Source organism: Somniosus microcephalus, chromosome 12 (genome assembly GCF_052327205.1).
Source record: "Somniosus microcephalus isolate GS21.2 chromosome 12, FLI_Smic_1.0, whole genome shotgun sequence".
Lineage (NCBI taxonomy): Eukaryota > Metazoa > Chordata > Chondrichthyes > Squaliformes > Somniosidae > Somniosus > Somniosus microcephalus.
In genome coordinates this window covers 2,585,003-2,657,091 of record NC_140998.1, presented here as the reverse complement: position 1 = coordinate 2,657,091, position 72,089 = coordinate 2,585,003, and the positions used below count along the sequence as shown (strand labels likewise).

Here is a 72,089-nt window from a genome sequence, read left to right as displayed (position 1 = left end):
TCACCCAGCACCGATCCCTGGGACACTCCACTCTGTACATCACCCAGCACCGATCCCTGGGACACTCCACTCAGTACATCACCCAGCACCGATCCCTGGGACACTCCACTCAGTACATCACCCAGCACCGATCCCTGGGACACTCCACTCAGTACATCACCCAGCACCGATCCCTGGGACACTCCACTCAGTACATCACCCAGCACCGATCCCTGGGACACTCCACTCAGTACATCACCCAGCACCGATCCCTGGGACACTCCACTCAGTACATCACCCAGCACCGATCCCTGGGACACTCCACTCAGTACATCACCCAGCACCGATCCCTGGGACACTCCACTCAGTACATCACCCAGCACCGATCCCCGGGACACTCCACTCAGTACATCACCCAGCACCGATCCCTGGGACACTCCACTCAGTACATCACCCAGCACCGATCCCTGGGACACTCCACTCAGTACATCACCCAGCACCGATCCCTGGGACACTCCACTCTGTACATCATCCAGCACCGATCCCTGGGACACTCCACTCAGTACATCACCCAGCACCGATCCCTGGGACACTCCACTCAGTACATCACCCAGCACCGATCCCTGGGACACTCCACTCAGTACATCACCCAGCACCGATCCCTGGGACACTCCACTCAGTACATCACCCAGCACCGATCCCCGGGACACTCCACTCAGTACATCACCCAGCACCGATCCCTGGGACACTCCACTCAGTACATCACCCCAGCACCGATCCCTGGGACACTCCACTCAGTACATCACCCCAGCACCGATCCCTGGGACACTCCACTCAATACATCACCCAGCACCGATCCCTGGGACACTCCACTCAGTACATCTCCCAGCACCGATCCCTGGGACACTCCACTCAGTACATCACCCAGCACCGATCCCTGGGACACTCCACTCAATACATCACCCAACACCGATCCCTGGGACACTCCACTCAGTCCATCTCCCAGCACCGATCCCTGGGACACTCCACTCAATACATCACCCAGCACCGATCCCTGGGACACTCCACTCAGTACATCACCCAGCACCGATCCCTGGGACACCCCACTCAGTACATCACCGAGCACCGATCCCTGGGACACTCCACTCAGTACATCACCCAGCACCGATCCCCGGGACACTCCACTCAGTACATCACCCAGCACCGATCCCTGGGACACTCCACTCAATACATCACCCAGCACCGATCCCCGGGACACTCCACTCAGTACATCACCCAGCACCGATCCCTGGGACACTCCACTCAATACATCACCCAGCACCGATCCCTGGGACACTCCACTCAGTACATCACCCAGCACCGATCCCTGGGACACTCCACTCAGTACAACACCCAGCACCGATCCCCGGGACACTCCACTCAGTACATCACCCAGCACCGATCCCTGGGACACGTCACTCAGTACATCACCCAGCACCGATCCCTGGGACACTCCACTCAGTACATCTCCCCGCGCCGATCCCTGGGACACTCCACTCAGTACATCACCCAGCACCGATCCCTGGGACACTCCACTCTGTACATCACCCAGCACCGATCCCCGGGACACTCCACTCAGTACATCACCCAGCACCGATCCCTGGGACACTCCACTCTGTACATCACCCAGCACCGATCCCCGGGAGACTCCACTCAGTACATCACCCAGCACCGATCCCTGGGACACTCCACTCAGTACATCACCCAGCACCGATCCCCGGGACACTCCACTCAGTACATCACCCAACACCGATCCCTGGGACACTCCACTCAGTACATCTCCCAGCACCGATCCCTGGGACACTCCACTCAATACATCTCCCAGCACCGATCCCTGGGACACTCCACTCAATACATCACCCAGCACCGATCCCTGGGACACTCCACTCTGTACATCACCCAGCACCGATCCCTGGGACACTCCACTCAGTACATCACCCAGCACCGATCCCCGGGACACTCCACTCAGTACATCACCCAACACCGATCCCTGGGACACTCCACTCAGTACATCACCCAGCACCGATCCCTGGGACACGCCACTCAGTACATCACCCAGCACCGATCCCTGGGACACTCCAATCAGTACATCACCCAGCACCGATCCCTGGGACACTGCACTCAGTACATCACCCAGCACCGATCCCTGGGACACTCCACTCAGTACATCACTCAGCACCGATCCCCGGGACACTCCACTCAGTACATCACCCAGCACCGATCCCTGGGACACTCCACTCAGTACATCACCCAGCACCGATCCCCGGGACACTCCACTCAATACATCACCCAGCACCGATCCCTGGGACACCCCACTCAGTACATCACCCAGCACCGATCCCCGGGACACTCCACTCAGTACATCACTCAGCACCGATCCCCGGGACACTCCACTCAGTACATCACCCAGCACCGATCCCTGGGACACTCCACTCAGTACATCACCCAGCACCGATCCCTGGGACACTCCACTCAGTACATCACTCAGCACCGATCCCTGGGACACTCCACTCAGTACATCACCCAGCACCGATCCCTGGGACACTCCACTCAGTACATCACCCAGCACCGATCCCTGGGACACTCCACTCAATACATCACCCAGCACCGATCCCTGGGACACTCCACTCAGTCCATCTCCCAGCACCGATCCCTGGGACACTCCACTCAGTACATCTCCCAGCACCGATCCCTCGGACACTCCACTCAATACATCACCCAGCACCGATCCCTGGGACACTCCACTCAGTACATCACCCAGCACCGATCCCTGGGACACTCCACTCAGTACATCACCCAGCACCGATCCCTGGGACACTCCACTCAGTACATCACCCAGCACCGATCCCTGGGACACTCCACTCAGTACATCACCCAGCACCGATCCCTGGGACACTCCACTCAGTACATCACCCAGCCCCGATCCCTGGGACACTCCACTCAGTACATCACCCAGCACCGATCCCTGGGACACTCCACTCAGTACATCACCCAGCACCGATCCCTGGGACACCCCACTCAGTACATCACCCAGCACCGATCCCTGGGACACTCCACTCAGTACATCACCCAGCACCGATCCCTGGGACACCCCACTCAGTACATCACCCAGCACCGATCCCTGGGACACCCCACTCAGTACATCACCCAGCACCGATCCCTGGGACACTCCACTCAGTACATCACCCAGCCCCGATCCCTGGGACACTCCACTCAGTACATCACCCAGCACCGATCCCTGGGACACTCCACTCAGTACATCACCCAGCACCGATCCCTGGGACACCCCACTCAGTACATCACCCAGCACCGATCCCTGGGACACTCCACTCAGTACATCACCCAGCACCGATCCCTGGGACACTCCACTCAGTACATCACCCAGCACCGATCCCTGGGACACTCCACTCAGTACATCAACCAGCACCGATCCGAGGGACACTCCACTCAGTACATCTCCCAGCACCGATCCCTGGGACACTCCACTCAGTACATCACCCAGCACCGATCCCTGGGACACTCCACTCAGTACATCTCCCAGCACCGATCCCTGGGACACTCCACTCAGTACATCACCCAGCACCGATCCCTGGGACACTCCACTCAGTACATCACCCAGCACCGATCCCTGGGACACTCCACTCAGTACATCACCCAGCACCGATCCCTGGGACACGTCACTCAGTACATCACCCAGCACCGATCCCTGGGACACTCCAGTCAGTACATCTCCCAGCACCGATCCCTGGGACACTCCACTCAGTACATCACCCAGCACCGATCCCTGGGACACGTCACTCAGTACATCACCCAGCACCGATCCCTGGGACACTCCACGCATTACATCACCCAGCACCGATCCCCGGGACACTCCACTCAGTACATCACCCAGCACCGATCCCTGGGACACTCCACTCAGTACATCACCCAGCACCGATCCCTGGGACACTCCACTCAGTACATCACCCAGCACCGATCCCTGGGACACTCCACTCAGTACATCACCCAGCACCGATCCCTGGGACACGTCACTCAGTACATCACCCAGCACCGATCCCTGGGACACTCCACTCAGTACATCACCCAGCACCGATCCCTGGGACACTCCACTCAGTACATCACCCAGCACCGATCCCTGGGACACTCCACTCAGTACATCACCCAACACCGATCCCTGGGACACTCCACTCAGTACATCACCCAGCACCGATCCCTGGGACACTCCACTCAGTACATCACCCAGCACCGATCCCTGGGACACTCCACTCAGTACATCACCCAGCACCGATCCCTGGGACACGTCACTCAGTACATCACCCAGCACCGATCCCTGGGACACTCCAGTCAGTACATCTCCCAGCACCGATCCCTGGGACACTCCACTCAGTACATCACCCAGCACCGATCCCTGGGACACGTCACTCAGTACATCACCCAGCACCGATCCCTGGGACACTCCACGCATTACATCACCCAGCACCGATCCCCGGGACACTCCACTCAGTACATCACCCAGCACCGATCCCTGGGACACTCCACTCAGTACATCACCCAGCACCGATCCCTGGGACACTCCACTCAGTACATCACCCAGCACCGATCCCTGGGACACTCCACTCAGTACATCACCCAGCACCGATCCCTGGGACACGTCACTCAGTACATCACCCAGCACCGATCCCTGGGACACTCCACTCAGTACATCACCCAGCACCGATCCCTGGGACACTCCACTCAGTACATCACCCAGCACCGATCCCTGGGACACTCCACTCAGTACATCACCCAACACCGATCCCTGGGACACTCCACTCAGTACATCACCCAGCACCGATCCCTGGGACACTCCACTCAGTACATCACCCAGCACCGATCCCTGGGACACTCCACTCAGTACATCACCCAGCACCGATCCCTGGGACACTCCACTCAGTACATCACCCAACACCGATCCCTGGGACACTCCACTCAGTACATCACCCAGCACCGATCCCTGGGACACTCCACTCAGTACATCACCCAGCACCGATCCCTGGGACACTCCACTCAGTACAACACCCAGCACCGATCCCTGGGACACTCCACTCAGTACAACACCCTGGCACCGATCCCTGGGACACTCCACTCAGTACATCACCCAGCACCGATCCCTGGGACACTCCAGTCAGTACATCTCCCAGCACCGATCCCTGGGACACTCCACTCAGTACATCACCCAGCACCGATCCCTGGGACACGTCACTCAGTACATCACCCAGCACCGATCCCCGGGACACCCCACTCAGTACATCACCCAGCACCGATCCCTGGGACACTCCACTCAGTACATCACCCAGCACCGATCCCTGGGACACTCCACTCAGTACATCACCCAGCACCGATCCCTGGGACACTCCACTCAGTACATCACCCAGCACCGATCCCTGGGACACTCCACTCAGTACATCACCCAGCACCGATCCCCGGGACACCCCACTCTGTACATCTCCCAGCACCGATCCCTGGGACACTCCACTCAGTACATCTCCCAGCACCGATCCCTGGGACACTCCACTCAGTACATCACCCAGCACCGATCCCTGGGACACGTCACTCAGTACATCACCCAGCACCGATCCCCGGGACACCCCACTCAGTACATCACCCAGCACCGATCCCTGGGACACTCCACTCAGTACATCACCCAGCACCGATCCCTGGGACACTCCAGTCAGTACATCTCCCAGCACCGATCCCTGGGACACTCCACTCAGTACATCACCCAGCACCGATCCCTGGGACACGTCACTCAGTACATCACCCAGCACCGATCCCTGGGACACTCCACTCAATACATCACCCAGCACCGATCCCTGGGACACCCCACTCAGTACATCACCCAGCACCGATCCCTGGGACACTCCACTCAGTACATCACCCAGCACCGATCCCTGGGACACTCCACTCAGTACATCACCCAGCACCGATCCCTGGGACACTCCACTCAGTACATCACCCAGCACCGATCCCTGGGACACTCCACTCAGTACATCACCCAGCACCGATCCCTGGGACACTCCACTCAGTACATCACCCAGCACCGATCCCTGGGACACTCCACTCAGTACATCACCCAGCCCCAATCCCTGGGACACTCCACTCAGTACATCTCCCAGCACCGATCCCCGGGACACTCCACTCAGTACATCACCCAGCACCGATCCCTGGGACACTCCACTCAGTACATCTCCCAGCACCGATCCCTGGGACACTCCACTCAGTACATCACCCAGCACCGATCCCTGGGACACTCCACTCAGTACATCACCCAGCACCGATCCCTGGGACACTCCACTCAGTACATCTCCCAGCACCGATCCCTGGGACACTCCACTCAATACATCACCCAGCACCGATCCCTGGGACACCCCACTCAGTACATCATCCAGCACCGATCCCTGGGACACTCCAGTCAGTACATCACCCAGCACCGATCCCTGGGACACTCCACTCAGTACATCACCCAGCACCGATCCCTGGGACACTCCACTCAGTACATCTCCCAGCACCGATCCCTGGGACACTCCACTCAATACATCATCCAGCACCGATCCCTGGGACACTCCACTCAGTACATCACCCAGCACCGATCCCTGGGACACTCCACTCAGTACATCACCCAGCACCGATCCCCGGGACACTCCACTCAGTACATCACCCAGCACCGATCCCCGGGACACTCCAGTCAGTACATCACCCAGCACCGATCCCTGGGACACTCCACTCAGTACATCACCCAGCACCGATCCCTGGGACACTCCACTCAGTACATCACTCAGCACCGATCCCTGGGACACTCCACTCAGTACATCACCCAGCACCGATCCCTGGGACACTCCACTCAGTACATCTCCCAGCACCGATCCCTGGGACACTCCACTCAGTACATCACCCAGCACTGATCCCTGGGACACTCCACTCAGTACATCACTCAGCACCGATCCCTGGGACACTCCACTCAGTACATCATCCAGCACCGATCCCTGGGACACTCCACTCAGTACATCACCCAGCACCGATCCCTGGGACACTCCACTCAGTACATCACCCAGCACCGATCCCTGGGACACTCCACTCAGTACATCACCCAGCACCGATCCCCGGGACACTCCACTCAGTACATCACCCAGCACCGATCCCTGGGACACTCCACTCAGTACATCACCCAGCACCGATCCCTGGGACACTCCACTCAGTACATCACCGAGCACCGATCCCTGGGACACTCCACTCAGTCCAAAGATCCCCACCCTACCATCACTCCTCTACTGAGAGCTGCTGTTTGCTTTCTTCCAGCCAATTTATATCCAACTGTGGGTTCTGGTCAGCAGCATTTTTAGTTTGGACACATTTCTTGTGACCCCCACTGAAAATAGCCAAAAGGCACTTTGAACATTGTTGTCTTTCTTTCAATGGCAGCAAAGTCCCCTTAGAAGTTAGATAGGCTTCCTCTGCCGTTTGGCTAAGGCCCAGGACCAAGTTGGAAAGAGTTGAAGGGAGGAAGGGCCCTGTCCTTTATGCCCTGTTGCTCAACCACTCAGGATTAGTGAGTTGTATGATCTGCCAGACTGTTTGCCAAACATAAGCAGTTGATATCCTTCCTGTCGTGTGATTCCCAGAATTGAACACAATACTCCAGCTGAGGCCTAACCAGTGTTTTATAAAGGTTCATCGGAACTTCCTTGCTTTTGTACTCTCTGCCTCTATTAATAAAGCCAAGGAGCCCGTATGCTTTTTTAACAGTCCTCTCAACTAGTCCTGCCACCTTCAAAGATTTGTGTACATACACCCCCGTGTTCATCTGTTCCTGTACCCTCTTTAAAATTGTACCATTTAGTTTCTATTGCCTCTCCTCTTTCTTCCTATGAAAATGTATCACTTCACACTTCTCTGCGTTAAATTTCATCTGCCATGTGTCTGCCCATTGCAGCAATCTGTCTTTGTCCTCTTGAAGTCTATCACTATCCTCCTCATTGTTTACTACATTTCTGAGTTTCGTGTCATCTACAAACTTTGATTTATGCCCTGCAAGTGGTACTTTATCAAATGCCTTTTGAAAGTCCATATGCACAACATCACTGGTGGGCGTAGTCTATAGGCCTCTGAACAGTGGCAACTCTGTTGGACGGAGTATCAATCAGGAAATATTTGAGGCTTGTAATAAGGGAACATCTATAATTATGGGGGATTTTAACTATCATATTAATTGGACAAATCAAATTGGGCAGGGCTGCCTTGAGGATGAGTTAATTGAGTGTATTAGGGATGGGTTTCTTGAGCAGTATGTAACTGAACCGACCAGGGGGCAAGCAACCCTAGATCTGGTCCTGTGTAATGAAACAGGATTAATTAAAAATGTCCTAGTAAAGGATCCCCTTGGAATGAGTGACCATAACATGGTTGAATTCCATATTCAATTAGAGGGTGAGAAGGTTGGATCTCAAACAAGCATACTAAGCTTGAATAAAGGAGACTATGAAGGTATGAGAGCGGAATTGAGTAGAGTGGATTGGGAAAATAGATTAAAGGTTAAGACGATACATGATCAGTGGTGTACATTTAAGGAGTTATTTTACAACTTCCAAAAAATATATATTCCACTGAGAAGAAAAGGGTGTAAAAGAAAAGACAGCCATCCGTGGCTAAGTAAAGAAATTAAGGATAGTATTCGACTAAAAACAAGGGCATATAAGGTAGCCAAATCTAGTGGGAGGATAGAGGATTGGGAAAACTTTAAAAGACAGCAAAAAATAACAAAAAGATTGATTAAGAAAGGGAAGATAGATTATGAAAGTAAATTAGCAAAAAATATAAAAACAGATAGTAAGAGTTTTTATAGTTATATAAAAAGAAAAAGGGTGGCTAAAGTAAATGTTGGTCCCTTAGAGGATGAGACCAGGAAATTAATGGTGGGAAATATGGAGATGGCAAAAACACTGAATGAATATTTTATATCAGTCTTTACAGTAGAAGACACTAAGAATATCCCAACACTGGACAAACAGGGGGCTATAGGGGGGGAGGAGCTAAACACGATCAAAATCACTAAGGAAGTGGTACTCGGTAAAATAATGGGACTCAAGGCGGATAAATCACCTGGACCTGATGGCTTACATCCTAGGGTCTTGAAGGAAGTGGCGGTAGGGATTGTGGATGCATTGGTAATAATTTTCCAAAACTCCCTGGACTCAGCAAAGGTCCCGGCAGACTGGAAAACTGCTAATGTAACGCCCTTATTTAAAAAGGGCAGTAGACAGAAGGCTGGAAACTATAGACCGGGTAGCCTAACATCTGTGGTAGGTAAAATATTGGAGTCCATTATTAAGGAGACAGTAACAGGACATTTGGATAATCATAATTTAATAGGACAAAGTCAGCATGGTTTTATGAAGGGGAAGTCATGTTTGACAAATTTGCTGGAGTTCTTTGAGGAAGTAACATATAGGGTGGATAAAGGGGAACCAGTGGACGTAGTGTATTTAGACTTCCAAAAGGCATTTGACAAGGTGCCACACAGAAGATTATTGCTTAAGATAAAAATTCACGGGATTGGGGGTAATATTCTGGCATGGATAGAGGATTGGCTATCTAACAGAAGGCAGAGAGTTGGGATAAATGGTTCATTCTCAGACTGGCAATCAGTAACCAGTGGTGTTCCGCAGGGGTCAGTGCTGGGTCCCCAACTCTTTACAATCTATATTAACGATTTGGAGGAGGGGACCGAGTGTAACATATCAAAGTTTGCAGATGATACTAAGATGGGAGGGAAAGTAGTGAGTGAGGAGGACATAAAAAACCTGCAAGGGGACATAGACAGGCTAAGTAGGTGGGCAGAGATTTGGCAGATGGAATACAATACTGGAAAGTGTGAGGTTATGCACTTTGGCAGGAAAAATCGTAGAGCAAGTTATTATCTTAATGGCAAGAAACTGGAAAGTACTGAAGTACAAAGGGATCTGGGGGTCCTGGTGCACGAAACTCAAAAGGTTAGTATGCAGGTGCAGCAAGTGATTAAGAAGGCCAATGGAATGTTGGCTTTCATTGCTAGGGGGATAGAATATAAAAATAGGGAGGTATTGCTTCAGTTGTACAAGGTATTGGTGAGACCGCACCTGGAATACTGCGTACAGTTTTGGTGTCCATACTTAAGAAAGGACATACTTGCTCTCGAGTCAGTACAAAGAAGGTTCACTCGGTTAATCCCGGGGATGAGGGGATGGACATATGAGGAGAGGTTGAGTAGATTGGGACTCTACTCATTGGAGTTCAGAAGAATGAGAGGCGATCTTATTGAAACATAAGATTGTGAAGGGGTTGGATCGGCTGGGTGCGGGGAGGATGTTCCCGATGATGGGTGAAACTAGAACTAGAGGGCATAGTCTTAGAATAAGGGGCTGCTCTTTCAAGACTGAGATGAGGAGGAACTACTTCACTCAGAGGGTGGTAGGTCCATGGAATATGCTGCCCCAAAAAGCTGTAGAAGCTACATCATTACATAAATTTAAAACAGAAATAGACAGTTTCCTAGAAGTAAAGGGAATGAAGGGTTACGGGGAGCGGGCAGGAATTTGGACATGAGTCGAGGTTCGGATCGGTCATGGCCCTGTGGGTAGCGGAGCGGGCCCAGGGGCCGTGTAGCCTGATCCTGCTCCTATTTCGTGTGTCTAATTCTGTTAGATTCAGGAGATAGTCCTGTCATAGTGGATTGGCGGTTAGGATCAGATCAGCCATGATCTTATTGAATGGCGGAGCGGGCTCGAGGGGCCGATTGGCCTACTCCTGCTCCTATTTCTTATTTTCTTATGTTCTTAACCACACTACCCTCATCAACCCTCTCCATTACTTCATCAAAGAATTCAAATAAGTTAGTCAAACACGATTTGCCTTTAAAAAATCTGTGCTGGCTTTCATTAATTAACCCATGCTTTTCCAAGAGGCAATTAATTTTGTCCCGGATCATTGTCTCTAAAAGTTTCCCCACAACCGACGTTAGGCTGACTGGCCTGTCGTTGCCGGGTTTATCTCGAACCCCTTTTCTGAACAGAGTGTAACATTTGCAATTTGCACATGGCCATTTAAGACTGAGATGAGCAGGAATTTCTTCACTCAGAGGGTTGTGAATCTTTGGAATTCTCTGCCCCAAAGGGCTGTGGAGGCTGAATTGTTGAGTATATTCAAGTCTGAGATCGATAAATTTTTGTAAACTAGGGGAATCATGAGATATGGAGATCGGGCGGGAAAGTGGAGTTGAGGTAGAAGATCAGCCATGATCTTATTGAATGGCGGAGAAGGCTCGAGGGGCCGAATGACCTACTCCAGCTCCTAATTCTTGTGTTCTTATGTTCTTATGCAATCCTCCAGTCCTCTGGCACCACCCTCATATCGAAGGAGGATTGGAAGATTGTGGCCAGAGCCTCTGCAATTTCCAACCTTACTTTCATCAGCAGCCTAGGATGTATCCCAACCGGAATGGGGAGACTTTTCTACTTTAAGACAATTAATAGCCTTTATATTGGAGGGGAAGAGTCAGTTGTTATTTTGATTGAATAATTAAATAATTCATCCCTTTTAAGGTTAGTTTGCAGTGATCTTCTCTTCTTCTTAGGCATTCCCTCGGAGTCGAGGATGACTTGCTTCCACTCCAATATTGTGGGTTTGAAGGTGACTAATGAGTCCTATGCGGGATCTACAGACTCTGCCACAGGTGGGGTAGGTAGTGGTTGAAGGGACGAGTGGGTGGAGTGCGTGGTTTGTCATACGCTCCTTTCGCTGTTTGTACTTGGCCTCCACATGCTCCCGACGAAGAAACTCAAAGTGTTCAGCGCCTTCTCGAATGCTTCTCCTCCAATTTGAGCAGTCTTGGTCCAGGGATTCCCAAGAGTCGATGAGGATGTTACATTTTTTCAAGGAGGCTTTGAGGACAACCTTGGAGCGTTTCCTCTGCCCTCCTGGAAATCGCTTGCCGTGACGGAGCTCGGAGTAGAGTGCTTGTTTCGGGAGTCTTGTATCAGGCATGCGGACAATGTGGCCCATCCATCTAAGCTGACTGAGCATGATCAATGCTCAATGCTTGGGGTGTTAGCCTGACAGAGAACACTGATAACGGGACGGTTTGCATCTGGGCAGGGCTGGGACCGATGTCCTAGGGGGAGTGTTGCTAGTGCTGTTGGGGAGGGTTTAAACTAAAGTGGCAGGGGGTTGGGAACCTGAGCAGGGAGACAGAGGAAAGGGAAACAAGGAATAAAGCAAAAGACAGGAAGGAGAAAAACAAAATTAGAAGGCAAAGAACTCAACGGTTTAAATCAAACATGGTCACAGTAAATAATAATTTATATAGGTCTGAGAGCGTTAAAAAAACAAGCCTGAAGGCTTTGTGTCTTAATGCAAGGAGCATTCGGAACAAGGTGGATGAATTAGCTGCGCAAATAGAGGTAAACGAATATGATTTGATTGGGATTACAGAAACATGGCTCCAGGGTGGCCAAGGCTGGGAACTCAACATCCAGGGGTATTCAATATTTAGGAAGGATAGGCAAAAAAGAAAGGGAGGTGGGGTAGCATTGCTGGTTAAGGAAGGGATTAACACAATTGAAAGGAAGGATATTAACTCTGATGATGCGGAATCTGTATGGGTAGAACTGAGAAATATCAAGGGACAGAAAACGTTAGTGGGAGTGGTATATAGACCTCCAAACAGTAATACGGAGGTTGGGGATGGCATTAAAAGGGAAATTAGAGAAGCATGCAGTAAGGGCACAGCAGTTATCATGGATGACTTTAAATTACATATAGATTGGGCTAACCAAATTAGAAAAATACTGTGGAGGAGGAATTCCTAGAATGTTTACGGGATGGTTTTCTGGAACAATATGTCGAGGAACCAACCAGAGATCAGGCCATCTCAGACTGGGTAGTATGTAATGAGAGAGGATTAATTAGCAATCTTGTTGTACGAGGCCCCTTGGTCAGAGCGATCATAATATGATAGAATTCTTCATGAGGATGGAGAGTGAAGTAGTTGACTCGGAGACTAGGGTCCTGAATTTAAATAAAGGAAACTACGATGGTATGAGGCGCGAATTGGGTAGGATTGATTGGGGAATGTCACTCAAAGGGTTGACGGTGGATAGGCAATGGCAAACATTCAAAGACCGCATGGATGAACTACAGAAGTTGTTCTTCCCAGTTTGGGATAAGAATAAAACAAAAAGGGTGACTCAACCGTGGCTAACAAGGGAAATTAGGGATAGCATAAGATCCAAGGAGAGGGCATATAAATTGGCCAGAAAAAGCGGTAACCCTGAGGATTGGGAGCAGTTTAGGATTCAACAAAGGAGGACAAAGGGATTAATTAAGAAGGGGAAAATAGAATATGAAAGTAAGCTTGCAGGGAACATAAAAACTGACTGCAAGAACTTTTATAGATATGTGAAGAGAAAAAGATTAGTGAAATCAAGTGTAGGTCCCTTGCAGTCAGAAGCAGGGGAAGTTATAATGGGGAACAAAGAAATGGCAGACCAATTAAATGCATATTTTGGTTCTGTCTTCACAAAGGAGGACACAAATAACCTCCCAGAGATGTTGAAGAACATAGGGTCTGATGAGAGGGAGGAACTGAAAGAAATCAGTATTTGTAGGGAAATGGTGTTAGGGAAATTGACGGGATTGAAGGCCGATAAATCCCCAGGGCCTGATAATCTACATCCTAGGGTACTTAAGGAGGTGGCCCTAGAAATAGTAGATGCATTGCTGATCATCTTCCAAAATTCGCTGAATCTGGAACTGTACCCATGGATTGGAGGGTAGCTAATGTTACCCCACTATTCAAAAAGGGTGGTAGAGAGAAAGCGGGAAATTACAGACCGGTAAGCCTGACATCGGTAGTGGGGAAAATGCTAGAGTTCATTATAAAGGATGTAATAGCTGAGCACTTGGAAAACAGTGACAGGATCGGACAAAGTCAACATGGATTTACAAAAGGTAAATCGTGCTTGACTAACCTACTGGAATTTTTTGAGGATGTAACTGGGAAAATAGATAAGGGAGAACCAGTAGATGTGGTGTATTTGGACTTTCAAAAGGCTTTCGATAAGGTCCCGCATAAGAGATTAGCGTGTAAAGTTAAGGCACATGGGATTGGGGGCAAGGTATTGACTTGGATAGAGAACTGGTTGGCGGACAGAAAGCAGAGAGTAGGAATTAACGGGTCTTTTTCCGAGTAGCAGGCAGTGACTAGTGGGGTACCGCAGGGGTTGGTCCTTGGACCCCAGCTATTCACAAAATACATTAATGATCTAGATAAGGGAACTAGATGTAATATCTCCAAGTTTGCAGATGCCACAAAGCTGGATGGGCGTGTGTGCTGTGAGGAGGATACCGAGAAACTCCAGGATGATTTGGACAGGTTGGGTGAATGGGCAGAAGCGTGGCAGATGCAATATAACATGGATAAATGCGAGGTTATCCACTTTGGTGTCAAAAACAGAAAGGCAGACTATTATCTGAATGGCAATAGATTGGGAGAAGGGGAAGTGCAACGAGACCTGGGTGTCCTTGTGCACCAGTCACTGAAGGTAAGCATGCAGGTGCAGCAGGCGGTGAAGAAGGCAAATGGTATGTTGGCCTTCATCGTGAAAGGGTTTGAGTACAGGAGCAAGGATGTCCTGCTGCAGTTGTACAGGGCCTTGGTGAGACCACAGCTTGAGTACTGTGTGCAGTTTTGGTCACCTTATCTGAGGAAGGATGCTCTTGCCATGGAAGGAGTTCAGCGAAGATTCACAAGGCTGATCCCTGGGATGGCAGGAATGACGTATGAGGAGAGATTGGGTCGATTGGGATTATACTCGCTGGAGTTTAGAAGAATGAGAGGGGATCTCATCGAAGCTTATAAAATTCTGACAGGTCTGGACAAACGAGATGCAGGTAGAATGTTCCCGATGGTTGGAGAGTCCAGAACCAGGGGTCATAGTCTAAGGATCAGGGGTAATCCATTGAGAACAGAGATGAGGAAGAATTTCTTCACCGAGAGAGTGGTGAACCTGTGGAATTCTCTACCACAGAAGGCGGTTGAGGCCAAGTCTTTAAATATATTCAAGAAGGAGTTAGATATATTTCTTAGAGCTAAAGGTATCAAGGGATATGGGGAGAAGGCAGGTACGGGGTACTGAGTTTGGATGATCAGCCATGATCTCATCGAATGGCGGAGCAGGCTCGAGGGGCCGAATGGCCTACTCCTGCTCCTATCTTCTATGTTTCTATGTTTCTATTGCTACGCCTATCCTGCCAAAGGATTTGCAGGATTTTGCAGAGGCAGTGTTGGTGATACCTCTCCGGTGCTTTGAGGTGCCTACTTTAGGTTGTCCATGTCTCTGGAGTATACAGGAGGGCGGGTATCACTGCTGCTCTGTTGACCATGAGCTTGGTGCCGGGTTTGAGGTCTTGGTCTTCAAACACTCTTTTCCTCAGGTGGCCGAAGGCTGCACTGACACACTGAAGGCAGTGTTGGACTTCGTCATCGATGTCCGCCCTCACTGACAGAAGGCTCCCAAGGTGTGGAAAGCGGTCCACACTGTCCAAGGTCTGGTCATGGATTTTGATAGTCGGGGGGCAGTGTTGAGCAGTGGGGACAGGTTGGTAAAGAATCTTTGTCTTTCGGATGTTTCATGTAAGGCCCGGTCTCTCGTATGCTTCAGTGAAGGAGTCAACGATGGTTTGGAGCTCGGCTTCCGAGTGTGCACAAACAAAAGCGTCGTCTGCATAATGTAATTCAATAACAGAGGTTTGGACAATCTTTATTCTGGACTGAAGGCGACGGAGATTGAACATTTTCCAGTTCATCCTGTAGATTAGCTCCACTCCGGCGGGAAGCTTGTTCGAGGTGAGATGAAGTATTGCAGCGAGAAAGATTGAGAAGAGCGTTGGTGCAATGTCACAGCCTTGCTTGACCCCGGTCTTCACTTGTATTGGTCTGTGATGGATCCGTTAGTAAGGATCATGGCTTGCATGTCATCGTGGAGCAGACGGAGGATGGTAAGAAGTTTTTGAGGACCGCCAAATTTGAGTAGGACACTTCATAATCCCTCTCGGTTGACAAGAGTCGAAGGCCTTTGTGAGGTCAAAAAAGGCCATGTACAGAGGTTGATGCTGCTCCATACATTTTTCTTGGATTTGTCACACAGTGAAAATCATGTCCATTGTGCCTCTTAGTGGGTGGAATCCGCATTGTGACTCTGGGAGGAGCTCTTCAGCCACATGGAGGAGACGATTGAGGAGGATTCTTGCAATGACTTTCCCTGTGGCAGACAACAGCGAAACTCCTCTGTAATAGTAAGGAAGGATATTAGCTCTGATGATGTGGAATCTGTATGGGTAGAGCTGAGAAATACCATGGGGCAGAAAACGTTAGTGGGAGTGGTATACAGACCCCCAAACAGTAATGCTGAGGTTGGGGATGGCATTAAACGGGAAATTAGAGACGCATGCAATAAGGTCACAGCAGTTATCATGGGTGACTTTAATCTACATATAGATTGAGCTAACCAAATTAGTAATAATACTGTGGAGGAGGAATTCCTAGAGTGTACACGGGATGGTTTCCTGGACCAATATGTCGAGGAACCAACTAGAGATCAGGCCACGATAGCAAAATACTGCGGATGCTGGAAATCCGAAATAACAACAGGAAATGCTGGAAAAAACTCAGCAGGCCAGGCAACATCGGTGGAAAGAGAAACAGAGTCAACGTAACGTTTCAGGTCGATGACCTTTCATCAGAACTGGAAAAAAAGCAGGAAATGGAAAGCAAGTTTGGGGGCTGGGACGAGGGGGAGGGGATGAAAGAACAAAAGGGAAGGTCAGTGATGGGATAGAAAGCCAGAGAGATTGAGAGAGATTGAGAGACATTAAGAGACATTGAGAGAGATTCAAGGCAAGGGCAGGTGGTAATGGGACAGGTTAAGGAACAAAGGATGGCTCTAGGTGGGGTGTGAATTGCGCTGGCAGAATGAAGGACCGCTGAAGGGAGGGAAGAAAAAACAAAAAATGTGGATAAAAAAAAGAAGAAAATATATATATGTGATAGGGGCCGAGGTTATGATCTGAAATTGTTGAACTCTATGTTGAGTCCAGAAGGCTGTAAAGTGCCTAATCGGAAGATGAGGTGCTGTTCCTCGAGTTTACGCTGAGCTTCCGTGGAACAATGCAAGAGGCCGAGGACGGTGAGGTCCGAGTGGGAGTGGAGCGGTGAATTAAAGTGACAGGCCACCGGGAGCTCGGGGTCCCCCTTACGGACTGAACAGAGGTGTTCCGGAAAGCGGTCACCCAATCTGCGTTTGGTCTCCCCAATGTAGAGGAGACCACATCGTGAGCAGCGAATACAGTATACTAAATTACAAGAAGTACAAGTAAATCGCTGTTTCACCTGGAAGGGGTGTTTGGGGCCCTGGACAGTGGGAAGGGGGGAGGTATAAGGGCATGTGTTGCATCTCCTGCGCTTGCACGGGAAGGTGCCGGGCGAAGGGGAAGGGGTGCTGGGGGTGGTAGAGGAGTGGACTAGGGTGTCGCAGAGAGAGTGGTCCCTACAGAATGCTGAAAGGGGAGGGGAGGGGAAGATGTGTTTGGTGGTGGGATCACGCTGGAGGTGGCGGAAATGGCGGAGGATGATCCGTTGAATGTGGAGGCTGGTGGGGTGTGTTGCGTCCGTGTATAATAAGACACAGACTGCGGAGAACGGTACAACAGGTGTTTACTCAACGTGGCTCACAGTGGAACTGATCTGTACAGATTACTACTCAGGGCTATATACAGGTGTGGTCACAGCCGGTACTGCAGTATACATGAGCTGTAAAAGATAGTTCCCCACTTAAAGGTATATACATTACAATTCCTCCCCTTTTAGATTAACAGTACCATAACACTCATTTAACAATTAAATATCAAACTAATTACAATTAACACTTTTAACATGCAACATTAGCTGAAAATAGTCTATTTATATATTCAGTCTTTGGGGAGGCTTCCTGATCCTTTCTGGATAGCGCCTTTCCCGAGTGTCTTGCTCTTGGTGCGGAGGCGATTCTGGCCCCCTGTCGTCGGTTGGTTCATCAGCTTCCGATGCTACTGTTTCTGGGGTAGATGCGACCTGTACGTCGGGTTCATCACCAGGTACATATGGGCGAGGCATGGGGTTGACTTGTTCCTGTGACTCTAGGATCTGGTCAGCATGGCGTCTCACGATGCTCTCCCCAACGTCCACTGTGTACATTAGTGGGCCCTGCCGTGTGCATATCGTTCCTGGCTGCCATTTTTCTGTTCGGTAGTCACGGGCCAAGACTGGTTGCCCTACATTGAAGCTCCTTGTTGGCTTCTCATGGATGTGCTGGAATTGCTTTCTCTCAACATCTCTTCGTACGTTTGGTCTGAGCAAATCCAGGCGAGATCTTAACCTTCGGTTAAAGAACATCATGGCTGGGGCCTGGTTGGTGACTGCATGTGTCGCATTCCGGTAGGCGAACAGGAAATTGTCCACCTTGTGCTGCAGCGGAATGTTGTCATTGTACATAGCCTTTATTTCCTTCTTAAAGGTTTGTACGAACCTCTCAGCCAATCCATTTGTGGCTGGATGATACGGGGCGGATGTGTAATGCCTTACCCCATTCTTTTTCAAGAACCTCCGGAACTCTTCGGACACAAACTGTGGTCCATTGTCAGAGCAAATCTGTTCTGGCAAGCCATTCCTGGCAAAAATGGTCCATAGGACTGCAGTAGTTTTCTCCGTGGTGGTGGAGGACATTTTGATGACCTCAGGCCATTTCGAGTGCACATCCACGGCTATTAAAAACATTGAGTCCATGAATGGACCAGCAAAATCAATATGCACCCGTTGCCATGGAGATGAGGGCCACTCCCATGGGTGTAGAGGGGCCTGTGGTGGTGCATTTTGCACTTTCTGGCATCCTGAGCAACTCTTGGTCAGGTCCTCGATTTGTTTATCGATTCCCGGCCACCACACATAAGCCCTGGCTAGGCTTTTCATTTTTACCCCTCCCAGATGACCCTCATGAAGCTCATTGAGCACTCTATCCCTTAACTTGGGTGGAATTACCACTCGGGATCCACACATCAAGGTCCCCCGGCACACTGACAGCTGTTCTCTCCTTGTCGAGCATGCTGGCAACAGTGAGTCGCCATGTGCTGGCCATCCCTTCACCATCAAATCATATACCTGAGACAGTGTCGGGTCATTTCGGGTTTCCTTTTCGATACAAGCGTTAGTTACCGGTAGGTATTCAACTATAGTCGAATGGAATATTTCAACAGGATCCACTGCTGGTGCTTCCTCCGCAGTAGGCAGTGGTAGGCGTGATAGCCCATCAGCATTTCCATGCTGTTTCGTGCCCTTATATTCAATTTCATAGTGGTGCGCCCCTAGAAAAAGTGACCATCTTTGTAGTCGTTGCGCAGTCATCACTGGCACGCCCTTCTTTGGATTAAAAATGGAGACAAGAGGCTGGTGATCCGTCAGCAAGGTGAATTTCTGCCCGTGCAGATAGTGATTGAACTTTTTCACTCCCCACACTAGGCTGAGGGCCTCCCTGTCAATCTGGGCATAGTTACGCTCGGCTGAGGTTAGTGATCGTGACGCAAAGGCTATTGGCCTCTCTGAGCCGTCCGAGAATTTGTGCGACAGCACCGCTCCAATGCCGTAGGGTGACGCATCACATGCCAACCGAATTGGTAATGCTGGGTTGTAATGGGCCAATACCTCTTTCGATGTGATTAGTGTTTTGCTCTTCTGGAAAGCTCGTCTACATTCATCACTCCACTTCCATGGCACCCCCGTTTGCAGTAGGGTGTTCAGTGGGTGTAGTATTGTAGACAAATTTGGCAAGAACTTATGGTAGTAGTTTACCAGCCCGAGGAACGACCTCAGTTGTGACACATTTTCCGGTGCTGGAGCCTTGACTACTGCCTCAATCTTCTCTGGGGACTTATGTAACCCCTCTTTATCGATAACGTGGCCACATTACGAGATCTGTTTTCTAAAAAACTCGCATTTGGGGCGGTTAGCTCGGAGCCCATATTCCTGCAATCTAGTGAGCACCTGCTCCAGGTTGGCAAGGTGATCACTGTCAATTTCGCCCGTGACCAGGATGTCGTCCAAATAACACTGGGTCCCTGGGATCCCTTGCAGGACTTGTTCCATTGCCCTCTGCCAAATAGCCGGAGCTGATGCTACCCCGAATACCAGCCGGTTGTATTGGTAGAGACCTTTATGGGTGTTGATTGTGAGGTATTTTTTTGATGCTTCTTCTACCTCCATTTGCAGATACGCCTGGGCCAGATCAATCTTAGTGAAGCGTTTCCCTCCAGATAGCGAGGCGAAAATATCTTCAATCCGCTGTGCATTGAGTGCTGCTAGAGTTTGGTAAGAGGGAGAAAAGTCATTTAAGTGTATTTTGTGAATTTTAGTGTGTTAAAAAGTTAATTATTTGAAGTGTGTTTAATTTTTAAGTGTATATTAAACTGTTGGGGAGTTTAACCCGGAAGTAGAATCCGGGTATAAAAGGGGCGGGACTAGTGCTTGTGCACGGAGTGCTGTGCATTGAGTGCTGCTAGAGTTTGGTAAGAGGGAGAGTTCGGGCAAGTGGGAGGTGAGGGTGTGTTTTTTGTTCTGTTTTCCCCACTCCCAGGCTTAGACAGCACTGCGGAGGTGGAGCAGTGAGACGAGTCAACCAAACAGGCCCCACAGACAGTATTCAAGGAGGAGGTTGGTGATCAGCTGGTTGGTTGGTTTTCTTCCTTCTCTTTTATTCCTTTAAGTTGGTAAGTCCTATTGAATAGTGGTGTAATAGTATCATCTTCATCGGGGCAGAGGGCCTTCATAACTAATAATAATAAATTTAATTAATTACATAGATATGGGTGAACAGGTGATGTGTCACTGTTGCGAAATGTGGGAGCTGGTGGACCCCATTGAGGCTCACGGTGATTACATTTGCGATAAGTGTTTGCTGCCAGAGGAACTCAAGCTACATGTTAAAGAGCTTGAGACCGAGTTTAAGACACTGCGACACATCAGGGAGGGGGAGAAGTTCCTGGACTCTATGTTTCAGGAGATGGTCACACCTATGAAGTTAATTACTACAGATGTAGTCTGTGGTCAGGGACAGGATGGTGTGACTATGATTGAGGAAGGTACAGGGATCCAGGATGTAGTGTTGAAGGAGACGCAGCCCTTGCTCTTGTCAAGCAGGATCGAGGTTCTTACTCCCTGTGAGGGCGGGAGCGGGGACTGCAGGGAGGATGAGCAACCTGGCCACAGCACCATGGTACAGGGGGCCATTCAAGTGGAGGGAGTAAAAAGAAATGTTGTAGTGGTAGGGGATAGTATCATTAGGGGGATAGATAGGGTTCTCTGCAGTCAAGAGCGGGAGTCCCGAAGGCTGTGTTGCCTGCCCGGTGCCAGGGTTAAGGACATCTCTTCTGGGCTGGAAAGAAACTTGGAGTGGGAGGGGGAGGATCCAGCTGTCATGGTCCATGTTGGTACAAACGACGTAGATAGGACAAGGAAGACGGTTCTGTTAAAGGAGTATGAGCAGCTAGGGGTCAAATTAAAAAACAGAACCTCAAGGGTAATAATCTCTGGGTTATTACCTGAGCCACGAGCGAATTTGGCTAGGATAAATAAAATTAAAGAGTTAAATGCGTTGCTCAAAGACTGGTGTGGGAGAAATGGGTTTTGCTTCTTGGGACACTGGCACCAGTACTGGGACAGGAGGGAGCTGTTCCGTTGGGACGGACTTCACTTGGCCAGTGCTGGGACTAGAGTCCTGGCGAATCATATAACTAGGGCTATAGAGAGGGCTTTAAACTAATTAGTGGGGGGGAGTTTTCTAGAGAGCAAATAATAGAAATGACAACAGAGAAGGTCATAGACTTAGGTCAAGGACATTCAGCCTCCGATCTTCGGGTAAGCATTCTCCAAGGTGGCCTTCGAGACACACGACAACGCAAAATCGTCGAGCAGAAACTGATAGCCAAGTTCCGCACGCATGAGGACGGCCTCAACCGAGATCTTGGGTTCATGTCACGCTACATGTAACCCCACCTGATGCAGGGTCATCCAGACTCGAGTCGACATTGGCTTGTTCTCTCTACACAGATGCGGCCGGACCTGCTGTGATTTCCAGCCAAAAAAAATGTTTTTTTTCTGTTTTTTTGTTTTTCATACAGACCCCAGCATCTGCAATATTTGACCCCTTGTGACCCCACCTCATTGTTCTTTGATGTAATGTTTCCCTGACTGACCTGTTTGGACACCATTCACACCTTTGACTGCTGTGATTATCTCTCTGCCGAGGTGTGATAAATGGCAGTTGGAAAGGTTACCTGTAAACATCTGACATGATTCTCTGACTATATAAGCTGTGTCTTTATGCATTTCTCCACTTCACCTGAAGAAGGAGCAGCGCTCCGAAAGCTTGTGATTTCAAATAAAGCTGTTGGACTATAACCTGGTGTTGTGTGACTTCTTACATAGACTTAGGTAGCTGTGGGGGAATTAAAAAACAGAATGTGTCAGGAAGGGACAGAAGGTATGGAGTAAAAAGTAAAGTACTAAAAAAGGAAAAAACAGGAACTAAGTGTTACAAAACATATTTGAAAGTTCTTTATCTGAATGCACGTAGCATTCGTAACAAAATGAATGAGTTAACGGCACAAATAACAACATATGGGTATGGTCTTGTGGCCATTACAGAAACATGGCTGCAGGCTGACCATGACTGGGAATTAAACATACCAGGTTATTTAACAATCAGGAAGGACAGGCAGGAAGGGAGAGGAGGTGGGGTGGCTATGTTAATAAAGGAAGGAATCACTATAATACAGAGAAATGATATTGGGTCAAAGGAGCAGGATAGTGAAACAGTTTGGGTGGAGATAAGGAATAATAAGGGGAAAAAACACTTGTGGGCGTAGTCTATAGGCCTCCGAACAGTGGCAACTCTGTTGGACGGAGTATTAATCAGGAAATAGTTGAGGCTTGTAATAAGGGAACAGCCATAATTATGGGGGATTTTAATTATCATATTAACTGGACAAATCAAATTGGGCAGAGCAGCCTTGAGGATGAGTTAATTGAGTGTATTAGGGATGGGTTTCTTGAGCAGTATGTAACTGAACCGACCAGGGGGCAAGCAACCTTAGCTTTGGTCCTGTGTAATGAGACAGGATTAATTAAAAATGTCCTAGTAAAGGATCCCCTTGGAATGAGTGACCATAATATGGTTGAATTCCATATTAAATTAGAGGGTGAGAAGGTTGGATCTCAAACAAGCGTGCTGAGCTTGAATAAAGGAGTCTATGAAGGTATGAGAGCGGAATTGATTAGAGTGGACTGGGAAAATAGATTAAAGGGTAAGACGGTACATGATCAGTGGTGTACATTTAAGGAGTTATTTTACAACTTCCAAAAAATATATATTCCACTGAGGAAAAAATTGTGTAAAAGAAAAGATAGCCATCCGTGGCTAAGTAAAGTAATTAAAGGTAGTATCCGACTAAAAACAAGGGCATATAAGGTAGCCAAATCTAGTGGGAGGATGGAAGACTGGGAAGTCTTTAAAAGACAGCAAAAAATAACTAAAAGATTGATTAAGAAAGGGAAGATAGATTATGAAAGTAAATTAGCAAAAAATATAAAAACAGACAGCAAAAGTTTCTATAGTTATATAAAAAGAAAAAGGGTGGCTAAAGTAAATGTTGGTCCCTTAGAGGATGAGACCGGGAAATTAATGGTGGGAAACATGGAGATGGCAAAAACGCTGAACAATTATTTTGTATCAGTCTTTACAGTAGAGGACACTAAGAATATCCCAACACTGGACAAACAGGGGGCTCCAGCGGGGGAGGAACTAAATACGATTAAAATCACTAAGGAAGTGGTACTTGGTAAAATAATGGGACTCAAGGCGGATAAATCCCCTGGACCTGATGGCTTGCATCCTAGGGTCTTGAGGGAAGTGGCGGCAGGGATTGTGGATGCATTGGTAATAATTTTCCAAAACTCACTGGACTCAGCAAAGGTCCCGGCAGATTGGAAAACTGCTAATGTAACACCCTTATTTAAAAAGGGTAGTAGGCAGAAGGCTGGAAACTATAGACCTGTTAGCCTAACATCTGTGGTTGGTAAAATGTTAGAGTCCATTATTAAGGAGACAGTAACGGGACATTTGGATAAACATAATTTAATAGGACAAACTCAGCATGGTTTCATGAAGGGGAAGTCATGTTTGACAAATTTGCTTGAGTTTTTTGAGGAAGTAACATACAGGGTGGATAAAGGGGAACCAGTGGACGTAGTGTATTTAGACTTCCAAAAGGCATTTGACAAGGTGCCACACAAAAGATTATTGCTCAAGATAAAAAATCACGGGATTGGGGGTAATATTCTGGCGTGGGTGGAAGATTGGTTCTCTAACAGAAAGCAGAGAGTTGGGATAAATGGTTCATTCTCAGATTGGCAACCTGTAACTAGTGGTGTTCCGCAGGGGTCAGTGCTGGGTCCCCAACTCTTTACAATCTATATTAACGATTTGGAGGAGGGGACCGAGTGTAACATATCAAAGTTTGCAGATTATACAAAGATGGGACGGAAAGTAGTGAGTGAGGGGGACATAAAAAACCTGCAAAGGGACATAGACAGGCTAAGTAAGTGGGCAGAGATTTGGCAGATGGAATACAATACTGGAAAGTGTGAGGTTATGCACTTTGACAGGAAAAATCAGAGAGCAAGTTATTATCTTAATGGCAAGAAACTGGAAAGTACTGTAGTACAAAGGGATCTGGGGGTCCTGGTGCACGAAACTCAAAAAGTTAGTATGCAGGTGCAGCAAGTGATCAAGAAGGCCAATGGAATGTTGGCTTTTATTGCTAGGGGGATGGAATATAAAAACAGGGAGGTATTGCTGCAGTTGTACAAGGTATTGGTGAGACCGCACCTGGAATACTGCATACAGTTTTGGTGTCCATACTTAAGAAAAGACATACTTGCTCTCGAGTCAGTACAAAGAAGGTTCACTCGGTTAATCCCGGGGATGAGGGGGTGGTCATATGAGGAGAGGTTGAGTAGATTGGGACTCTACTCATTGGAGTTCAGAAGAATGAGAGGCGATCTTATTGAAACATATAAGATTGTGAAGGGGCTTGATCGGGTGGATGCGGTGAGGATGTTCCCAATGATGGGTGAAACTAGAACTAGGGGGCATAATCTTAGAATAAGGGGCTGCTCTTTCAAAACTGAGATGAGGAGAAACTTCTTCACTCAGAGGGTGGTAGGTTTGTGGAATTTGCTTCCCCCGAAAGCTGTGGAAGCTGCATCATTAAATAAATTTATAACAGAAATAGATAGTTTCCTAGAAGTAAAGGGAATTAAGGGTTACGGGGAGCGGGCAGGAAATTGGACATGAGTCTAGGTTCGGAATGGTCATGGCCCTGTGGGTAGTGGAGTGGGCCCAGGGGCCGTGTAGCCTGGTTCTGCTCCTACTGTGTTCTAATTCTGTGTTAGATTTCAGGAGATGGTTTTATTCCTGTTCCTGGCTGGGGTGGAGATCGCCTTTACAGAAGGTAAGTACTGTAGAAAATATAGGGACAGAGTGATCTCCTGGAAGAATTTCGATCGCCTAGATGGGTCGGAGAGGAATTTCCTAGATTTTTTTCTCCCAAATTGGCCATTGGGTCTTTTATCTGGTTTTTCGCCTCTCCTGGGAGATCACATGGATTCAGGTGGATGGAGAGTGATAGAAGATTTGAGGTTAGGATCAGATCAGCCATGATCTTATTGAATGGTGGAGCAGGCTGGAGGGACCGATTGGCCTACTCCTGCTCCTATTTCTTATGTTCTTATGTTTTGATATTGTACGGTGTGAAGGACCGGGTTCACTGTTACCTTAATGTCCCCACAGATGTGAACCTTCCTTGGTTCCCCAGGCGTGCTGCTCAACGACTTTTTCATCACAGGGACAATGGGTGTAGCCCACTCGCTCCAGTCTACCTTGGACAGTACACCTGAACATTCCAGACTCTCCAGCTCTGCTTCGATGGCTGGGCGGATCGCATAAGGTACTGGTCTGGCCTTAAAAAATTTTGGGCTTGCATTTTCTTCAATTTTAATCATCGCTGTCATGCCTTTTAGTGTTCCGAGTCCTTGCTGGAACACTTCTTTCGCGTCAGTTAAGATCTTTGACAGTCGCCCAGGTGTGATGTCGTCATCCTTTTTGTCAGCCACAGTCAGTGCCTGTATGGAATGCCAATCCAGTTGTATTTTCCGGATCCATTCACATCCCAGTAATGGTGGTCCTCCATCTTGTAATACATGCAGGTCTAGTTTTGGTGTTTCCTTACTGTTATATATAACGGTCACCCTTATTTTTCCTTTGGGGTAGACTTTTTGCCCCATGTACGTCTTCAAAATCATTTTTGTGTCTCTCAAGGGTATGTGTGAGAATAGCTGCTCGTAGTCCCGTCGGTTTATGACTGTTAGGATTGATCCTGTGTCCAATTCCATCTTTACCTGGACTCCTGCTATCTTGAGAGTGACCCAAATGGTTCGGTGATCCTCCATTGTGATCACATTATGTAGTTTCAGACAACTCAGTTCCCTGCTTTCGGAGTCGTTATCACTCTTTTGTTCGTCTGAACTATTCTCCGTCATCTTATGTACCTTCTTGTACTTTTCTTTGGTAGTTTTCTTATTGCTGGTTTTCTTTCCCGACCTGCAGACTCGTGCTATGTGTCCTACTTTTCCACACTGTCTGCACACTTTGTCTTTGAACCAGCAATCATTCTGGTCGTGTGTTGTTCTACCGCAGCGATAGCACTTCTCTGTTCCATATGACATTTCGTTTGTGCCATATTCTTGCGGTCTCTGTTGTATCTCTGCAGCGCCCCGTGCTGCTGCTTCATATGATACCGCAATGCTGAAAGCCTTTTCCAGCGTAAGGTCCTTTTCAGATAAAAGCCGTTTCTGGGTTCCTTCACTTTGAAGCCCACACACAAACTTGTCCCTTAAGGTATCTGCCAGTTCCGCTCCAAACTGGCAGTGTTTCGATAGTTTGCGCAGTTCTGTTAAATAATCAGCATTGCTTTCATCCTTATGCTGGTTCCGTTTGTGAAACTTGAATCCTTCTGCTATCAGCAGCGGTGTGGGGTTTAAATGTTCCTTTAGTATCGTTACTATGTCTTCAAAACTCTTTTCCATTGGCTTCGTTGGGGTTACTAGAATTCGTAATAAACCATATGTCTTTGCACCCATTAAATTTAACAATACCGACGCTTTCTTGTCATCTGACACCTCATTTGCTTTGCAGTACACCTCTATTCGTTCGACATATGTAGTCCAATCTTCGACTTCATTGTCAAATGCGGTGATACTGCCACTCTTCGGCATTTTGGGTGTGGTTTAAAATGACGTCTCCCAATGGCTTAAAATGGCATCTCCCACGCTTTCCTTCCTCCCCCGCTGCTGCCAACGCCACTCCCGGCGATTCTTGTGGCAATGGTGGCGCCCTGTAGGTTTCGCGCGCTTCTCCTGCGCTGCTGCCAACGCCGCTCTCGGCGGTCCTCGTGGCAATGGCGGCGCCTTGCGGGTTTCTGCGCGTCTCTCTCTCCCTCTCTCCGACGCTGCTCGGCCCCTGAACACCGGCTGCGCCCTGTGCGCTCTGCCCTCTCTCTCTCTCCCCCGTCGACGCTGCTCGGCCCTTTGCTGTGCCGCTCGGTCGGGCTCTAGCCTGCCGCTGTCCGGGAAGGGTCTGCGCACTACCTGTTGCCAGCCCGTTTCGCTGGACCACCTCGACTGGAAAGCCAAGCCTGGCTCTCGACAGCCTCCCCCGCAATTCTCGAGTCTCTGCTGGATGACTGGGCGGTTGCCCGTGGTCGACGCCCGAGTCTCTGGCCTTGACCTCCAATCCACTGATCTCCAGGAACGAATCCCCGGGAGGTGATGCAGAGTTGCAGGTAGGTTCGAACTTGCCTTGTCGCCAATGTTGCGTCCGTGTATAATAAGACACAGACTGTGGAGAATGGTACAACAGGTGTTTACTCAACGTGGCTCACAGTGGAACTGATCTGTACAGATTACTACTCAGGGCGATATACAGGTGTGGTCACTGCCGGTACTGCAGTATACATGAGCTGTAAAAGATAGTTCCCCACTTAAAGGTATACACATTACAGGGTGAAAGGTGAGGACAAGGGGAGCCCTATCGTGGTTCCGGGAGGGAGGGGCAGGGGTGAGGGCAGAAGTACGGGAGATAGAACGGCCACGGTCGAGGGCCGTGTTAACCACAGTAGAGGGGAATCTTCGGTTGAGGAAAAAGGAAGGCATGTCGGAAGCACTGGTATGGAAGGTGGTATCATCGTCACTCAGGACAGGGATTGTTCAAGGCTGGAGTAGAATTCCTCTTTGGCCTCGTCCGTAGCTTCCAGGGTTGGGGTGTACACACTGACAACCGTAGCGTACTGATTCCGGGTTAGAGTGAGCCGAAGGGTCATGAGGCAGTGATCTCGTCAGGACTTGACTGTGTCTGTGTGGTGATTATTCTTTATGTTTAGTAAGAAGTATTGTGATTGGTTGTTTGTTTCCTGCCTTGGGATATATGCTGTAATCTCATTGATAGTTGATGTCATGTGATTTGTGGTGGCCATCTAAAATTCAGTTCTTTCCAGCCTTTAGTTGGGACTGGGTGTTGAAGATGTGCTACAGGATTTTTAAGTTAATAAAGCCTAGATTAGAAAGGCAAATCTATTCTTTATTTCAATTTATTAACTTTTTGTCAGAATGGAGCGATATCTTCAACCAGAACGATTCAATGCTGACCCTAATTCTGCAGGAGTGGATGATAAATGGAAACACTGGTATTGTACATTTAAAAACTTTTTGGGCGTGTTGGATCAAGAGTCTCTAAATAAGTTGAATATGCTGATCAACTACATTGCTCCGGATGTGTATAAGTATATTTTGGACTGTAAAACTTACGAAGTGGTTATTTTTACATTGGAAAAGATTTTTGTTAAACCAAAGAATGAGGTATTTGCACGTCACCTTCTATCTGCCCGTAGGCAGCAGGTGGGAGAATCTTTGGATACTTATTTACAAGCACTTCGGTGCCTTAGTGTTAACTGTAATTATAAGGCCATGACGGCTGAAGAATATAAGGAAGAATCGGTACAGGATGCTTTTATTAATGGATTACTGTCTAGATCAATTCGTCAGCGGTTGTTAGAAAATAAGACTTTGGATCTTAAGAGTGCTTTTGAGCAAGCTTCTACATTGGATGTGGCTCAGAGAAGTTCGGATTCTTATGCTCTTTTTAATCGGCCTGTGACTGTGGTTTCGGCAGTTCCGGATGAAAAGGAATTATGTGGACTTAATAGGAGTAGTTTACTAGATTCTGAAACAGTTTCTACTTCAGCGGCTGTTGCCTCTAGGATTCAGAAGTGTTATTTTTGTGGGAACGTCCGGCACCCTCGTCTGAAGTGTCCTGCTCGGGAGGCTGTGTGTAGTAAATGCGGCAAGAGAGGTCATTACGCACGTGTGTGTAAATCATCAGGTTCAATTACCTCCTCTGTGACTATTCAGCCTTTAGATAGGGTGTTTATTGCATCAATTTCTGCTGCATTTGCTCATGGCCTAAACAAAGCTATAGTTACGGCCCAAGTTAATGGGTTGGAAGTGAAAGCCCTTATAGATACGGGCAGTACCAAGAGTTTTATAAGTCTTCAGTTTGCAAAGGAGAAGCATTTGAAAATTTCGCCTGTTTCCTATCAGGTGTGTATGCCTCAGATGACTCTCACTTCACAAGTAGCTGGTTGTTGCCTTGTGAAATTGATTCTTCTAGGTAATACGTATACTGATATACGCCTATCTGTTTTGCCTAATCTCTGTGCGGATATTTTGATTGGTCATGATGTGCTTCAGTTACACGAGTCTCTCAGTCTTTCATTTGGCGGGACTAAGCCACCTTTATCTATTTGTGGATTAACCTCTTTATCCATTTCTCCATTATCAGTTTTTTCCAATTTGATGCCGGATTGTAAGCCAATTGCTACCAAGTCAAGAAGGTATAGCAGTCAGGATGGAGAATTTATTAATTTTGAAGTTCAACGTCTCTTATTGGAAGGAATCATTGAACCTAGTTGTTCGCCTTGGCAGGCACAGGTAGTTGTCACGACTAACGAGAGACATAAGAAACGAATGGTGATAGACTATTCCCAAACTATTAATAGGTATACTCAATTAGATGCGTACCCTTTGCCTAAGATTGATGAGCTTATCAATAAAGTATCTCAGTATAAGGTTTTTAGCACTATTGACCTAAAGAGTGCTTATCATCAGATTCCTATTGTTAAGAAGGATCAACCATATACGGCCTTTGAGGCTGGTGGAAAGCTGTATCAGTTTTGCCGAATACTATTTGGTGTTACTAATGGTGTTGCTTGTTTTCAACGGGCAATGGATGCTTTTATAAGTGATAACTCTCTCTCTGACACCTTTTCATACTTAGATGACATCACGGTGTGTGGCAAATCAAGGGTGGAGCATGATTCTAATTTAGAAAGATTCCTTCAAGCTGCGGAAAAAGTTGGTTTAACTTTCAATAAAGAGAAATGTACCTTTTTGACCACTGAGGTAAATCTACTGGGGTACATTATCTCGGGAAACAAGATTAAACCAGACCCAGAACGTCTGCGACCATTGATTGATTTACCTTGTCCTACTAATTCTAAGGCTTTGCAACGAGTTGTTGGACTGTTTTCTTACTATTCTAATTGGATTGCAAATTTTTCACAGAAGATCCGGCCTCTTATTCGGGTTACGACATATCCTCTATCATGGGAGGCCAGGACGTGTTTTGATAATTTTAAAAAGGATATCCTTGGAGCAGTTGTGCATTCTATTGATGAGCAGGTTCCTTTTGTGATTGAGACGGACGCTTCTGATTTTGCAATTGGGGCTACTCTGAACCAAAATGGAAGACCTGTGGCCTTTTTCTCACGTACCTTGAACAATAGTGAAAAAAGGCTTTCTTCAATAGTGAAAGAGGGGTATGCAATAGTAGAAGCACTGCGTAAATGAAGACATTATTTATCGGGACGACATTTTACGTTGGTAACTGATCAAAAGTCTGTGTCCTTTATGTTTGATGTCAAACATTTTGGAAAGATTAAGAATGATAAAATAATGAGGTGGAGGATTGAGTTGGCATGTTACCATTTTTGATATAGTTTATCGTCCGGGGAAGGATAATGTTACTGCTGATGCGCTGTCGAGGGCTTATTGTTCTGTGATTCACGGAGATACGCTTATTAATCTTCACAATGCCTTATGCCATCCTGGGGTTACGAGGATGATACACTTTGTACGCAGTAAGAATTTGCCCTTTCAGTTGAAGACGTCAAGCGGATGACTTCATCATGTTCTATCTGTGCTCGGTGTAAACCGAATTTCTTTAAGCCTCAACGCGCTCATCTTATAAAGGCTACTTCTCCTTTTGAACGTTTGAGCGTCGATTTTAAGGGGCCTCTTCCTTCAACTAATCAAAACCGATATATATTTACTGTTGTGGATGAGTTTTCAAGGTTCCCTTTTGCTTTTCCTTGCGCAGATGTATCAGCTGCTACAGTTATCAAATGTCTGACTCAACTTTTTGTCATCTTTGGGATGCCTGCGTATATCCATTCGGATCAGGGAAGTTCTTTTATGTCTTCCCAGTTGAAGGAATACCTTCAGAGTCGGGGAATTTCTACTAGCAGAACTACCCCGTATAATCCCCAGGGTAATGGACAGTGCGAACGATACAATGGGGTGATCTGGAAGGCAGTTATGTTGGCTTTGACATCCCGGAACCTTAAGAATACACAGTGGGAAATGGTACTGCCTGATGCCCTGCATTCCATTAGATCATTGCTTTCAACGGCTACTAATGTGACCCCCCATGAAAGGCTCTTTAACTATCCGCGGAGATCTACTACGGGATATTCGGTACCTTCATGGCTTACTATGCAGGGACCTGTGCTGCTTCGACGCCATGTTAGATTGTCAAAATATGATCCTTTAGTGGAGGAGGTGGAGCTGTTGGAGGCAAATTCCCAATATGCTCATATTCGATTCCAAGATGGGAAAGAAAGTACTGTTTCAATTAAAGACTTGGCTCCTTGTGGTGGCCAGCCCTCTTCTGAGGATATTAACAATAGTCATGATTCAGATAATGTGGATGCTGTTACAGATACTACGAATATTTCCAATCCGACTGCAGATAATTATACTTCTATTAGTCAGCCCTCGATGGATGTTCATGACCGTCCCAGTTTACCTCCTGATGGGATTTCTAATCCGGAAACCGTTGAAGATCGGGATATGGATAGCCTTCCGGCAGAAGATACTTCTGTGTCTCCTGGTGTGGGAGGGCAAGGAATTTCACCAAGGTTAAGAAGGTCGACACGAACAAGATATCTGGTCGACCGATTGAAAATGGACTTTTAAATTTATAGTAATGTTTTAAAATTGTTGAAATATTATATTATATTGTTTTAGTTGAGAGATACTTAATACTTATGTGCAATGTTACTATTTGTTGTTGCTCACTTAGTATTGTGTCATGTTGAATAGTTTTATTTTGTCTGTGCATAGTTTTAGTTGTAAATAATTAATTATAAATTGTAAAGGTTATTTAGGTTGGAGTATATTTTAAAAGGAGGGGTGAATGTGGTGATTATTCTTTATGTTTAGAAAGAAGTATTGTGATTGGTTGTTTGTTTCCTGCCTTGGGATATATGCTGTAATCTCATTGGTAGTTGATGTCATGTGATTTGTGGTGGCCATCTTAAATTCAGTTCTTTCCAGCCTTTAGTTGGGACTGGGTGTTGAAGATGTGCGACAGGATTTTTAAGTTAATAAAGCCTAGATTAGAAAGGCAAATCTATTCTTTATTTCAGTCTGTCAATGACAGACTAGAACTGCTTCAACCAGACTTGCTGCTGAGATATCTTGCCATTCTTTCTCATTTCAATGAGCTCACAGAAAGATGTTATTAGATGGATGATCAGATGTGTTTACTGTCACTAATTGTTAGGAGTGAATTGGAAACTCCAGTCCCTGCTGCGGCCCAATGGCCCACTGCACAGCACCCACACTGTCAAACCTTCTGTCTCAGGGAAGTTTCACAAATTCCACACCTTCAGCGTGACTTTTGTTTTGATAGCTGTTGAAAAAGACCTTTTATATATTAAAAAAAATAAAAAGCTGGAGTAGACTTGGTCATTTGGAGACTATTTGTAGAGGGAGCTTTACCCTGTATATAACCCGTGCTGTACCTGCCCTGGGAGTGTTTGATGGGCCAGTGTAGAGGGAGCTTTACTCTGTATCTAACCCGTGCTGTACCTGCCCTGGGAGTGTTTGATGGGACAGTGTAGAGGGAGCTTTACTCTGTATCTAACCCCGTGCTGTACCTGCCCTGGGAGTGTTTGATGGGCCAGTGTAGAGGGAGCTTTACTCTGTATCTAACCCGTGCTGTACCTGCCCTGGGAACGTTTGATGGGACAGTGTAGAAGGAGCTTTACTCTGTATCTAACCCGTGCTGTACCTGCCCTGGGAGTGTTTGATGGGACAGTGTAGAGGGAGCTTTACTCTGTATCTAACCCGTGCTGTACCTGCCCTGGGACTGTTTGATGGGACAGTGTAGAGGGAGCTTTACTCTGTATCTAACCCGTGCTGTACCTGCCCTGGGACTGTTTGATGGGACAGTGTAGAGGGAGATTTACTCTGTATCTAACCCGTGCTGTACCTGCCCTGGGAGTGTTTGATGGGACACTGTAGAAAGAGCTTTACTCTGTATCTAACCCGTGCTGTACCTGCCCTGGGAGTGTTTGATGGGACAGTGAAAAGGGAGCTTTACCCTTTATCTAACCCGTGCTGTACTTGCCCTGGGTGTGTTTGATGGGACAGTGTAGAGGGAGCTTTACTCTGTATCTAACCCGTGCTGTACCTGCCCTGGGAGTGTTTGATGGGACAGTGTAGTGGGAGCTTTACTCTTCATCTAACTCGTGCTGTACCTGCCCTGGGAGTGTTTGATGGGACAGTGTAGAGGGAGCTTTACTCTGTATCTAACTTGTGCTGTACCTGCCCTGGGAGTGTTTGATGGGACAGTGTAGAGGGAGCTTTACTCTGTATCTAACTCGTGCTGCACCTGCCCTGGGAGTGTTTGATGGGGCAGTGTAGAGGGAGCTTTACTCTGAATCTAACCCGTGCTGTACCTGCCCTGGGAGTGTTTGATGGGGCAGTGTAGATGGAGCTTTACTCTGTATCTAACCCGTGCTGTACCTGCCCTGGGAGTGTTTGATGGGACAGTGTAGAGGGAGCTTTACTCTGTATCTAACCCGTGCTGTACCTGCCCTGGGAGTGTTTGATGGGACAGTGTAGTGGGAGCTTTACTCTTTATCTAACCCGTGCTGTACCTGCCCTGGGAGTGTTTGATGGGACAGTGTAGAGGGAGCTTTACTCTGAATCTAACCCGTGCTGTACCTGCCCTGGGAGTGTTTGATGGGACAGTGTAGAGGGAGCTTTACTCTTTATCTAACCCGTGCTGTACCTGCCCTGGGAGTGTTTGATGGGACAGTGTAGAGGGAGCTTTACTCTTTATCTAACCCGTGCTGTACCTGCCCTGGGAGTGTTTGATGGGACAGTGTAGAGGGAGCTTTACTCTGAATCTAACCCGTGCTGTACCTGCCCTGGGAGTGTTTGATGGGACAGTGTAGAGGGAGCTTTACTCTGAATCTAACCCGTGCTGTACATGCCCTGGGTGTGATTGATGGGACAGTGTAGAGGGAGCTTTACTCTGTATCTAACCCGTGCTGTACCTGCCCTGGGAGTGTTTGATGGGACAGTGTAGAGGGAGCTTTACTCTGTATCTAACCCGTGCTGTAACTGCCCTGGGAGTGTTTGATGGGACAGTGTAGAGGGAGCTTTACTCTGTATTTAACCCGTGCTGTACCTGCCCTGGGAGCGTTTGATGGGACAGTGTAGAGGGAGCTTTACTCTGTATCTAACCCGTGCTGTACCTGCCCTGGGAGTGTTTGCTGGGACAGTGTAGAGGGAGCTTTACTCTGTATCTAACCCGTGCTGTACCTGCCCTGGGAGTGTTTGATGGGACAGTGTAGAGGGAGCTTTACTCTGTATCTAACCCGTGCTGTCCCTGCCCTGGAAGTGTTTGACGGGACAGTGTAGAGGGAGCTTTACTCTGTATCTAACCCGTGCTGTACCTGCCCTGGGAGTGTTTGATGGGACAGTGTAGAGGGAGCTTTACTCTGTATCTAACCCGTGCTGTACCTGCCCTGGGAGTGTTTGATGGGACAGTGTAGAGGGAGATTTACTCTGTATCTAACCCGTGCTGTACCTGCCCTGGGAGTGTTTGATGGGACAGTGTAGAGGGAGCTTTACTCTGTATCTAACCCGTGCTGTCCCTGCCCTGGAAGTGTTTGACGGGACAGTGTAGAGGGAGCTTAACTCTGTATCTAACCCGTGCTGTACCTGCCCTGGGAGTGTTTGATGGGACAGTGTAGAGGGAGCTTTACTCTGTATCTAACCTGTACTGTCCCTGCCCTGGAAGTGTTTGACGGGACAGTGTAGAGGGAGCTTAACTCTGTATCTAACCCGTGCTGTACCTGCCCTGGGAGTGTTTGATGGGACAGTGTAGAGGGAGCTTTACTCTGAATCTAACCCGTGCTGTACCTGCCCTGGGAGTGTTTGATGGGACAGTGTAGAGGGAGCTTTACTCTGTATCTAACCCGTGCTGTACCTGCCCTGGGAGTGTTTGATGGGACAGTGTAGAGGGAGCTTTACTCTGTATCTAACCCGTGCTGTACCTGCCCTGGGAGTGTTTGATGGGACAGTGTAGAGGGGGCTTTACTCTGTATCTAACCCGTGCTGTACCTGCTCTGGGATTGTTTGCTGGGACAGTGTAGAGGGAGCTTTACTCTGTATCTAACCCGTGCTGTACCTGCCCTGGGAGTGTTTGATGGGACAGTGTAGAGGGAGCTTTACTCTGTATCTAACCCGTGCTGTACCTGCCCTGGGAGTGTTTGATGGGACAGTGTAGAGGGAGCTTTACTCTGTATCTAACCGGGCTGTCCCTGCCCTGGAAGTGTTTGACGGGACAGTGTAAAGGGAGCTTAACTCTGTATCTAACCCGTGCTGTACCTGCCCTGGGAGTGTTTGATGGGACAGTGTAGATGGAGCTTTACTCTGTATCTAACCCGTGCTGTACCTGCCCTGGGAGTGTTTGATGGGACAGTGTAGAGGGAGCTTTACTCTGTATCTAACCCGTGCTGTACCTGCCCTGGGAGTGTTTGATGGGACAGTGTAGAGGGAGCTTTACTCTGTATCTAACCCGTGCTGTACCTGCCCTGGGGGTGTTTGATGGGACAGTGTAGAGGGAGCTTTACTCTGTATCTAACCCGTGCTGTACCTGCCCTGGGAGTGTTTGATGGGACAGTGTAGAGGGAGCTTTACTCTGTATCTAACCCGTGCTGTACCTGCCCTGGGGGTGTTTGATGGGACAGTGTAGAGGGAGCTTTACTCTGTATCTAACCCGTGCTGTACCTGCCCTGGGAGTGTTTGATGGGAAAGTGTAGAGGGCGCATTCTTTCCTCCTTTAAGATGCTCCTTAAAACCTACCTCTTTGATCAAGCTCTCAGTTATCTGAACTGATGTCTCCTTATGTGGCTCAGTGTCAAATTTTGTTTTATAACGCACCTGTGAAGCACCTTGGGACCTGAAGGCGCTGTAGAATCATAGAATCATAGAATGGTTACACAGAAGGAGGCCATTCGGCCCGTTGAGTCCATGCCAGCTCTCTGCAAGAGCTCTTCAGCTAGTCCCACTCCTCCGCCCTTTCTCCGTAGCCCTGCAATTTTTTTTCTTTCAGTTACTTATCTAATTCCCTTTTGAAAGCAGTGATTGAGTCTGCCTCCACCACCCTTTCAGTCAGCGCATTCCAGATCCCAACCACTCGCTGTGTAAAAAATTTTTTCCTCGTGTCGCCTTTGGTTCTTCTGCCAATCACCTTAAATCTGTGTCCTCTGGTTCTCGACCCTTCCACCAATGGGAACAGTTTCTCTCGATCTACTCTGTCCAGACCCCTCATGATTGTGAACACCTCTATCAAATCTCCTCTCAATCTTCTCTGCTCGAAGGAGAACAACCCCAGCTCCTCCAGTCTATCCACAGAAGTGAAGTCCCTCATCCCTGGAATCACTCCTGTAAATCTATTCTGCACCCTCTCTAAGGCCTTCACATCCTTCCTAAAGTGCGGAGCCCAGAATTGGACACAATACTCCAGTTGAGGCCGAACCAGTGTTTTATAAAGGTTCATCAAATGTAAGTTGTTGTTGTTTTTGCAGTTTCTTCATTTTAAATTCATAAAATTATCTCCCATAACATGACTGGTGGAGTAGCTGATATGCAGTGTGTAAGATGTGACGTGTGGGAATGCCAGAGTTGCAATAGAGAGTGTGAGTAGGAGGAGAAGGAGGAGTAATGAACTGTGAGGCAGTGATTGTCGGTGAGTGAAAGAGACATGCTCACTGCTACAGTGGGGTCCGCCTGTTCTATACACATGCTCACTGCTACAGTGGGGTCCGCCTGTTCTATACACATGCTCACTGCTACAGTGGAGTCCGCCTGTTCTATACACATGCTCACTGCTACAGTGGGGTCCGCCTGTTCTATACACATGCTCACTGCTACAGTGGGCTCCGCCTGTTCTATACACATGCTCTCTGCTACAGTGGGGTCCACCTGTTCTATACACATGCTCACTGCTACAGTGGGGTCCGCCTGTTCTATACACATGCTCACTGCTACAGTGGGGTCCGCCTGTTCTATACACATGCTCACTGCTGCAGTGGGGTCCGCCTGTTCTATACACATGCTCACTGCTACAGTGGGCTCCGCCTGTTCTATACACACGCTCACTGCTACAGTGGGGTCTGCCTGTTCTATACACATGCTCACTGCTACAGTGGGCTCCGTCTGTTCTATACACATGCTCACTGCTACAGTGGGCTCCGCCTGTTCTATACACACACTCACTGCTACAGTGGGGTCCGCCTGTTCTATACACATGCTCACTGCTACAGTGGGCTCCGTCTGTTCTATACACATGCTCACTGCTACAGTGGGGTCCGCCTGTTCTATACACATGCTCTCTGCTACAGTGGGGTCCGCCTGTTCTATACACATGCTCTCTGCTACAGTGGGCTCCGTCTGTTCTGTACACATGCTCACTGCTGCAGTGGGGTCCGTCTGTTCTATACACATGCTCACTGCTACAGTGGGCTCCGTCTGTTCTATACACATGCTCACTGCTACAGTGGGCTCCGCCTGTTCTATACACATGCTCACTGTTACAGTGGGGTCCGCCTGTTCTATACACATGCTCTCTGCTACAGTGGGCTCCATCTGTTCTATACACATGCTCACTGCTACAGTGGGCTCCGTCTGTTCTATATACATGCTCACTGCTACAGTGGGCTCCGTCTGTTCTATACACATGCTCACTGCTACAGTGGGCTCCGTCTGTTCTATACACATGCTCACTGCTACAGTGGGGTCCGCCTGTTCTATACACATGCTCACTGCTACAGTGGGCTCCGTCTGTTCTATACACATGCTCACTGCTACAGTGGGCTCCGTCTGTTCTATACACCTGCTCACTGCTACAGTGGGGTCCGTCTGTTCTGTACACATGCTCACTGCTACACTGGGGTCCGCCTGTTCTATATACATGCTCACTGCTACAGTGGGGTCCGCCTGTTCTATACACATGCTCACTGCTACAGTGGGGTCCGCCTGTTCTATACACATGCTCACTGCTACAGTGGGGTCCGCCTGTTCTATACACATGCTCACTGCTACAGTGGGGTCCGCCTGTTCTATATACATGCTCACTGCTACAGTAGGCTCCGTCTGTTCTATACACATGCTCACTGCTACAGTGGGGTCCGCCTGTTCTATACACATGCTCACTGCTACAGTGGGGTCCATCTGTTCTATACACATGCTCACTGCTGCAGTGGGGTCCGTCTGTTCTATACACATGCTCTCTGCTACAGTGGGCTCCATCTGTTCTATACACATGCTCACTGCTACAGTGGGGTCTGCCTGTTCTATACACATGCTCACTGCTACAGTGGGGTCCGCCTGTTCTATACACATGCTCACTGCTACAGTGTGGTCCGCCTGTTCTATACACATACTCACTGCTACAGTGGGCTCCGTCTGTTCTATACACATGCTCACTGCTACAGTGGGGTCCGCCTGTTCTATACACATGCTCACTGCTACAGTGGGGTCCGTCTGTTCTATACACATGCTCACTGCTACAGTGGGGTCCGCCTGTTCTATACACATGCTCACTGCTACAGTGGGGTCTGCCTGTTCTATACACATGCTCACTGCTACAGTGGGCTCCGTCTATTCTATACTCCTGACACCACCTCATGGACTTTCTGCCTTCCAGATTACGCAGTTCTGATAAAGATAATCCCATTTCTTCTGTACATTTGGAGGTTATTGTAGCACAAAATCAGCATAACGGTGAGAATAGGAAATGCTTCCTGTTATTGATAAGGAATCGACAAGTTACAACTTACAAACATTTATCTCTCGCATTTTTTCCAAGTAAGATGTGACATTTGTGAATACACTGGGCACCTTCCTGTGATTTCCTGATTCACCTTTACCTTCCAATTTACCTTCCTTTTTATGGAGACCATGAAATACATACATTTAACCATTACTATTTCTTATTTTTTTCAGAATTATTAATTGTTTAAATTCAGAAAATATAACGGTTTGCAAATCCCTAGCTTTTTGCAGTCACATAATCTCTGAGCCTCTCTATGTAATGACATATATGCATGTGTGATGAACCGAATTTGTTCTAAACTCTGCTCCGTGCTCTCAGGGTCTCCTGTGACTCTGTGGCTCTTCACTTGCTCTTTGCCTGTAGTTTTTTGTATTCTCTGTATTCTGCCCGTGTCTGCTGCTCCCACTCACTGAGAGAGGCTTGGGTTTTTTGCTGGGTTTTTGCTGCTTCTATTCCCAGATGTGTGTGACACAGTTTCCGCCACAATCACGTGACTTCCAGCTTAACAGGGCACGCTACTTACCAGAAGTGGTTGGTTGAGACTTTAGAAAAGTGAGATGAGAGGCGCAGGCAGTGAGAGGCAGAGAGAGCGCGTGAAGGACTGCTCCGAGAGGCATGGCTCAGGACTCTGACAGTAGTGACAGCAACTACAGCAGATATCAGCCATCCAGTGGTAAACAGGTACAATTAAACTAGAGAGGGAGCAGAAACTGCCAAGTAGCAGATATTGCATTGTATATAAAACATGGATATAAGGCAAGGCAGAAATAGTGTTAGAAACTGAATTAGTAAATGCAGTGCTCAATCTTTCTCAACCTCTTATTAAATTTAAATTCTTGACACTGAGAGACTGTACTTGGCCTATTCTCTTTCCTTTTTTTCCAATTTTCTCCTTTCCTTTCCTGAAGTTGATGACTTTTGCTGGGCGACAGGTTCCTAGGCTCCTGATCACCCCTCGCTACCACAGCCAGGTTGCTATTCTGCGTGCGTGAAGCTAGGCTGTGCTAATTGGTTACTCGATGACAAGACAGATCGCAGCCAGGCCAGTCCTGTCAGCAACAGTGACTGGGAGTGGGGAGAGTGGGGACTTGGTTTGATTCCCGTTCTGTGAGCCTGGATCACTGCGGCCCTCCATTTGTTGGCCCAGCTGAAATCGGTTCACTCATCACAGGTTGCGGTTTGAAGCTGGAATCTTTCTGCTTTGTGGAGTCTGTCATTCTTTGGCTTATAACGTTTACACAAGATTTATTGTAAACGTTCAATGTTCTAAAGGGAAATAGCCGCATGTTTTATCGGAGCCAGAGACCATTTCCTCACAGATGGAATTCGAACTGAAGGGCTTTGTTCTAATTTGGTTGAAGGTTTTTTAGAGGTTTGTCACGGTCGTGACTGATGGTGACATTCTCTTCAGGTAAAGAGTTGAGTTGGAGTTCTCTCCCTTTTCACATACTTTTAACCTCTGCATTGCCAGTTCTTATGAGGAGAGGGAGTCCAATTCTGCAGAACATCATTGATTCCAGCTTTCAATTGTTTTTGTCTGAATTGTTGTTAGGAAGTATTGGTTTTTATTTGTCTGGTAGTGTCAGTAAAATGGATGCTTCTAAATTAACTACTGCATTAACTTTAAAATATAAAAAGAATTCACTGTTCTGTTCACAAGCTAGCAGGTTTAAAAATGACCACTGCACTCCCAGCCTGTTATTCGCTGCTAGTGTGTCCTCATACAACAAACTCTCAAGGATTTCCTTACAAGTGTAAGGAGACACACTGGGATCAGGCAGTGCTGTGCTAGAGACACAATTCAACCCTCACACTGTATACCCAGAGATACGCTCTTGGTGCAGCTCACCTTTCTAGCAGTACAATTCTGTGGTACATGTTACTGTAATGCAGCATTACGCAAACCCACTTTGGTGCGTTTTCAATGCTCTCCTTTCCACTTTCACTGCTGCACATTTTGTGCTATTAAAAGTCAGTGATTATACAAGCTCACGAATGCACCTCTTCGCTGCTTTGGAGTTCATCTTCAGCAATTGACAAAATGCCAAGGTGGGCAACAGACATTTAATTCTGGAGGAATTGAGTTGTAATCACAATAGATAGATGGTAAGGGCTGCATAAATCAAGGCACATTACAGAGCTTACTCGGTATCTAACCCGTGCTGTACCTGCCCTGGGAGTGTTTGATGGGACAGTGTACAGGAAGCTTTACTCTGTATCTAACCCATGCTGTACCTGCCCTGGGAGTGTTTGATGGGACAGTGTAGAGGGAGCTTTACTCTGTATCTAACCCATGCTGTACCTGCCCTGGGAGTGTTTGATGGGACAGTGTAGAGGGAGCTTTACTCTGTATCTAACCCGTGCTGTACCTGCTCTGGGAGTGTTTGATGGGACAGTGTGGAGGGAGCTTTACTCTGTATCTAACCCGTGCTGTACCTGCCCTGGGAGTGTTTGATGGGACAGTGTAGAGGGAGCTTTACTCTGTATCTAACCCGTGCTGTACCTGCCCTGGGAGTGTTTGATGGGACAGTGTAGAGGGAGTTTTACTCTGTATCTAACCCATGCTGTACCTGCCCTGGGAGTGTTTGATGGGACAGTGTAGAGGGAGCTTTACTCTGTATCTAACCCGTGCTGTACCTGCCCTGGGAGTGTTTGATGGGACAGTGTAGAGGGAGCTTTACTCTGTATCTAACCCATGCTGTACCTGCCCTGGGAGTGTTTGATGGGACAGTGTAGAGGGAGCTTTACTCTGTATCTAACCCGTGCTGTACCTGCCCTGGGAGTGTTTGATGGGACAGTGTAGAGGTAGCTTTACTCTGTATCTAACCCGTGCTGTACCTGCCCTGGGAGTGTTTGATGGGACAGTGTAGAGGTTGATCTCCCTATCTGTAAGCCTGGAACACTGTATCATTGTGAAGCAATGTGTAACAAGCGGAAAACATTGAATTCTCTGATCTGAATCGTTAACGCGCTATGTAAACATGAGTTCATTCTTTATTTCTCTTTTTTATAAGGATGTCCTTCATCGAGTGGAGGAGAAAGATAAAACGTGTTCAAATATTTTGAAATGTCATTCTGCATTTGCAGTTACTCTATGTGAACCTAATTTCTGAACCTTCTTCCGTGTGCTCCTTCATTGGATCTCATTTGGAAGTTCTTTAGGGTTAAATTATGAGGACAGGTTGCATAAAGTCGGGCTGTATTCTCCTGAGTTTAAAAGGTTGAGGCTGATCTAATCGAGGTGTTTAAAATGATTAACAGAATTGATAGGGTCGATATGGAAAAACGATTTCCCCTGGTGGGGAAATCCAAAGGGGCATAACCTTACAGTTAGAGCTCGGGTGTTCACTAATGAAACCAGGAAGCACTTTTTCACACAAAGGGTCGCCTCCAAAAGGCTGTGGATCCTGGGGGTCAATTGTAATTTTCCAGACTAAGGTTGATAGATTTTTTTTTAGGTCAGGGTGTCAAGGGAATGGAGCAAAGTCAGGCAAATGGAGTTGAGGTCCCGATCAGCCAGGATCTGATTGACTGGTGGAACAGGCTCGAGGGGCTGAATGGCTTCCTCCCATGAGGGACGAGCTCAGAAAATATCAAGTGCAGAGGCTTGTAAATGTGATCCAGATTTTATCAATTGTTACCTCCTTCAAGCATCTCTGGATTCGTTCTGATTACTGGAATCCTTTGAAATGAAGTTGGACACTGATTGTCAGTGGTAGTTGTTGAGAGAATGGGAGACCAGGGTTTTTGGATAAAGGCAACAATAACAACAACTTGCATTGGTATAGAGCCTTTAATGTAGAAGAAAGGGCCCAAGCTGCTGGACAAAGCTGTAATCCAACAACTGCACTGGAGTGATTGGTTTGGTGTGTGATTTCTATCCTGCCAGTCAGGATTATGTATCAAAGATTCTCACTTTAGTTGCACACTAATAGTAACAGGCAGATATTGACCTACTTAAAAATGGTAATAATGTGTTGAAATTTCTAATTTATCATTTTATTTTGAAATATTATTGAAAGTATATAATGTAAAGACTGCTGTGACAGTGCTGGGGACGTGCGGTGCAGTGTGAAAGATATCCAGTGCTCGCACGGTTAATCAGCTCTGTCACGCTGCCGCTGATTCACATGACTGCAGTAGGCTAAATTTAAACTGGTCACAACATCAGGGCAGATTGGCATTTAACTCACAGAGGGAGCCGAGCCAGTGTAATAAAGTAGACAGCAACAGATAAGAGCCACTGACTGCAACAGCATTGGGTAGATGGAATACAATATTATATACAGCTTCTAAACACGACTGTTCACCTAGTATACCCTTCTGTACACGATACAATGTTGTATACAATTTGAATCTATACAGTGCTGCACACATTCTATATCTCCATTTATCTAAAAACAAACCGTACTCTCACTTATTTCTAGGAAAACTTTGAGGAGACAAAGAAAGTCATGAGGAGGGAAAAAAATCGCCTTGCAGCTAAGAAGAGTCGGCAGAGACAGACTCGAAAAGCAGACACACTACATCAGGTAAGGGAGCCGAGTGAAAGGGACAGACTCAGACACCAGGCCAGGGTAAAGTAGCAAAGCAACAGGGAGGGGCACAGTAACAGATACCAAAATCAGCAGCTGCTTCAGGGTCAGGGTGAAGGGAGAGGTGGAAAAACGTATCACACAGTGCTCACAGCCCAGAAACAGGCCATTCGGCCCCACTGCTCCGTGTCGGTGTTTCTGCTCCACACCAGCCTCCTCCCACCCCTCTTCATCTCACCCCATCAGCATAACCGTCTATTCCTTTCTCCCTCGTGTGTTTATCCAGCTTCCCCTTAAATGTATCTCTGCTATTCGCCTCAACCACTCCCTGTGGCAGCGAGTTCCACATTCTCACCACTCTCTGGATAAAGAAGTTTCTCCTGAATTCCCTATTGGATTTATTAGTGACTGTCTTGTATTTATGGTCCCTGGTTCTGGTCTCGCCCACAAGTGGATACATCTCTACGAATACCCTATCAACCCCTTTCATAATTTTAAAGACCTCGATCAGGTCACCCCTCAGCCTTCTCTTTTCTAGAGAAAAGAGCCCCCGCCTGTTCAATCTTTCCTGATAGTTCCAACCTCTCAGTTCTGGTATCATTCTAGTAAATCTTTTTTGCACCTTCTCCAGTGCCTCGATGTCCTTTTTATAATATGGAGTCCAGAACTGTTCACAGTATTCCAAGTGTGGTGTAACTGAGGTTCTCTAAAAGTTTAACATAACTTCTTCACTTTTCAATTCTCTCTCTCTAGAAATGAACGCCAGTACTTTGTTTGCTATTTTATAGCCTTATTAACCTGTGTTGCTACTTTTAGAGATTTGTGCATCTGTACCCTCAGATCCCTCTGCTTCTCTGCCCCACTTAGACAAGGAGTATGTGGCCTCCTTATTCTTCTCACCAGAAGGCACCACATCACACTTATCTATATTGAAGTTCAGTTGCCAATTACACACCCATTCTGCAAGTTTATTAATGTCTTCCTTTTGGTCTCCTTACCTAATGAAGGTTCACTAGACTGATTCCTGGGGGGATTGTCCTATGAGGAGAGATTGAGTAGACTTGGCCTATATTCCCTACAGTTTAGAAGAATGAAAGGTGATCTCATTGAAACGTATAAAATTCTTAAGGAGCTTGACAGGGTAGATGCAGGGAGGATGTTTCCCCTGGCTGGGGAGTCTAGAACCAGGGGTCACCGTCTCAGAATAAGGAGTCTGCCATTTAGGACTGAGATGAGGAGAAATTTCTTCACTCAGAGGGTGGTGAATCTTTGGAATTCTCTACCCCAGAGGGCTGTGGAGGCTCAGTCGTTGAGTATATTCAAGACAGAGATCGATAGATTTTTGGATACGAAGGGACTCAAGGAATATGGGGATTGTTAAGTCTGTGTGTTCTAGTTATTGTTAATAAGAATCACTGCACACAGACCACAAGAGTAAATTCAACAGGTCTTTACTAGTCAGAGGTCAGGCTGAACTGCCCAATAAATCATTACACAGCACTTATATACCGGTGTGGTCACCACCGGTATTACAGTATACAGCAGCCAAGGTAAAGTAGTGCATCTCTTAAAATAGTTCTCTTAAAGGTGGAACGGTTACATACACCACAGGGATAGTGCGGGAAGGTGAAGGTGGAGTTGAGGTAGAAGATCAGCCATGATCTTTGACGTAAGAAAACTACTAGGCACTTGGTCTAAGCGTTAAACAAAGCTTTAATCAACTGTTTTACAACATGGAGGTCTAGTTGTGTCCTTCACTAGTTCCTGTTAAGAATGTCCCGCGCAAGCTGGGCCCGTGCCCGAGTATTTATACTCTCCCTGGACAGCGCTACCAGCAGGCTGCTCAGTATTATTTCATAAGTCTTTCTTTCATGAATGACTGATTCATGTCAATCTTATTGAATGGTGGAGCAAGCTCGAAGGGCCAAATGGCCTACTCCAACTCCTATTTCTTATGTTCTTATGATCCTGCAGTTTGTCACAGTCCTCCTCTGTATGAACTACACCCCCCAATTTGGTGTCATCCACAAATTTTGAAATTGGACATCAGATTCCCATGTCCAAATTGTTTATGTAAATGGTGAACAAGAGTGGTCCCAGCAGCGATCCCTGTGGAACACCACTTCCCACCATTAGCCAGTCTGAGGATCTATCTTTAACCCCGACACTCTGTTTACTTTTTTACCCAGCTTGCTAACCACTCTGCTACTTGTCCCGACTCCACATGCTCTGATCTTAGTCATGTGGTACGTTATCAAAGGCCTTTGGAAAATCCAAATTTATTACGTCTCCTGCATTAGCTTTTTCTACACTTTTGTTACTTTTTCAAAGAATTCAATACGGTTCGTCAAGCACGAACTTCCCTTTTGAAATCCATGCTGACTACACTTTATTATAGTGCAGTACTGAGGGAGCGCTGCACTGTCGGAGGGGCAATACTGAGGGAGTGCTGCACTGTCGGAGGGGCAGTACTGAGGGAGTGCTGCACTGTCGGAGGGACAGTACTGAGGGAGCGCTGCACTGTCGGAGGGTCAGTACTGAGGGAGCGCAGCACTGTCGGAGGGGCAGTACTGAGGGAGCGCTGCACTGTCGGAGGGGCAGTACTGAGGGAGCGCTGCACTGTCGGAGGAGCAGTACTGAGGGAGCGCTGCACTGTCGGAGGAGCAATACTGAGGGAGCGCTGCACTGTCGGAGGGGCAGTACTGAGGGAGCGCTGCACTGTCGGAGGGGCAGTACTGAGGGAGTGCTGCACTGTCGGAGGGGCAATACCGAGGGAGCGCTGCACTGTCAGAGGGGCAGTACTGAGGGAGCGCCGCACTGTCGGAGGGGCAGTACTGAGGGAGTGCTGCACTGTCGGAGAGGCAGTACTGAGGGAGCACTGCACTGTCGTAGGGGCAGTATGGAGGGAGTGCTGCACTGTCGGAGGGGCAGTACTGAGGGAGCGCTGCACTGTTGGAGGGGCAGTACTGAAGGAGTGCTGCACTGTCGGAGGTTAGTGCTGAGGTCGTGCTGCACTGTCGGAGGGGCAGTACTGAGGGAGTGCTGCACTGTCGGAGGGGCAGTAACAGAGGGAGTGCAGCACTGTCAGAGGGGCAGTACTGAGGGAGTGGTGCTCTGTCAGAGGGGCACTACTGAGAGAGTGCTGCACTGTCAGAGGGGCAGTACTGAGGGAGCGCTGCACTGTCAGAGGGGCAATACTGAGGGAGAGCTGCACTGTCGGAGGGGCAGTACTGGGGGAGTGCTGCACTGTCAGAGGGGCATTACTGAGGGAGCGCCGCACTCTCAGAGGAGCAGTAATGAGGGAGCGCTACACTGTCAGAGGGGCAGTACTGAAGGAGTCTTCTTCTTCTTAGGCAGTCCCTCGGAACCGAGGATGATTTTCTTCCACATTAAAAATGAGTTCTCAGGTGACTGATGAGTCCAATGCAGGACCTACAGTCTCTGTCACAGATGGGGCAGACGGTGGTTGAAGGGGCGGGTGGGTGGAGTGCTTGGGTTGACGTGCGCTCCTTGCGCTGCCTGCACTTGGCTTCTGCTTGCTAACGGCGAAGAGATTTGAGATGTTCGGCGCCTTCCCGGATGCTTCTCCTCCACTTTGTGCGGTCTTGGGCCAGGGCTTCCCAGGTGTCGGTGGGGATGTTACACTTTTTCAAGGAAACTTTGAGGGTGTCCTTGAAGCGTTTCCTCTGCCCACCTGGAGCTCTCTTGCCGTGCCGGAACTCCGAGTAGAGCGCTTGTTTTGGGAGTCTTGTATCGGACATGCGGACGATGTGACCCGTCCATCGGAGCTGATTGAGCGTGGTCAAAGCTTCGATGCTGGGGATGTTGGCCTGAGCGAGAACACTGACGTTGGTGCGCCTATCCTGCCAATGGATTTGCAGGATCTTGCGGAGGCAGTGTTGGTGGTACCTCTCCAGTGCTTTGAGGTGCCTGCTGTACATGGCCCATGTCTCTGAGGCATACAGGAGGGCGGGTATCACTGCTGCTCTGTAGACCATGAGCTTGGTGCCGGGTTTGAGGTCCTGGTCTTCAAACACTCTCTTCCTCAGGCGACCGAAGGCTGCACTGGCACACTGAAGGCGGTGTTGGACTTCGTCGTCGACGTCTGCCCTTGTTGACAGTAGGCTCCCGAGGTATGGAAAGTGGTCCACGTTGTCCAAGGCCTTGTCATGGATTTTGATCATCGGGGGGCAGTACTGTGTGGCGGGGGCAGGTTAGTAGAGGACCTTTGCCTTACGGATGTTTAGTGTAAGGCCCATGCTCTTGTACGCTTCGGTGAAGGTGTTAACGATGGTTTGGAGTTCGACCTCTGAGTGAGCGCTGACGTAAGCATCGTCTGCATACTGTAATTCGACGACAGAGGATGGGACGACCTTGGATCTGGACTGGAGGCGACGGAGGTTGAACAGTTTCCCGTTTGTTCTGTAAATTAGCTCCACTCCAGTGGGGAGCTTACTGAGGGTGAGATGGAGCATTGCAGCAAGGAAGATCGAGAAGAGCGTTGATGCGATGACACAGCCTTGCTTGACCCCGGTTCATACGTGAATTGGGTCTGTGGTGGAACCGTTGGTCAGGATCACGGCTTGCATGTCGTCGTGAAGCAGGCAGAGGATACTGACAAACTTTTGAGGGCAGCCGAATTTGAGGAGGACACTCCATAATCCCTCACGGTTGACAGTGTCGAAGGCCTTTGTGCTGCACTGTCGGAGGGGCAGTACTGAGCGAGCGCTGCACTGTCAGAGAGGCAGTAACTGAGGGAGTGCTGCACTGTCGGAGGGGCAGTACTGTGAGAGTGCGGAAATGTTAGCGGGGCAGTGCTGAGGGAGCGCTGCACTGTCAGAGGGGCAGTACTGAGGGAGCGCTGTAGTGTCGGAGGGGCAGTACTGAAGGAGTGCTGCATTGTCGGAGGGGCAGTACTGAGGGAGTGCTGCACTGTCAGAGGGGTAGTACAGAGGGAATGCTGCTCTGTCGGAAGGGCAGTACTGAGGGAGTGCTACACTGTCAGAGGGGCATTACTGAGGGACTGCTGCACTGTCGGAGGAGCAGTACTGAGTGAGTGCTGCACTGTCAGAGGACAGTACTGAGGGAGTGCCGCACTGTGAGAGTGGTATTACTGAGGGAGCACTGCACTGTCGGAGAGGCAATACTGAGGGAGTGCTGCACTGTCGGAAGGGCAGTATTTTAGGAGTGCTGCACTGTCAGAGAGACAGTACTGAAGGAGTGCAGCACTGTCGGAGGGGCAATACTGAAGGAGTGCTGCACTGTCGGAGGGGCAGTACTGAGGGAGCGCTGCACTGTTGGAGAGGCAATACCGAGGGAGTGCTGCACTGTCGGAGAGACAGTACTGAAGGAGTGCAGCACTGTCGGAGGGGCAATACTGAAGTAGTGCTGCACTGTCGGAGGGGCAGTACTGAGGGAGCGCTGCACTGTCGGAGAGGCAATACTGAGGGAGCGCTGCACTGCCAGAGGGGCATTACTGAGGGAGTGCTGCACTGTCGGAGGGGCAGTATTGAGGGAGTGCTACTCCGTTGAAGGGGCAGTACTGAGGGAGTGCTGCACTGTCGGAGAGACAGTACTGAAGGAGTGCAGCACTGTCGGAGGGGTAGTACTGAGGGAGCGCTGCACTGTCGGAGGGGCAGTACTGAAGGAGTGCGGCACTGTCGGAGGGTCACTCAGTAACTCAGTAACACGCCCGGCCGGGTCACTCAGTGACTCAGTAACACGCCCGGCCGGGTCACTCAGTGACTCAGTAACACGCCCGGCCGGGTCACTCAGTGACTCAGTAACACGCCCGGCCGGGTCACTCAGTGACTCAGTAACACGCCCGGCCGGGTCACTCAGTGACGCAGTAACACGCCCGGCCGGGTCACTCAGTGAGTCAGTAACACGCCCGGCCGGGTCACTCAGTGACTCAGTAACACGCCCGGCCGGGTCACTCAGTGACTCAGTAACACGCCCGGCCGGGTCACTCAGTGACTCAGTAACACGCCCGGCCGGGTCACTCAGTGACTCAGTAACACGCCCGGCCGGGTCACTCAGTGACACAGTAACACGCCCGGCCGGGTCACTCAGTGAATCAGTAACACACCCGGCCGGGTCACTCAGTGACTCAGTAGAGGAGTGCTGCACCGTTGGAGAGGCAGTACTGAAGGAGTGCTGCACTTTAGATGGGGCAGTACTGAGGGAGCGCTGCACTGTCGGAGAGGCAGTACTGAAGCAGTGCTGCACTGTCGGAGGGGCAGTACTGAGGGAGCGCTGCACTGTCTGAGGGGCAGTACTGAGTGAGTGCAGCACTGTCGGAGGGGCAGTACTGAGGGAGTGCTGCACTGTCGGAGAGGCAGTACTGAAGCAGTGCTGCACTGTCGGAGGGGCAGTACTGAGGGAGCGCTGCACTGTCTGAGGGGCAGTACTAAGGGAGTGCTGCACTGTCTGAGGGGCAGTACTGAGGGAGTGATGTACTGTCAGAGGGTCATAACTGAGGGAGTGCTGCACTGTCGGAATGGTAGTACTAAGGGAGTGCTGCACTGTCTGAGGGGCAGTACTGAGGGAGTGCTGCACTGTCAGAGGGTCATAACTGAGGGAGTGCCGCATTGTCAGAGGGGCATTACTGAGGGAGTGCTGCACTGTCAGAGGGACATTACTGAGGGAGTGCTGCACTGTCGGAGGGGCAGTACTGAAGCAGTGCTGCACTGTCTGAGGGGCAGAACTGAAGGAGTGCTGCACTGTCAGGGGGGCAATACTGAAGGAGTGCTGCACTGTCGGAGGGGCAGTACTGAGGGAGCGCTGCACTGTTGGAGAGGCAGTACTGAAGCAGTGCTGCACTGTCGGAGGGGCAGTACTGAGGGAGCGCTGCACTGTCGGAGAGGCAGTACTGAGGGAGTGCTGCACTGTCGGAGGGGCTGTATTTTAGGAGTGCTGCACTGTCAGAGGGGCATTACTGATGGAATGCTGCACTGTCGGAGGGGCAGTACTGAGGGAGTGCTGCACTGTCGGAGGGGCAGTACTGAGGGAGTGCTGCACTGTCGGAGGGGCTGTATTTTAGGAGTGCTGCACTGTCAGAGGGGCATTACTGATGGAATGCTGCACTGTCGGAGGGGCAGTACTGAGGGAGTGCTGCACTGTCGGAGGGGCAGTACTGAGGGAGCGCTGCACTGTTGGAGAGGCAGTACTGAGGGAGCGGTGCACTGTCGGGGAGGCAGTACTGAAGGAGTGCTGCACTTTAGATGAGGCAGTACTAAGGGAGCGCTGCACTGTTGGAGAGGCAGTACTGAAGCAGTGCTGCACTGTCGGAGGGGCAATACTGAGGGAGTGCTGCACTGTCAGAGGGGCATAACTGAGGGAGTGCCGCATTGTCAGAGGGACATTACTGAGGGAGTGCGGCACTGTCGGAGGGGCAGTACTGAGGGAGTGCTGCACTTTCAGGGGGGCAGTACTGAGGGAGTGCTGCACTTTCAGGGGGGCAGTACTGAGGGAGTGCTGCACTGTCGGAGGGGCAGTACTAAGGGAGTGCTTCACTGTCGAAGGGGCAGTACTGAGGGAGTGCTGCACTGTCGGAGGGGCAGTACTGAGGGAGCGCTGCACTGTCGGAGGGGCAGTACTGAGGGAGTGCTGCACTGTCGGTGAGGCAGTACTGAGGGAGTGCTACACTTTCGGAGGGGCAGTAAGTGATAGGCCTGTAGTTACCTGGTTTCTCTCTCCCACCCATCAGTAAATTTCCAATCTAACTGCACAATTCCTGAATCAAGAGAGCAAGAGTGTGGCTGGTAAAGGGACGAAAGTGAATGATGTTACAGAGATGAAAGTAGCCGGTCTTTGTGATGGAGAGGATGCTCAGCTCAGGGCCAAGGTTGCACATAGTCTGGTTCAGGCTGAGAGTGGCCAGGTCGGAGGATGGAATCAACGGCAAGGATACAGAGTGTGTAGCAAGAGCTGAAGATGCTGGCTTTGATGTTCCCAATGATTAGCTGGAGGAAACTGTGGCTCATCTAAGACTGGATGTCGGATAGGTAGCCTGACACTTAATTAGAGGAAGGCCAATTTCAGTGGGTTGAGAATGGATCTGGCCCGGGTAAATTGGAATCAAAGATTGGCAGGCAAAACTGTCATCGAACAATGGGCTGCCTTTAAAGAGGAGATGTTTCGGGTACTCGAGGTGCATTCACATGAGGGGGAAAGGTCGGGCAACTAAAATCAGAGGTCCCTGGATGACAAAAGAGATCGAGAGTAAGATGAAGCAGAAAAAGGGGGCATATGACAGATGTCAAGTCGAGAATACAAGTGAGAGCCAGGCTGAATAGAGAAAGTTCAGAGGAGAAGTGAAAAAGGATATAAGAGGGACAAAGAGAAAGTATGGTAATAGATTGGCAGCTAATATAAAAGGGAATCCAAAAGTCTTCTATAGGCATATAAATAATAAACGGGTAGTAAGAGGAGGGGTGGAGTCAATTAGGGACCAAAAAGGAGGCAGAGGCCATGGCTGAGGTGCTAAATGAGTACTCTGCATCTGTCTTGACCAAGGAAGAAGATGCTGCCAAAGTCATAGTGAAAGAGGAGGTACTGCAGTTGAGTCATAGATTGAGTCATAGAGTTATACAGCACAGAAAGAGGCCCTTCGGCCCATTGTGTCCGCGCCGGCCATCAAGCCCTGTCTATTCTAATCCCATTTTCCAGCACTTGGTCCGTAGCCTTGTATGCTATGACGTGTCAAGTGCTCATCTAAATGCTCCTTGAATGTTGTGAGGGTTCCTGCCTCTACCACCCTTTCAGGCAGTGAGTTCCAGATTCCAACCACCCTCTGGGTGAAAATTTTTTCCTCAAATCCCCTCTAAACCTCCTGCCCCTTACCTTGAAACTATGCCCCCTGGTTATTGACCCCTCTACTAAGGGGAAAAGTTCCTTTCTATCTACCCTATCTAGGCCCCTCATAATTTTGTACACCTCAATCAAGTCCCCCTCAGCCTTCTCTGCTCTAAGGAAAACAACCCCAGCCTGTCCAGTCTCTCTTCATAGCTGAAACACTCCAGCCCAGGTAACATCCTGGTGAATCTCCTCTGCACCCTCTCCAATGCAATCACATCCTTCCTATAGTGTGGCGACCAGAACTGCACACAGTATTCCAGCTGTGGCCTAACTGGCGTTTGGTACAGCTCCATCATAACCTCCCTGCTCTTATATTCTATGCCTCGACTAATGAAGGCAAGTATCCCATATGCTTTTTTAACCACCTTATCTACCTGTCCTGCTGCCTTCAGGGATCTATGTACATACACACCAAGGTCCCTCTGATCCTCTGTCCTTCCTAGGGTCCTACCATTCATTGTGCATTCCCTTGCCTTGTTAGTCCTCTCAAAAGGCAGCACGGTGGCATAGTGGTTAGCACTGTTGCCTCACAGCGCCAGGGACCCGGGTTCAAATCCAGCCTCGGGCGACTGTCTGTGTGGAGTTTGCACATTCTCCCCGTGTTTGCGTGGGTTTCCTCCGGGTGCTCCGGTTTCCTCCCACAGTCCAAAGATGTGCGAGTTAGGTTGATTGGCCATGATAAATTGACCCTTAGTGTTAGGGGGATTAAATACGTGGGGTTACGGGGATAGGGTGGGATATGTGTTGGTGTAGGGGTTACGGGGATCGGGTGGGATATGTGTCGGTGCAGGCTCGATGGGCCAAAATGGCCTCTATCTGCACTGTGGGGTTTCTGTGATTCTGTGAAAATGCATCACCTCACTTTTCAGGGTTAAATTCCATTTGCCACTGTTCTGCCCATCTAACCAACCCATCTATATCGTCCTGTAGCCTGAGGCTTCCCTCCTCGCTATTTACCACTCCACCAATTTTTGTGTCATCTGCGAACTTACTGATCATACTTCCTACTTTCATATCGAAATCATTAATGTACACTACAAACAGCAAAGGACCCAGTACCGATCCCACTGGACACAGGCTTCCAGTCACAAAAACAACCTTCGACCATCACCCTCTGCCTCCTGCCACTAAGCCAATTTTGGATCCAATGTGCCAAATTGTCCTGGATCTCATGGGCTCTTACCTTCTTGACCAGTCTTCCATGCGGGACTTTGTCAAAAGCCTTACTGAAGTCCATGTAGACTACATCAACTGCACTACCCTCATCCACACACCTAGTCACCCCCTCGAAAAATTCAACCAAATTGGTTAGACATGATCTCCCCTGACAAAGCCTTGCTGACTATTCTTGATTAATCCTTGCCTCTCCAAGTGAAGACTAATTCTGTCCCTCAGAACTTTTTCCAATAATTTCCCTACCACTGATGTTAGGCTCACTGGCCTGTAATTCCCTGGTTTATCCCTACTACCCTTCTTGAATAATGGTATACGTTAGCTGTCCTCCAGTCCTCTGGCACCTCCCCTGTGGCCAGAGAGGTTCTGAAAATTTGTGTCAGAGCCCCTGCAATCTCTTCCCTTGCCTCACACAGCAGCCTGGGATACATCTTGTCTGGGCCTGGGAGTTTATCCACTTTTAAGCCCGCTAAAACTGCTAGTACCTCCTCCCTCTCAATACTAATTTGTTCAAGTATATCACAACCCCCCTGCCTGATTTCTATGCCTACATCGTCCTTCTCCATAGTGAACACGGATGCAAAATATTCATTTAAAACCTCACCTACATCTTTCGGCTCTGCACACAGATTGCCACTTTGGTCCCTAATGGGCCCTACTCTTTCCCTGGTTATCCTCTTGCCCTTAATATATTTATAAAATACCTTGGGATTTTCCTTTATTTTGCCCGCCAGTGTTTTTTCATGCCCCCTCTTCGCTCTCCTAATTTCTTTTTTAAGTACCCCCCTGCACTTTCTATACTCCTCTAGGGCTTCCACTGTTTTTAGTCCTTTGTATCTGCCAAAAGCCTCCCTTTTTTTCCTAATCCATTCTTGTATATCCCTTGACATCCAGGGTTCCCTGGACTTGTTGGTCCCACCCTTGACCTTTACGGGAACATGTTGGTCTTGTACTCATCTCTTTCCTTTCTGAAAGACTCCCACTGCTCTGAGATACTGGATGGGCTAAAAATTGATAAGGAGGAGGTACTAGAAAGGCTGGCTGTACTTAAATGTGCCAAATAGATAAGTTACCAGGACCGGATGGGATGCATTCAAGGATGCTTAGAGAAGTAAAGGTGGAATTCGCGGAGGTACTGGCCATAATCTTCCAATCCTCCTTGGATACGGGGCTGGTGCCAGAGGACAAGAGAATTGCGAATGTTACACCCTTGTTCAAAAAAGGGTGTAAAGATAAACCCAGCAACTACAGGCCAGTCAGTTTAACCTCGGTAGTGGGGAAGCTTTTAGAAATGATAATCCAGGACAAAATTAACAGTCACTTGGACAAGTATGGATTAACTAAGGAAAGCCAGCATGGATTTGTTAAACGCAAATCGTGTTTAACTAACTTGATTGAGTTTTTTGATGAGGTAACAGAGAGGGTTGATGAGGGCAATGAGATTGACGTGGTGTACGTGGATTTCCAAAAGGTGTTTGATAAAGTGCCACATAATAGGCTTGCCAGCAAAGTTGAAGCCCATGGAATAAAAGGGACAGTGGCAGCAGGGATACGGAATTGGCCAAGTGACAGGAAACAGAGAGTAGTGGTGAACGGTTGTTTTTCGGACTGGAGGAAGGTATACAGTGGTGTTCCCCAGGGGTCGGTACTAGGACCACTGCTTTTCTTGATATATATTAATGACTTAGACTTGGGTGTTCAGGGCACAATTTCAAAATTTGCAGATGACACAAAACTTGGCAGTATAGTGAACAGTGAGGAGGAGAGTGATAGACTTCAAGAAGACATAGACAGGCTGGTGAAATGGGCGGACACGTGGCAGATGAAATTTAACGCAGAAAAGTGTGAAGTGATACATTTTGGTAGGAAGAACGAGGAGAGGCAATATAAACTAAAGGGTACAATTATAAAGGGGGTGCATGAACAGAGAGACCTGGGGGTATATGGGCACAAATCATTGAAGGTGACAAGGCAGGTTGAGAAAGCAGTTAAAAAAGCATACGGGATCCTGGGCTTCATAAATAGAGGCACAGAGAGGAGATCTGATCGAGGTGTTCAAAATCATGAGGGGTCTAGACAGAGTAGATAGAGAGAAACGGTTCCTATTGGCGGATGGGTCGAGAACCATGTCATCCCATATCACTAATTTGTGCTCACCCTTAGAACCCTGACTTACTACACCGTATTCTGTCTCTTATACCTATCAATCCCTTACTATATTGTACTCTCTCATACCCACTCTATCCCTTACTATATTGTACTCTGGGCCCAAAATTTTAGTCCATTGAGCCATAGATGTTTACAGCACAGAAGGAAGCCATTCAGCCCATCAAGTCTGTGCCTGCGCTTTACAAAACTCATCCCACTGCCCCACTCGCTGCAATACAGCCCGGTATGATCATCCCCTGCCCCACTCACTGTAATACAGCCCGGTATGATCATCCCCTGCCCCACTCACTGTAATACAGCCCGGTATGATCATCCCACTGATCCACTCGCTTCAATACAGCCCAGTATGATCATCCCACTGATCCACTCGCTTCAATACAGCCCAGTATGATCATCCCACTGATCCACTCGCTTCAATACAGCCCGGTATGATCATCCCACTGCCCCACTCGCTGCAATACAGCCCGGTATGATTGTCCCACTGCCCCACTCGCTGCAATACAGCCCGGTATGATCATCCCACTGCCCCACTCGCTGCAATACAGCCCGGTATGATCATCCCACTGCCCCACTCGCTGCAATACAGCCCGGTATGATCATCCCACTGCCCCACTCGCTGCAATACAGCCCGGTATGATCATCCCACTGCCCCACTCGCTGCAATACAGCCTGGTATGATCATCCCACTGCCCCATTGGCTTCAATACAGCCCGGTATGATCATCCCCTGCCCCACTCACTGTAATACAGCCTGGTATGATCATCCCACTGCCCCAGTCGCTCCAATACAGCCCGGTATGATCATCCCACTGCCCCAGTCGCTCCAATACAGCCCGGTATGATCATCCCACTGCCCCACTCGCTTCAATACAGCCTGGTATGATCATCCCACTGCCCCACTCGCTTCAATACAGCCCGGTATGATCATCCCACTGCCCCACTCGCTTCAATACAGCCCGGTATGATCATCCCACTGCCCCACTCGCTTCAATACAGCCTGGTATGATCATCCCACTGCCCCAGTCGCTCCAATACAGCCCGGTATGATCATCCCACTGCCCCACTCGCTTCAATACAGCCCAGTATGATCATCCCACTGCCCCATTGGCTTCAATACAGCCCGGTATGATCATCCCACTGCCCCACTCGCTTCAATACAGCCCGGTATGATCATCCCACTGCCCCATTGGCTTCAATACAGCCCGGTATGATCATCCCACTGCCCCACTCGCTTCAATACAGCCTGGTATGATCATCCCACTGCCCCAGTCGCTCCAATACAGCCCAGTATGATCATCCCACTGCCCCACTCGCTTCAATACAGCCCGGTATGTTCAGCTGCTTCAAATGTTTATCCAATTTACACTGAAAAGATTCCATGATCTCTGCCTCAACCACTCCCTGTGGCAACTCCTGCCATTGTAAAGCTTTTAGAAGTTTTTAGAAGTTCCTTTCTGTGACAAGTGCTGCATAAATGGAAGTTTTGTGAACTTGTCCCTCCCGCAGTTTGTCCCGGACTCTGATGCAGTCTGTTGCACATCTGTCATGGGCTCTGCCCTCAGCTGGAAGTACATGGAGTTTTCAGCAAGCAGCAAGGTCTTTCTTTGTTCCCATGTTTTTTGCCGGACCTTTGCAGGAAAAACCTCATGACAGATGGTCCTAACCAGCCACAGAGGGTCTATGTTGTGTGTGTAAGGTATAGACTGTTCCAAATGAGGAGAGTGAGCAGTGTTTCTCTGAGAACGGTAGCACACTGTCATGGTTGGGTCAGACATGTCTGTGGTTGCCATGTGTGAAACTGTCAGAGGAAGCAGTGAATCTGGTCTGTAAGCGGGTGATGACTGCACACTTCCTGCAGCTTGCTGGTTAGACGGGCTAAGTTAACAACTGTCCTATATTCTGAAATGAATGAATCAGAGGGCCGCTTGCCAGTAAGCCATTTAGGCCTTTACAAAAAAACTCCGACTTCTCTTCTCTGTCACTCTCTGTCTCTCCATGTCTGGCTCACTCCATTTCTAAAATAATCAGGGGTTTTGTCGCCAAAATCTCACAGCATTAAAAAGAATATAGAATTTCAATTTAGGACATGCAATAACGTCAGCTCCATGAAATAAGTCAGTCTTTGATGTTTAATCAGCAGCCACCGAGAGGGGCATAAAGCCAATGCCATGGGTCCATGGTATTATTCAAGGGTAGTGCTGCAGTCAGTGAGTGCACACATTTTACTAAATAGTTTGCATCATTAAGAGTGTAGGCGAGAAAAGTTTAACTGTTTCCATCAAAAAATGTCAGGAATTTCCATTATCGTCTGATCTGATGCCCCCTGTCGTCAGCAGTCGTGATGAGTAAGGAGAGAAGTGGGTGACCTTTTCATTTGCTAAAGATGGACCATTAGATAGGGACTTTCTGTGAAACTCTGCAGCATCTCAGCTAAAGTAGCTGCCGTTGTTTTAGAATCAGGAGTCCTGGCCCGGATAATAAAACGCTCTTGCCCTCTATCCGCCTTAGTTTTATATGTTTTAGACTCATGTCTTACTGAATGCTACTCTTTCCATGTGCTCACTGCTTATCCCTAAAATATCATCCACTAACAACTGCTGTGAGTATCCACTCCAGAGATAGTGTCACATAATGTGTAGCCTGGGCAATATCAAAACTTGCAGAAACGTCCCTCCAATGTTTTCTCTATATTGTCTTTGTAGGAAAGTGAACATTTAGAGAAAGAAAATGCTGCCTTAAGGAAGGAGATCAAACAGCTGAATGAAGAGCTGAAATATTTCAGCACGGTGCTGAAAAGCCACGAGAGCCTTTGTTCTGCGATGAGTTCCCCAAACGAGGAAATGGTTTACCCAACTCATTCCTTCCACCAGACACACACCAACACAGCGCCACGGCTCCATCTGTGAGCCAGTGAGACAGCTGAGAGGAAGGAAGCCTGGAATTAGTACTGAAGATTAAAAGCTGTGACAATCGCTGGCTGGCCATGGGCAAGGTGAGAGCAAACACAAACTGAGCTCGCAGTGTAAACTCTTCCCTACAGGAGCAGCATGCTCACACACCTGCACCATCCAAACAAAGTTCTCAGCTGCAGTGTGTGTCTGAATTGTTCACCCAAAGCCTTATTCTGACAGGGTTCAAGCAGTAGTTACGCAAAGTTCATTTGTCAAAAGCATAAATACTAATGACTTCTTAAAGATGGAGCAGTAACCCCAAGGCAGACACCAGGCACACACACTGTTACAGGAGAAATCTGTCATCAAAATAACCTAAAGTACAGAATCAGTTTGACTTTGTGATGTCAGTGGAACAGTGCACTGTATGCTAACACACAATGACAGCAGACAAATATATGCGTGTTACACAGACTGCGTCTTCACAGCCCGCATCGTAAAGAGTCATGAAGGTCGGAGATGGTAGTGGTTACTGAGGAAGAACAATCAGTGTTACACCCCTACTCCACAGGACCTGCTACCCCAAGGAAGAATTTGAATTTACACAGGACCATTCGAATCCTCCGATGAAGAGAATGTTGAGATGGATTCCCTTCAGTGTACCATCGAGGCAAACTACAGGAGAGCTGTGCACTGTAACTAACTTGTACCATGGCTACAGGGAACATCTAAAGCTGTGGGCAGAGTGGGAAATTGTTCCATTACCCTCATTCACTGCAGAGAACAGAAACCTACTCATCTCATTCTGAAGTGCTAATTACCAATGAATGCACAGTTTACATTAATTATTACCAGCATATAATGCCTTGGTTGTTAAAAAACATATTTATGGACAGAGTTTCACATGGTTAGTAACACAAGAGTGAATGAGAGCCCAGCCTGGCTGGCAAGGACGGTGCAGATGGGGTTAAGATGGCAGGAGGGTTTGCACCTTTTTCCTGTCCCCCACCATTTTTACTTACCTAGTTTCAATGACACAGTTGTATCCCGGTGACATCAACGGGTCACACACACCATTTTAACTGGGGGCCGACTAAGAGCCTCACAGCCTCCAACCCATCAGTGAAAGCTGGCAGCAGCAAGGATCAAGGCCAGAGAGGCCCAACTAAGCGATGTGGGCCAGGAGGACCCCACAAGGATAACTTGCTGCCCCCCGCCTCCACCCCCAATCCATACTTACCTTGCCGGTGACTGTTTCTGTGGGTCCCTGGTGGCGGTCTGACCCCCCATGAATTTTAACTCCCACCCACCGGGGGTGACATAATTCCCACCAGCTTTGGGCAGGAGTCAGTGCCGGGGCATTTAAATCAGGCCCCCACCCCCCACTGTAGTTAAAATCGGGGCTACAATAATCTTTCATCAGGATTAATAAAGAATTTAGAAATCCCAAGGACCCCTCCATATGATGGTATATCAGCAATACTGTACAAAGGCCTTCTCTCAATCTCAGGGACCCTGCTCTACCGCTCCTGTTCCAAGGCACTCATTTGTTGGGATACAGTCCACAAGCACTAGTTGGCCTCCAGTACTTTTACTATTCATGTGTGAGTCTTGACAGGCTTTCCCATCATGGCAGTATCACAAGGAGTCTGCTCATGTCTTAGCTGATGTTTCCACACACAGTCACTGGATGGCGATGTCCCCTCCCTAACCCTAGGGTTCTGAGGCAATGTCATGCCATATCACTGTCCTGACTGAGATTGGCCAGCTCAGCACAGACTTACAATGGATGATTTTTTTTATCCCTGGGAAGTGGGCATCACTGGCAAGGCCAGCCTTTATTGTCCATCCCTAATTGCCCTTGAGCCACCTTCTTGAACTGCTGCAGGTCCCTCCCACAGTGCTGTTGGGGGGGGGGGTGGTTCCAGGATTTTGACCCAGTGACGATGAAGGAACAGTGATATATTTGTGACTTGGAGGAGAACTTGGAGGTGATGGTGTGCCCATGTGCCTGGTAGAGGTCACAGGTTTGGGAGATGCTGTCCTAGCAGTTTGATGCAGTGGCTTGCTAGGCCATTTCAGAGGGCAGGTAAAAGTCAACCACATTGCAGTCAGATATAGGCTGGACTGGGTAAGGACAGCACATTAGTGCACAACAACACAGTAGTTTCATGATTTCAAATGTATTAAATTAACTGAATGTCAGGATTTGAACTCACGTCTCGCAAATTAGTCCAGGCCTCTGCAATACTAGTCCAGCGACATAACCACTCTGCTACTGTTCCCAGTGAATTGCTGGATAAACTCTTTGAGCAAGTGGGAAGCCCACTGTCTCCTCTCTGAGGTCGACATGACTCAACTGTCGGATGATGGTCCATATGTGCAGTTCAGTGCTCGAGGCTGCACAGGGATTATCCCACTGGTGCAGCGTAACTATATTGAGGTTTATTATCAAGAAAAGGCATGGGACATTTATACTGCATCTAATCATAGACGGCAGGATCCTATTTTAAATATGTTAGTGAGAATTATGGGATTAAGCTAAACCTACCTCCACCAGGTGCATTAAGTGACACCATTAAAAGTACAGGCACTGATGGCCCAGCCAAACTGCTTTAAACAAAGGAAGACTAACACAAATCTTTCAAATATGATTAGAACAAGGAAAGTGGGAGGTATCAAAGCAAAGTAAAAACTCTATGGGGTATCCCCCTCGTCACAGATGGATCCAGTGAGCTGACAGACACATGGGCAACAGTGACTTTGTCCAATTTTAGATAGGCCAGTGGAACTGTGCAAATATGCTAAACCCAACCTTACTAGGACTAAATCAAAAGGGTCTATATTGAGAGAAGGAACATGATTTGGGAGGTTTTTTAAAATTCATTTCTGGGAGGTGGGCATCACTGGCAAGGCCAGCATTTATTGCCCATCCCTAATTGCCCTTGAGAAGGTGGTGGTGAGCTGCCTTCTTGAACCGCTGCAGCCCGTGAGGTGATGGTATTCCCACAGTGAGGGAGGGAGTTCCAGGATTTTGACCCAGCGACGATGAAGATACTCTAAAGGTACCTGGCCAATGTGAGTCAGTTATTAATAAGGTCCATTATAAAAGATGTAATAGCAGAGCACTTGGAAAACAGCGACAGGATCGGACAAAGTCAACATGGATTTACAAAAGGTAAATCGTGCTTGACTAATCTACTGGAATTTTTTGAGGATGTAACTGGTAGAATAGATAAGGGAGAACCAGTGGATGTGGTGTATTTGGACTTTCAGAAGGCTTTCGATAAGGTCCCGCATAAGAGATTAGCGTGCAAAGTTAAAGCACATGGGATTGGGGGTAAGGTACTGACTTGGATAGAGAACTGGTTGGCAGACAGGAAGCAAAGAGTTGGAATAAATGGGTCTTTTTCCGAGTGGCAGGCAGTGACTAGTGGGGTTCTGCAGGGATCGGAGCTAGGACCCCAGCTATTCACAATATATATTAATGATCTAGACGAGGGAACTAGATGTAATATCTCCAAGTTTGCAGATGACACAAAGCTGGGTGGGCGTGTGTGCTGTGAGGAGGATGCAGAGAAATACCAGTATGATTTGGACAGGTTGGGTGATTGGGCAGATGCAGTATAATGTGGATAAATGCGACGTTATCCACTTCGGTGGCAAAAACAGGAAGGCAAATTATTATCTGAACGGCAATAGATTGGGAGAAGGGGAAGTGCAACGAGACCTGGGTGTCCTTGTGCACCAGTCGCTGAAGGTAAGCATGCAGGTGCAGCAGGCGGTTAAGAAGGCAAACGGCATGTTGGCCTTCATAGCGAGAGGATTCAAGTACAGGAGCAAGGATGTCTTGCTGCAGTTGTACAGGGCCTTGATGAGTCCACACCTTGAGTATTGTGCGCAGTTTTGGTCGCCTTATCTGAGGAAGGATGTTCTTGTCATGGAAGGAGTGCAGCGAAGATTTATCAGACTGATACCTGGGATGGCAGGAATGACGTATGAGGAGAGATTGGGTCGATTGGGCTTGTACTCGCTGGAGTTTAGAAGAATGAGAGGGGATCTCATTGAAACTTATAAAATTCTAACAGGACTAGACAGACTAGATGCAGGAAGGATGTTCCCGATGGCGGGGGAGTCCAGAACCAGGGGTCACAGTCTAAGGATAAGGGGTAAGCCATTTAGGGCAGAGATGAGGAGGAATTTCTTCACCCAGAGAGTGGTGAACCTGTGGAATTCCCCACCACAGAAGGCAGTTGAGGCCAATTCATTAAATACTAGCAGCAGGCTCAAGGGGCCGAATGGCCTACTCCTGCTCCTATCTTCTATGTTTCTATGATTGGGGTACTAGAGGCTGTTGGACTACAAGTCAGAACGGGTTATACTGACATTGTACATATTAGTAGTGAGGCCAGTTCTGGTCTGGTCACTTTACCTCAAAAAGAATATAGACGCATTAAAAAGTTCAGAGAACAATGACCCTGATAATCCCTGGCCTCTGGACTAAGTTATGATAAATGGATTGCTCATTTATGTGCTTAAACTAGAAAGGCCAATGTGATGCCCATGGAAAGCCTGCTTAAGGCCCATATAGTAACGTCAATGGTAACTTGGGGAATTAATTCTCCATCTCTCAATGTTGATCTGCTTAAAATCCCATTCCCGATAACGTGCAACATTTTGTACTGGACTTATCTGATAATAGTGTTGCAACAGCACAGCCAGACTTTGGCAGCTGCCTTGTAATATAAACAAGGTGGGTCATGTTGCTCTGGTGTCAATCTTGTTGTAGCTCTAAAGGAAACGAATATGTTGTAAGTAAGTTAACATCTCAACTAACCCAAAATAAGCGGGAACCTCTTTGAAACCCTGACCCTGTTTTGCATAATAGCACACACCCTGCCTGTTGAGAGACAAAGCTCTAGATTTCTACAATCTGTTTATCTCTCATTGCCCCATTCTTGTGCAGTGTGCATATTACAACTCACTCTTCGTAGGTGAGGTGTCCAAATATATTTGCTGTTAAAGTATGTTGCTTTTCCTTTGTGTCTTGATTTATTTGGGTCCTTGCAGGATTGTGCTTGTACACTGCAATTCACAGAATGTCACAAGTGGTGGTGTTATTCGTAGGGAGGCATGAAGGAAGCTATGCTGAGTGACTAGCTCTGTGTCTCAGTAACCGAGAGTGGCAGCGTTTAAAACATTATTATATATACTTAGGGTGCATTGCCAATATCAATATGAAATCTGCCAGCCAGTTTTAAATCTCAATCAAGGTTTACTTTCCCATTGAATGCCCTGTCACTGGACGTCACTAGAAACTGTTCGATCAGGCCACAGTTACAAAGCATGCTGGACTTTTCCAGTCCAAGTGTCATTGTTGTAACAACCTTTGACCCCATTGATTATTTGAATCTAATGTTGAACTTCTGAAAATGGGCCGCAGGAGTTTGAAAAGACTCTTGCTCTGATCTTTTCCTCTGTGCAGTAGTTTTCATTAGTTTATAAACATGTGATTCATAGAAACATTGACAAATTAGTTAAAACTACCGCACATGGGAAGCATTAGGGCTAGCACCCACCTTTCAGATCAAACAGACGAGGGCTTCACTGAGTTAAACTTTGGCTATGAAATTCCTCTCCTATTCATTTCATTCCTGTTAAAGCAATTGACTATGGAAAAGCTTTTGGAGTTTGGAATTTTAAATTTAAAAAAAATCTACCATTGAGATGAATTTTTGGGAGGCTGCGGTTAAAAGGAAACAGTTGACTGAAGCCAGACCTGGATTCTGTTAAAAAGAATTTTTTATTAGTTCAGGGGATGTGGGCATTGCTGGCAAGACCAGCATTTATTGCCCATCCCTAATTGCCCTTGAGAAGGTGGTGGTGAGCCGTCTTCTTGAACCACAGAGGGCAGTTAAGTTGTGGGTCTGGAGTCACATATAGGCCAGACCAGGTAAGGACGGCAGATTTCCTTCCCTAAAGGACATTAGTGAACCAGATGGGTTTACGACAATCGTGGTAGTTTCATGGTCACCATTACTAATTTTTAATTCCAGATTTATTTAATTAAATTCAAATTCCCCAGCTGCCTGTGGTGGGGTTTGAACCCCTATCTCCAGATCATTAATCCAGGGCTCAGGGTTACTAATCCAATAACATAACCACTATGCTACCATACCCGCTCAAACTCTTCCTCTGCTTCAGATTTGTCACGCTACTTGCCCGACATCCAGTCCTGGATGAGCAGGAATTTCCTCCAACTAAATATTGGGAAGACTGAAGCCATTGTCTTCGGTCCCCGCCACCAACCACAAACCGCCGTTCCCTAGCCATCGACTCCATCCCTCTCCCTGGCCATTGTCTGAGGCTGAACCAGACTGTTCGCAAGCTTGGCGTCCTATCTGACCCCGAGTTGAGCTTCCGACGCCATATCCTCGTCATCACCAAGACCGCCTAACTTCCACCTCCGTAACATCGCCCATCACCGCTCCGCCTCAGCTTATCTGCTGCTCAAACCCTCACCGTGCCTTTATTACCTCCATACTGACTATTCCAACACTCCCCCGGCTGGCCTCCCATCTTGCATCCTCCATAAACTTGAGCCCATCCAAAACTCTGCTGCCCGTATCCTAACTCGTGCCAAGTCCTGTTCACTCATCACCCCTGTGCTCGCCGACCTACATTAGCTCCCGGTCCAGTAACGTCTTGATTTTAAAATTCTCATCCTTGTTTTCAAATCCCTCCATGGCCTCTCCCCTCCTCCAGCCCTACAACTCCCCGAGATATCTGCGCTCCTCTAATTCTGGCCTCTTGCATATCCCCGATTTTCTTCACCCCACTTTTGGCAACTGTGCCTTTAGCTGCCGAGGCCTTAATCTCTGGAATTCCCTCCCTAAACCTCTCCACCTCTCGCTCCTCCTTTAAGACACTCCTTGAAACCTAACTTACCTGTCCTAATATCTCCTTATGTTGCTCAGTGTCAAATTTTGGGACCTTTTACTATTACATAGTACTTATAGCACAGAAACAGGCCATTCAGACATACAGGTCTGTGCTGGTGTTTATGCTGCACACGAGCCTCCTCCCACCCTACTTTATCTCACCCCATCAACATATCCTTCTATTCCTTTCTCCCTCACGTGTTTATTGAGCTTCCCCTTAAATGCATCACCTCAACTATTCCTTGTAGTAGCGAGTTCCACATTCTAAGCACTCTCTGGGTAAAGACATTTCTCCTGAATTCCCTATTGGATTTATCAATGACTATAGCCCCCAGTTCTGGTCTCCCCCACAAGTGGAAACATCTTCTCTACATCTACCCTATCGAACCCATTCATAATCTTAAAGACCTCCATCAGGTCACCCCTCCGCCTTCTCTTTTCTAGAGAAAAGAGCCCCCGCCTCTTCAATCTTTCCCAATAGGTAGAACCTCTCAGTTCTGGTGTCACCCTAGTAAAAAAAATTTGCACCCTCTCCAGTGCTTAAGGCACTATATAAATACATGTTGTTGTTGTTGATTTAAAGGGTTGCTATTTATTTTAGCTGATATTATTCAACACAGGGAAACCTCTGTTATATTTCTGCAAATTACAGTTTCAATCTGAGGCATCACTAAGAGTAATGAACTCTGATTTAACACAGTCCTTAATGTATACCTCAAGCAACCAGCGCTCCTGTTAGCTGCATGTGTCTGTGAGCTGCTCCTACTCGGTGCGCCGCAATATGGTCGCAGGAGGAGTAACATACTTGCCGCTCATTTCTGTCCATCCAGGATAAATTTTAAGACAGTGGCTTAATAATAACAATAAAACTACTGTCCCATTACAAGTATGAAAGATGCTAAACTGTATTGCAGGTATGCATGATCTACAAAAAAACTTTAAAAAGAAATCTTTACGAATTGGGAGTTGCAAAGTATGTTTTGGAGCATGAGTTAATGAAGGTTGGTCTAATTGCAATGTCCTGTTTCCTTATTCTTTTGCTGGGCAATCCTACATGCTTCTTCCATCAGATAATATTAACATTCCGTTTAAAGTCATTCAGGAATCCTGGTACAATGAAGGCAGATTCTGAGCCAAATTCCAATGTACAAGGCATTCTGTAATTAAGTACTTCATAACTGTACTGAGGATTGGCAAACCAAAATGTGAGCAACTTCAATTGAATCGTATAATGTTAATTTACAGACCTGGCCATTTAAAGCAAGTACATTAGCCTAGTGGTTATGATAATGGACTAACAACCTAGAAAAATGAGAGGGGATCTCATTGAAACTTATAAAATTCTAACAGGACTGGACAGACTAGATGCAGGAAGGATGTTCCCGATGGTGGGGGAGTCCAGAACCAGGGGTCACAGTCTAAAGATAAGGGGTAAGCCATTTAGGACGAAGATGAGGAGGAATTTCTTCACCCAGAGAGTGGTGAACCTGTGGAATTCTCTACCACAGAAGGCAGTTGAGGCCAATTCATTAAATATATTCAAGAAGGAGTTAGATATATTTCTTAAGGCTAAAGGGATCAAGGGATATGGGGAGAAGGCAGTGACAGAGTACTGAATTTGGATGATCAGCCATGATCCAATTGAATGGCGGAGCAGGCTCGAAGGGCCGAATGGCCTACTCCTGCTCCTATCTTCTATGTTTCTATGTTTCTAGAGGTTGCCCTGAAATGAGTTTCCAACCACATACCCGTGGCATAACTAAGACCGCCCATTTCCACCTCCGTAACATCACCCGTCTCCGCCCCCTGCCTCAGCTCATCCGCTGCTGAAACCCTCATCCATGCCTTTGTTACCTCTAGACTTGACTATTCCAACGCACTCCTGGCTGGCCTCCCACATTCTACCCTACGTAAACTTGAGGTCATCCAAAACTCGGCTGCCCGTGTCCTAACTTGCACCAAGTCCCGTTCACCCATCACCCCTGTGCTCGCTGACCTACATTGTCTCCCGGTTAAGCAAAGCCTTGATTTTAAAATTCTCATCCTTGTTTTCAAATCCCTCCCTGGCCTCGCCCCTCCCTATCTCTGTAATCTCCTCCAGCCGCACAACTCCCCCCCCACCCCCGAGATATCTGCGCTCCTCTAAATCTGCCCTCTTGAGCATCCCTGATTATAATCACTCCACCATTGGTGGCCGTGCCTTCTGTTGCCTGGGCCCTAAGCTCTGGAATTCCCTCCTTAAACCTCTCCTCCTCTCCGCCTCTCTTTCCTCCTTTAAAACGCTCTTTAAAACCGACCTCTTTGACCAAGCTTTTGGTCACCTGCACTAATTTCTCCTTATGTGGCTCAGTGTCAAATATTTTGTCTTATAACACTCGTGTGAAGCGCCTTGGGACGTTTTACTACGTTAAAGGCGCTATATAAATGCAAGTTGTTGTTGTTGTTGTAGGGGTTGAGAATTCACATCCCACCACAGTAAGTAATGAAATTGAATTCAATCATTCTGGCAACTTCTAGCATCAGAAACAATGGTGATGAAAGAAGCTGCCCGGTTGCTGTTCACTAATCCTGTTCTGGGAAGGGACGCTGCCACCCTGTACATGACGCTGTGTGGTTGACTCTCAATGCCCTCAGGGTAACTAGAGATGAACAATAAATACTGATTTCCCAGTGTCGCTCACATCCCAAGAACAAATAAACTACCCAATCGAATAATTCCCAAACAGCATAGCCCGGAAAGCACAGTGCGGAGGGTCAGGGGGAAGAGTCTGAGCAGTCCTACCGTCTCCGTTAATGTAGATCTGGACTAATCATTCACAACAAATCCGACACTGATTGTATTTTAAGTGACTGTACTCAATATATCGTGACCTCCTGGGCATGGAGCCTCAGTGCTAAGGCAAGCTTTGCACTTTGCTTTCACCTGTGAATAAAGTAGCATCATTAAAATCAAGGAATTCAGTAATGTTTGATCTTTTCCTACTTTTGTAATAAAATACTAATATATGACTTTGTGAATTATTTGAATCATGGCTGGAGCTGGCTGAAACTAGCATGTTAGAATCATGGGACTGATGAGAGCTGGAGAGTCCAAATCTAGCTGACAGTGTCGAGATGAAGATCTCCGGTCTCTGCTAAGCAACCATGGGGAGCAGTGTTGTACACACTTGGCTTGCATTCCCTCCAGTTTAGAAGATTGAGGGGTGATCGGATCGAGGTGTTTAAGATGATAAAAGGACTTGATCGTGTAGGTACAGAGGCTGGCTTTTTCTGGGGTGGTAGTGGGCACGATCGGTGGCGAGTCGGGTGGAGAACCCACTGTCATCCTGCCCCCATGCGCCTTTCCCCCAGGCGTGTCTGTCATCACGGAGTCATACCTAATCCTCCTTCCCACATCCCACTTTTCCCTCGTCCCTCAATCTCTGGTCTCGCTCTTGAATGATTTGCTCACATAGAGCCTGGGCAGAAAGGGGCTGTCTAGGTTGCAGTCACCTTTCCTCTTCCTCCTCTTCTGCTTCCTCCTCTCCCACCTTCTCCTCCTGTGCGCCTGCTCCTCAGCTTCTCGCCTGATAGATGGTGGAAAGGGCTGTTCCCTCATAATGGCAATGTTGTACAGCATGCAGCATACCACGACAAATCTTGCGAGCTGCTCAGCCAAGTACTGCAGGGCTTCTCCAGAGCGGTCCAGGCAGTGGAATCGTTGCTTCAGGATGCCAATGGTCTGCTCGAACAGATTTCTTGTGGCAGCAAGGCTTTCCGTGTATGCCTGCTGCGCACGTGTGCGTGGGTTGCGGACCAGAGTCATGAGCCATGTCATCAGTGGATAGCCCCTGTCGCCCAGTAGCCATCTTTTGGTTTGAAATTCAGCTGGCACAGAGGACTGCCGCAGAATGAACGCATCGTGACTGCTGCCAGGATACCGGGCATTGACCTGCATTTTGGAACCTTGAGGGGCCTTGTAGTGCCCAAAAAACAGTCAGTACTGAGACAAATTTTGCCCCGTCTGTTAAGTTTCTCAATAACAAAAATGCTTCAATGACCCCTGGTAAATTATTACACAATTCTATTACCCTTTAGGTAAAAAGGTCACACCCAACGTCCCTTCTTAACCCTAACTTTCTCATTTTTAAATTGTGTTCCTGGGATTGAAACCCTTCCCCATAGTGAACAAATTGTTTCATAATCTTTTAAACTTCAAATGCTCATCTTGAAGACGCTTTTTCAAAGAAAACAAGCTGAGCTTTCTTGAACTTTTCTGAGGACTGGAATTTCTGATTACCTGAATCCCCATCACTGGCTGACTCTGTCCGCTCTCAAGAGCAGTAATATTCTGCCGATGATTTTGTGACTAAAACTGTACCCAGTTTTCCCCATGGGGTCTCACTGGTGCCTTCTCCAGAGCAATACAATTTATTTAGATTCGTACGTAACTTGGTAAATATGTGGAGTCATGTGGAGAGACTAGAGAAGCTGGGATTGTCCTCCCTTGAGCAGAGAAGGTTAATGGGAATAAAAACAGTAAATGCTGGAAACGCTCAGGCAGCCTCTGTGGAGATAAACAGAGTTTCTGCCCTCTAAGGGAATGATCTCGATCTTTAATTAGACCTTTAAAATTACATTGGTAGGTAATAATGTTTGCTAATTCAGAGCCATCAGAGAGATTATTAAAACTCATTGATACACTGAAGGTTAATGAAATATATCCTGATGATTAGAGTGCACTTTGTACAATTACCCTCCATAAAAAAAATTCCAACTCTCGCCCTCTTGTTCATTTGACCGCCTTCAGCGGCTCTGCCATTTAGCTGAATCACTATTAAGATTGAGTAACAGGAGTAAGCGATCAGGCTGTGGAGCCAGGCAGGGAATGGCATCACTATCGGCAGCTCATGGGGAAAGGTGTTGATTGAACTGCTTTCTATGCAAATAGGCTCAGATGGGAATTGGCCTTTTTTTGTTCAACTTGTAGAGGGTGACACTGAGTTGCCCCATAGTAATAGCTGCCCTAAGTGAGACCCGGCGGGCAGGGGAAGGCCAGCTCGAGGAGCAAGGCGGTGGCTACACCTTCTTCTGGAAAGGCAAACCTGAAGAAGAACGCCGTCTCCATGGGGTAGGCTTCGCCATAAAAAATGAACTAGTTGAGCGTCTCCGAGACTCTCCTAGCGGTATAAACGAACGCCTCATGACTCTTCGGCTCACCCTAGCCCGGAACCAGTGCGCTACGGTCATCAGTGCGTACGCCCCAACACTGGAAATCACAGCCCGGAACCAGTGCGCTACGGTCATCAGTGCGTACGCCCCAACACTGGAAATCACAGCCCGGAACCAGTGCACTACGGTCATCAGTGCGTACGCCCCAACACTGGAAATCACAGACCGGAACCAGTGCGCTACGGTCATCAGTGCGTACGCCCCAACACTGGAAATCACAGCCCGGAACCAGTGCGCTACGGTCATCAGTGCGTACGCCCCAACACTGGAAATCACAGACCGGAACCAGTGCGCTACGGTCATCAGTGCGTACGCCCCAATGCTGGAAATCACAGACCGGAACCAGTGCGCTACGGTCATCAGTGCGTACGCCCCAACACTGGAAATCACAGACCGGAACCAGTGCGCTACGGTCATCAGTGCGTACGCCCCAACACCGGAAGCCACAGACGAGACCAAAGAGGAATTCTACTCCAGCCTTGAGCAATCCCTGTCCCGAGTCCCAATGGGCTACAAGCTGAACCTCCTTGGCGACTTTAACGGCAGAGTT

General features: G+C 48.1%; 1 protein-coding gene across 1 annotated transcript; it reads left to right on the top strand.

The window, feature by feature from the left end:
- The first annotated feature begins 40,330 nt into the window (after nucleotides 1-40,330).
- batf (basic leucine zipper transcription factor, ATF-like) lies at nucleotides 40,331-64,414 on the top strand. Its single transcript, XM_086002528.1, has 3 exons — nucleotides 40,331-40,442; nucleotides 44,189-44,293; nucleotides 59,199-64,414. The coding sequence occupies exons 1-3, from the start codon at nucleotides 40,377-40,379 to the stop codon at nucleotides 59,400-59,402; spliced, it is 375 nt and encodes a 124-aa protein (XP_085858654.1). The 5' UTR covers nucleotides 40,331-40,376; the 3' UTR covers nucleotides 59,403-64,414.
- Nucleotides 64,415-72,089: the final 7,675 nt, after the last annotated feature.

Bases quoted from the DNA above. Each gene is read 5' to 3' on its own strand.
- batf (XM_086002528.1), top strand. From the start codon at position 40,377: ATGGCTCAGGACTCTGACAGTAGTGACAGCAACTACAGCAGATATCAG. The intron at 40,443-44,188 runs GTACAATTAAAC...ACTTATTTCTAG, and splicing joins AGCCATCCAGTGGTAAACAG to GAAAACTTTGAGGAGACAAA. The intron at 44,294-59,198 runs GTAAGGGAGCCG...TTGTCTTTGTAG, and splicing joins AAGCAGACACACTACATCAG to GAAAGTGAACATTTAGAGAA.